At 43.7% G+C, this 72,089-nt stretch overlaps 1 protein-coding gene across 1 annotated transcript; it reads left to right on the forward strand.

Annotated features, from left to right (window-relative positions):
• The first annotated feature begins 13,319 nt into the window (after positions 1 to 13,319).
• Positions 13,320 to 56,720, forward strand: LOC144785039 (uncharacterized). Its single transcript, XM_078664160.1, has 3 exons — positions 13,320 to 13,421; positions 53,957 to 54,007; positions 55,060 to 56,720. Exons 1-3 carry the CDS (start codon positions 13,323 to 13,325, stop codon positions 56,020 to 56,022), a joined length of 1,113 nt encoding a protein of 370 aa, XP_078520286.1. The 5' UTR covers positions 13,320 to 13,322; the 3' UTR covers positions 56,023 to 56,720.
• Positions 56,721 to 72,089: the final 15,369 nt, after the last annotated feature.

The following is a 72,089-nucleotide window of genomic DNA, read 5'->3' on the forward strand; positions in this document are numbered from 1 at the left end:
GAAAAACATCATATTATAGGGCTTCAAGAAACGTGGGTCACAACACAAACTTTTTCCCTGGATGGTTTTTGCAGCTTTTCCACCCCGGCAGTTCCAGGCATAAGAGGAAGAGCAAAGGGTGGTTTACTCATCCTGTGCTCCTTGGATTTAGTAGGGGTTTTCAAAAAAGTAGATACCGCTTTAACAAATGCTCTTGCGGTAGAATGGACTCTCCCCAATTCAAAGACGGTTCTCTTGATTAACTTTTATAACTCAAAGGAGTCCGTCATTGTAAATGAACATTTAATTTCTTTATCGAATTTTTTGTCAGCCTATAGGAGTGATTGCACCACCCCCTCGGAATTGGTTATTCTGGGGGATTTTAACATACACCCCTGTGAGGGGGGCTGTTTTAATGATAGATATGGGGGGATATCCCCCGAAGCTATTCCCCATTTTGAACACACTCCAGAGGGCGAGTACCTAGAGTTCTTTCTAGCGAATCTAAATCTCTTCGAATTCGACCAGGGCATTAGTGAGCCGAGAGCCCCAACTTTTGTTGGAAGAGATGCCAATACAGTTATAGATTATATATTTGTTTCAAATGGGGTCTTGGCAAAGGCATATGAGTACAGTGTAGTTGACCACATCTCATCGGATCACCATCCTGTTCTCTTGTCCTTGGATTTAGATTGCTTCCGTACTGACAGTCCGCCAAGTATGGCAGCCATAAAGGATCTGAAATCTAAAGAGCAGGGAAGGCGTCTGAAATGGGAGATGATCGTCCCAGAGGATTTTTTTCATGCAATTGCCCAAGAGTCCGAGGACAGCATGGCAGTATGCTTGGATTCAACTGCAGAGGGCCCTAAGGTCTTGATAGCCTTCGAAGACATCTGCTCTAGGATCAGTAAGAACTTGGAACGAAGGTCGGTTGGGCAAGGGAATATAAAGACCCATAAATGGTTCAACAAGGAATGTTCGAGGGTCCACAGTGCTCTGATGAAAGCCATTAAACAAAAACCCAGAGATAAGTCCTTAGTGGCCAAACTAAGGAGGGAATATAAAACTATAACCCAAAAACGTAAAAATCAAATTAAGGAGGAAGCATGGAATAGCCTACTATCTAAGGAAGTCCTGAGAGACAGCAAAATGTTTTGGGCAATTGTAAATCAGCCCTTTTTTTCCGACAATGGGCAAACGGATTTAGACTGCGTCATAGAAGATAACAGATGGCTAGCCCATTTTGGCAAAATCTATGAGTCTACAGCCCCTGCCTTAATTGACAAAACCCACGACCATACCAATCTGGTCATGGACTTTAACATCATGGAAGTTGAAAGGGCGATTAGAGAGACCAACAAACATAAGGCCCCGGGCCCTGATGGGGTACCAGCAGACCTCTATATACAGTACCCACAATTCTGGTCCAAAATTCTATCTAACGTTTTTAATGCTATCCCGACAGCTGGCTTCCCATCCTCCTGGTCTACCTCTATAATTGTGCCTATATTTAAGAAAGGAAATAGGGCGGACCCGGCCTGCTACAGACCAATCTCCTTGCTGGACTCTGCCGTCAAAATCCTAGGCAGAGTCATTTTGCACAGAATGGAGGATTGGCTGGAGGAGAGCGGGATCCTTTCAGACCTGCAGTACGGGTTCAGGGCACATAGAGGGACAATTGACCAATGCCTGAACCTTCATTTAATTATTAGTAAATACACTGTGGTGAAGGGGGGGCTTCTTTATTTGGGATTTATGGACTTATCCTCAGCGTTTGATTTGGTTAATCGTCAAAAATTATGGACCATTTTACACAACTCTGGATTGGACACTACTTTGGTTAGTTTTTTACATGACCTTCACTCTAATTTGTTTGCAACAGTTAGGGCATCAAGGGACGGTAGGTGTACAGCAAAGTTTAGATCAGGGAGAGGGGTCAGACAAGGGTGCATCTTGGCCCCTCTACTCTTTACACTGTACATCAACGCCTTGGGGAAATTTCTGAACACAGCCACCCTGGATATTCCGCGTATGGGGGGCCTACCTATTCCGGTCCTCCTATACGCGGATGACGCTGTTCTTATAGCGCGGACTGGCATAGGGCTTCAAAAACTTTTGGACCATTTCGGCCAGTTCATGGAAGCCCTTGATTTAAAAATTAATTCCATCAAGTCCCATGTTATGGTCGTTGGTTCGCGAAAGAAAAACATGAAGATCAGATCTTTCAGCTCCAATAATTCACCAATTTCAAGGGTGCCCTCCTTTTGCTACCTGGGCGTCACCTTTGACGAGAGAGGAACCTGGAAGGCACAAATGAAACTCAAGGAAAATGGAGTAATTAGGTCAACAACAGCACTTCTGAGCTTTTCAAAAAAATTGGGCTCGAAACCTATGGAAGCAATGACCAGGATTTATAGAGCCAAATGCTTGGCAATTGCTTCCTACGGGGCAGACATTTGGGGCTATGTTCCAGTCTCAGGCATACAAATTGCCGAAAATAATTTCTTACGGGCCTTGTTGACTCTCCCGAAATCTTCCCCCACACATTCAACGCATAATGAACTAGGTATGGGGTACGTTACTGATCTTCTAAAAATGTCCCCAGTACTTTGCTGGATTAAAACCTGGACTAATGAAGAAATCAGTCTGAATCACTCCATCCTTAAGGATTGTATATCTCTAGATAAAGCTCTTACTATCCCGTGGCTAGCATATGTTAGAGCGGCATGTGCGAGCCTAGGGCGTCCGGAAATGTACTCTCTTCCGCAACATCTCAAAAAAGAGGATGCAAAGTGGGTGAAGCAACATTTTCGATCTCTGTTGGAAGGCGAAAGAGAATCGGCTGAAATTAGTAAACCTACAGTCAGATTACTTTTTCAACTTTCCACTACTACAGAGATGGAACCCTACTTAAAATATGTCACAAAGCCCTACCATCGATTTCTGCTCATAAGGTTCAGATTTAATTTGATCCATCTCATCCTTGGCACGTATACAGATTGGGGTACTCCAGAAAATTCTCCTCCTTGTACATGCGATTGTTTCTCAACACAGGACACTCTGCATCTGGTTATGCTGTGTGAGCACTATCTGGTCCTGCGAAAAAAAATTCTTGTGCCCATTTTAAAACCTTTAAATTTCGTTCAGGTACGGCCAGCATTACTATATTTACAGATGTTGAACTCAGTGCCAGTCGCTTATGGCGTAGCCTGTTTTTTAGTAGCTGCCACCAGACAGAAAAGAGTAAGAACTGCCGCACTATCAACTCATGAAAATTGATTGTTAGTATATACTCTGGTGAGATTTATATACTGTTATCCTTAGGTGTTCCCTGTATCTACCAAATCTCTTCTTATTAACGTCCCCTTTTCCTTTGTTTTTAATTAGGAATGCAATCAACTCTCTCTATTTATTTAATTGTTTTTTATATTATCTTTGTATCATGTACTGCTTTTATGGTTTTAATTAACCGAATAAAGTTTTTTGACTGACTGACTGACTGACACTAATGAATCCTGTTGTGTGTGTTCCCTAATTCCTTATGCTACTGGATCAGATAGGCTGCACTCCGCGAAAGTAGTAACTCCAAGTACAGCTCAATGTTTATTACATCTCTATATGTGTAGCAGTTCAAATATGTTTGAGTAGTGTGTTTTTAGTCAACATCACAAAATATGACTCATTATCGAAAGTGCTATGCATTCTCACAGATAGACAGGACATCAGGGATGAATATTGTTTATGAGGAAGACAGGCCATCCTACCAATGTAGATTGGACCTAGATGGTCCAAGATTTAATATTTTAGGACTAAAGCACCCCTCTGCCGAGTGTAAAATTAATTTCATGAATCCCTTAACCTCAGATTGTGTTCATAGGCCAGGATTTACAGTCACCGGGTCAGTCTTTGCCTATGATCAGATGCAAAAGCAATATTGGATTTTTAGGTAGGGCTATGTCTTTATGGAATGGCACTGATGTCATTCAGGATGCAATACATAGACGTATTAAGTCATGGGCAAAGTTGGCTTTGGCCCAGGACCCCAGCCTTTCAGTGGGCCCCAAGATAGAGCCAGCTCTGTTATGATGTCTTGCCCTGATGACCTTGAATAATTCTTAAAAGGATTGTTTTAAATAACATTTTCCTATAATGTATTTTGTATGTAGGTTAAGTGATGTGTATTCGAGACATTTTGCAGAGAAATCTGTTGGTGTTTCCTGCAACTTCCATTTAAAAAGTTTACTTTTAGATCAGAACAGGACCTCCCATATGAGAAATGGGGGGGGGAGGGGTCACAGAGATGATATACCATAATATTAAATGCAACACATTTTGAATTTGGATGAGTGTCCATGTGCACTGTCAGTGACCTGACCAAAGAGGGCATGAAAGAGCTGAAACTGGGTCATAAATTCAAAGCTGTAACAAACAGGGTCCCCCAAAACAAGTTTGGCCCAGGGCACCCAAAATCCTTAAGATGTCCCTGATGCAATAGGAAAATGTGCACATGTCTGAGATGAAAACATTTCACATTACACTTGGGTAGATAACATAATAAGTCCCAGACTGTCATGAGACTTGCTTCTATTTCTTTATGTTTCAGAAGGAATGACACTGTTAATTTAGGCAAGAATATTGGCTGTAAGACCACAATCCACAAGTCTGACATGCAGGGGGGCAGCTCCAGCCTCATGGGTTTTTACAGGCAGTGCGGAAAACTGCTGTATGCCCAGTCACCACCAAACTGGGGTGGAATCTGCTCCATTGTGACTTTGCACAAGTGCTTAATTTGTAAAATAATAAGTGTCAGGGCCCTGACCAAGAGGCCACTGCAGCTTGAACCACCCATCGCCCCCTTCATGGCTGCCAAAAGAACCACTAACTATCTCCCTCACCTGCAAGTACAACAGTTCAGATTGTTCCAGGTTCCCAAAGTTAAATGAGTGGCTGGGGAGGCAGTTATTAGTCATTTTTAATATATATTGCATTCATAAACAACCGCTGTTCTGTTCTTCTCTAAATTAGACGAACAGAACCACTATGTGGTATACTGTCATAAGTGTGTTGTTTACAATTAGGTGCTAGTGTCGAACACCGGAGTGGAATTAGATGCCGGTGCCAAGCACTGGAAATCACCGGCTCAAATTAAGCACTGCGCCGGTGCATACTCTGGTTTTGCTAATTCCGGGAATCAATATAGTTACTTTGCATGAGCACCCCATGAACCAACCAAAGACTTTGCTACACCATAGCCGAAGAAAAATTACTGCAGAGTACTATGGTACAAGCACTTACAATGATGTTCCTCAAGATTACTGCCTGTTCAATGATGCACAAATATTCTTTGGAAGAATTGTGCCATTTGTTCTAGCTAAAGCAACAGCTCGATGGCACGGCAGGAACTGCTTAAAGTCATTAACACTAGAAATTACAGTTTTAACGCCGTAAAGGAAGAACTGCATGCTATTGGAATGATAATATGGCAGCACAGTTATGTACTTGACCTTATGATGGCCATTCAAGGAGGGACATGCAAAAAAACTGGAAGCAGTTACAGCACCCAGATTCCCCTAGCGGTGACAGTATTGCACTTTACAAATGCAATTTGATTGATTGATTGTATGTTTGCGATTGGGGCAGGCCCATACGTTCTAGGCCGTTCTCAAGTTTACTCCGATGGTTCTTTTTAGCAGAATGAAATTGTTGTGGGGAGGAAAATCATTAGAGAAACAACCAATTATCCAATAACTCTCCTGGATACCTAATAACCCACTGACAATTACTTAATGTAACTTAATTAATTACAAGGTCAAGAACAACTAAACATAGGGACACCACAACACAAGAGTGTATAAGTACATAGTTTAGACGATCCAGCATGAACAACACAATTATTCAAGAAGTAGAATATAGAAAATCAGGAAGCATGAGTCCAAATTTCCCTCAATCGAGGGTTGGTGAGTGAAAAGCATAAATGTATCCCTACTCTAGCACTAATGTGACAGCCCTAAATTAGCATTTTCATAAAGAAAGGTAAAAGGTGTCAGCAGGTGGAGTCTCCCTAAGAAGTCTCTCCACAATCAATGGGTCAAGTAGCATGAACCTACAGAAGACCGAGGTCTTTCTAAGATGCTCTCCCTCTGAAGGCAAGAAAAGAGTGGCACACCTTCCCTACTCAACGACCAGTTACTCATGCGTAACCTTCACATGGTGCAGTTCAGATCACACCATTCATTCTGGGTGCAGTTCTAAAGGAATACTTTCCCCGATGTCGATGGTATACCTTTCTTGATACAGTTTGTCCTTGGTTCCCATGCCTTCTACTATGTGCAGCCCTACGACCTTCCTTTATCGACCGAAGGCACATGATTGTAACTTCTCTATATGCCTAGCTTACTAAAACAAAGACATTACTTTTCCTAAAATAGAAAGGTGAAAAAACATAATCTGCAATGCAAATAATAATTGTTAAAGAGAAGTTTCCAGGTACTTGCATTTCAGGCCTAGGCCTTCAGCTAACATAAGATGTGTCTCTTTTCATCAATCTGATTGCATAACCATTGGTAGCATTTCAATTAATACATTTACGTACATGTGAAGTGACATAATTGATAATCACATTAATAATATACATATGTCTTAGTTGCACAATACGAGTTCTTTGTTTTAACATTTTCTGCTAGTTGCATTTATTTTCTATGTTAATCCTGCATGACATTTATCCATAAACTTAAGCACGTCTTATAATTATGTTAATTCGTTTCACAATTCTAACACACCATGTTAACAATAATTATATGATTATACGTAGGTGCGTTCTACACGTGATCATGATGCACCCCTACAATTAAAATGAGATTTTTGCTGCATCATTTGCATAGGGAGGAGCTGTAAAATTAAGGTATAAAGTACCCCCTGCTGTACATTATGAGGATATTTATTGCAAGCCACCAAGGCGTTCCATAACCATCAGTGGTAGAAGTGGGCGGGGACGGAAGGGCACGGCGTGCCCCTACTTCTAAAAATTATTTCAGTCCGTTCCCCTACTTCTTACTTTCAAAAAAGCATCCCGGGACGGCAAGAATATTCCTACTTAAAACAACTTTTTTCATTCAAAGCTTCCAGGGGCTGCTCCCACTTCTCTGTTGAATGCCAGAGGCTACAGCAGCCCCTCCCTGAGCTCGCAGAGACTGAGGGCAGGCCCATTGTCATTCCGAATGAGGCAGATTATCCCCTTTCGAATGACAATGCGCCGCCCTCTGCCTTTAGCATATCAAGTGTCAGTGAGATCGGAGTTAGTGATTACAGAGGAGCTTTCCCCAAACTGAGTGCTGTGGGGAACTTGACACCTTGTGTAATTTGTCAATGTTGCAAACAGAGTGAACTGGGCAGGAGCAGTGACTGGACAGAAGAGACGACAGGAAAGGATTGGTACTAGGGCAGGAGAGGTGACCGGGCAGGAGAAGTAACGGGCAGGAGAAGTGACGGGCAGGAGAAGTAACGGATAGGAGAAGTGACGGGGCAGGAGAGTTGATGTGTCAGGAGCAGTGACGGGACAGGAGAGGTGACAGGAAAGGAGAGGTGATGGGGTAGGAGAAGTGAATGGGCAGGAGAAGTGAAGGGGCCGGAGTGGTGATTAGGCATGGGCAGGAGCAGTAACCGGCAGGAGCAGTGAAAAGATAGGGGCAGTGAACAGATAAGAGCAGTGAACGGGGCAGGAGAAGTGATAGGGGTGGAGCAGTGATCGGGCAGGAGTGCTGACCGGACAGGAGCAGTGAACGGGCAGGAGCAGTGAACGTGCAGGAGCGGTGACGGGGCAGGAAAAGTGACAGGGTAGGAAATGTGACGAGGCAGGAAAAGTGACAGGCCAGGAGCAGTGACGGGGCAGGAGAGGCAACAGGAAAGGAGAGGTGACTGGGCAGGAGAGGTAACTGGGCAGGAGAAGTGAATGGGCAGGAGAGGTGACGGGGCAGGAGAGGTGACGGGGCAGGAGAGGTGACAGGGCAGGAGAGGTGACAGGGCAGGAGAGGTGATGGGGCAGGAGAGGTGATGGGGCAGGGGAGGTGACGGGCAGGAGAGGTGATGGGGCAGGAGAGGTGATGGGGCAGGAGAGGTGATGGGGCAGGAGAGGTGATGGGGCAGGAGGGGTGATGGGGCATGAGCTAGAGCGGTAACTGGGCGAGAGCGGTGAAAGTACAGGAGCGGTGAAAGGACAGGAGCGGTGAGAGGACAGGAGCGGTGAACGGGGCAGGAGCAGTGAACAGGGAAGGAGCAGTGAACAGGGCAGGAGCAGTGAATGAGGCAGGAGCTGTGAACGGGGCAGGAGCAGTGACGGGGCAGAAGTGACAGGGCAGGAGAGGTGACAGGGCCAGAGAGGTGACGTGGAAGGAGAGGCAACAGGGCAGGAGAGGTGAACGGGCACAAGAAGTGATGGGCAGGTGATGTGATGGGCAGGAGAAGTGATGGGCAGGAGAAGTGATGGGGCAGGAGAAGTGATGGGGCAGGAGAAGTGATGGGGCAGGAGAGGTGATGGGGCAGGAGAGGTGACGGGGCAGGAGAGGTGACGGGGCAGGAGAGGTGATGAAGCAGTATAAGTAATGGGGCAGGAGCGGTGATTAGGCATGAGCAGGAGTGGTAACCGGGCAGGAGCGGTGAACGGACAGGAGCAGTGAACGGGGCAGGAGCAGTGAACAGGGCAGGAGCAGTGAACGGGGCAGGAGCCGTGAACGGGGCAGGAGCAGTGAACGGGGCAGGAGCAGTGAACGGGGCAGGAACAGTGAACGGGGCAGGAGCAGTGAATGGGGCAGGAGCAGTGAATGGGGCAGGAGCAGTGAACGGGGCAAGAGAAGTGACGGGCCATGAGAAGGGAGGGGGCAGGGGAATTGACGAAGCAGGAGTGTTGATCAAGCATGAGCAGGAGTACTGACTGGACTGGAGCAGTGAAAGGGCAGGAGCAGGCGTTTCCCAGGGCGACTGGAAGGGTAGGGGGTCAGTTTAGTTTGGGGGGACCGGTTTTGTACAAGTGCAGGAGTTTTAAAAACACTGCAAAGTTCTTTGTATATTCAGCAGGTTTCGGTCAACAATACAAGAGCCAAGATAACTTTGGTGATCAATGTACCTGCTGGAGAGAGATGGGAGCATGTTTTGTCTTGTGGCTGTTTTACTCATCTAAGGTAGCGCAGAGGGGTAATATGCCTGCTGCAAAGAAAATGCACCACGCATATCAAAGAGCAATATGTTATGTGCATAGTTCAGGGGGTACTGCTTTGTGTTCACTTCCCAAATGAAAGGATACTTGAATACATATGGCCTGGTAGTTCGGGCTGAACTTTTCACATTGGGCGCAGGATCAAGACTGATTTGCATACGGCTGGGTCCAAACTGGAATGGCATGGTGAGCAAAAAACCAATGGATTTGCTCTTTTTGCATTTGTCACCCCAAGGGGGACAGGTATGCTCAGACATGAGTCCTGTGCTCTCCATGCCACTGGAATCAAGCTACCCTGGCTGATGAGGGCTGAAAGCCCGAAACCGGTCCTAGGATGCTTGTTTCTAGTTCAGGGAGGACCTGGCCTGGCAGTTTGGGCTGGACTGTTCCTTTTGGGTGCAGGATCAAGACTGATTTCAATATGGCTGACTCCAAACTGGAATGGCATGGTGAGCAAAGAAACAATGGATTTAGGCCCAGATCTCTGTAATGGGGTGAATGTATGATATTGTTCTGCATTCTGTCCACCAGTTGTTCTTTTTGCTATATTATGATTGAGCAGCTAGCTGGCTGACATGAATATGAAGGAGCCTTTGTGGGTTTCTGTGAGTCTAGATTCTCCTGAAGAGTCCCTTTCTCTTCTGAGCCCTGCTTAACACATGTGTACAGGAGGAGCCCTGTATTCATGACCTCAATGTTTGAGACAAAAAATAATCATGCATTTCTGAACAATGAGAGTAAAAGCATTAAGGTAACATGTTGTTCCTGCTTATATTTCACACGCTTTACATAAAACTGTATTCCCTATGAGTGTTGCTTTTTCCTGAATTAAACCTCAAATAAACATGTTTGTCCATTGTTTTAATTAAATAACGTTATAAGCTGTAACTGGTCAGTGAAATGCTAAACGTACTAAAAATTGGTATGTTTTGCTATTTCTAGCCACACCCCTGACTCCGCCCACTGATTCAATCTTCGATTATTCCCGCCCCCTGATTCTATACCCACAGTTCCCCTATTTTTTTTCTCCTAAAACCATATAGAGGAACGAGGCCGAAGACTTGCAATATCCTTTCCATGTACACTAAGGGGTACTTTACCCCACAGGCCCGGTTCTAGCGGGTGGGCCGGGTGGGCCAGGCCCACCCAAACATGAGCCTGGCCCACCCAAACAGGATCCTTGCCCCTGCAGTGAGGGTTTGCAGGCAGGCGCACAACGCCATTGGCCTCAAAGGGCTGTCTGTGTGTGTGCGCCCGGACCCAGACAACTTCCCTGGCGAATACACAGACAGTTATAGAGATTATCGCAGCCGGCCCGAGTACTTCACAGGTCATTAAAAGACCATTGCTATGTTAACGAGGCTTTGTTTAGTTTTTCACCCCTTCATCTCCATTCCGAAATGCGACAAATCCTTTCTTTGACAAAGGTAACCTTTGCCGATTGTACTGCTGGTGGATATTACTTTTTCGATGCAGCGCATGAGAGAAGAAGTTTGCTTATTCCTATTCACCTTTCCTGCCCCCTGCAGCTGCTTATCACATCAGGCTGTGACACAGTTTGTTTTATAGAGTAGTTAAGAGAATGTGCTACTATTTGTTTTTCTTTTAAAATTCTGCACAGGCCCAGCAAGACACATACTTCGTGACTGCTTCATTTGAACAGTTGTTATCATTATCATGGTTGCTGCAGGAAAAATAAGACCATACAAAATGCCCAGAAAACCCTGGCGATTAATGATCCTGCTGGAGAGCAATCATCCATCTGTTAGTAGTTTTTAAATGCAGATGAACTGTATTTTATGTGGAAGCTCCGTGGGGTCCTGCCTTTGTCACAGAGATCTGTGTGTTACTTGCAGTTCAGAAGTTACAATCCTAACATAGGACAGTGACATTTGAACTGTCACCAAAGAGCTGCATACAAACATGAATGGTATAGTTAGAACTTTGCTTTTTTTGTTTTGTGATATAGTTAGAACTTCCCCAGTCTTTCATTATTCTCATTTTGCTAAAAAGAGTTTTTTGGGGCGCATAAACATTTTTATTAGTAAAGCCAACCCCTACCCACTGGGGTATGCTTTAAATCCTAAGGTTGTGTTTCCCCAGACCAAACCCTCTTAAAATATACTGCCCACCGCTATGGATGACATGTGATTCCTACAACTTGTAATCCTCTATGGCTTATGTGACATTCCCTGTAGACTGATTTACATACCTGCATGATTGATTGTCTCTGTATAATGTGTGCGTAATGTTAAGTACTGTTACACCATACACTGATACGAGTAGCGCTAAACAACAAATGAAATGCATATGAGGGAGTGGCTGCGGAGAGATGATGCGCACTGGTGGAGGGTGGTAGTGAGGGAGTCAGAGAAGGAGGTCAAAAGGGGAGAGACTATGGAGAGATGAGGGGCGCTGGTGGAGGGTGGCAGTGAGAGAATCTGAGGAGGAGGTCAATGGGGGGGCTACGGAGAGATGAGGGGCACTGGATGAGGGTGGCAGTGAGGGAGTCCGAGGAGGTGGTCAAAAGGGGGAGAGGATATGGAGTGATGAGGGGCACTGTTGGAGGGTGACAGTGAGGGAATCCGAGGAAGAGGTCATGGGGTGGAGGGGGAGCTAGGGAGAGATGAGGGGGAATGGTGGAGGGTGGTAGTGAGGGAGTCTGAGGAGGAGGTCATGAGGGGGAGGGGCTATGGGGATATGAGGGGCTCTTGTGAAGTGTGGCAGTGAGGGAATCCAAGGAGGAGGTCAATAGGGGGGCCTTGGAGGGATGAGGGACACTGTTGAAAGGTGGTAGTAAAGGTATTTACGGAGAAAGAGTTAATTGGTGTGGCACCAAAAAAGACTTTCGCATCAGCGCTAAAGCCGGCCCTGTCATGGTCTTTCTGTTTTTGTTTATTTAATTAGCAGTCGGGTCATAAGGGTTACTGTGAAACATACTTTAAAGTGCGTACCAATTATATTTACTGCTATATTCAATGTTTTAAGTTTGAAGGTGACTTTACTAATGTTTTTACCGGGAAAACTGAAAGTGGATCCCGATGGTGCCTGATATGGGGCTGGGGCCCAAGGTCAGCTGTGAGATAAGGTGCACTGGAGAGGAGTAGTGGATAATCAAGCCTGGCAGGGAGTGAGTGCGTTGCAGAGTCTGGGGTCAGGTGGAGGTAGTAATGAAGAGGGATTCTACCTAAAGGCTCGCACAGAGGGAGCCCGAGAAGTGTCATTTGCCTGATACTCCCACCTCAGAAACCTCCTCTTCGCATCAAAGGAACATTACATGGAAAAAACACTTTTTGAGAGTGATAAAATTTAGAAAGAGATTTGGAAAAGAGTGCGTTTTACTGGGCCTTGTAAAACTAAGAAGAGATGAAGGAGGGCCCTGAAGCAGGCCTGCCCAGACATATATGCAACAAATCGAGCCCGCAGTGGCCCACCCAAATGCACCCTTGGCCCACCCAAATAAAAATTCCTGGAGCCGGGCCTGTTACCCCATATAATACATGGTCACACCATCACCTTTCCCACAAACCAGTTAGAATGTTGGTGCATAGCTCTTTCATGAGAACATCCATAGGTCCATCATTATTCAGAGGTTTCCACTAGCACTGGAACAAAACAGATCTGACACCTGAGCAGAGCCTGCGTTGCGAAGCAGGGAGAATGGAAAGGAGGCATGCTCTCTTTAAGTGTTAGGTTCTAGCGTCACCTGGTGGCTGTTTTCCCTCACACACACAGCCATGGATTTTTGGTGTTACCTCGGCAGATGGCGTTGACATCACAGAGGGCAAAATTGGACTCGTGGGAGCTGGGCTGTTTATACCGGCATAGACTGGGATGACTTGGAAGCACAGGCGTATCGGCGTTCACTTTCACACCCAGAAAATTCCTCCTGGACACCCTGCGAGAGTATTACTTCTAGAAGTCAACAGCATGTCAGCATAGCGGGCTGCTGAAAGAAAGAGAACTGTGCACGTGCGAACGGGGCGTGGGGGGGTCACACAACTAATGGCCAACCGTCCTTTAGGAAAAAGAATATGCCTGCTAGCCTTCTGTAAAGCCGTGGTGCATTCTGGGACTGGTAGTGCCATGTACTAGGACGGTCTGATTGGGTGCACGTGCAGTTAGGCGAACCTTAATGGTCAAGAGGGAAGTGCATGGAACAAACGCAGACATACGGCCGGTGATCTGCTTGCTGAGAGAGGGGGGACTGTGTTTGTCGAGGGAGAGCGCCAGGGTGAGTGCACTTGACACAAAAGTCGGCTTCATTTATTTAGTGAAAGCAAGAGACAGGTTAGTTGAGTACACGAAAGCATGAGACAGGTTAGTTGAGTACACGAAAGCATGAGACAGGTTAGTTGCGTACACGAAAGCATGAGACAGGTTAGTTGCGTACACGACCGACCTGACAATATTTACTTCACCCACTTGTTTCGAAAAGTGCCTCAGATACCCGTGTTTTCATTTCAACGTATTTATTGTCCGCATAAAGTGTTTTTAGAGACCCAACCCCATCATAATTCCTCCTAATTACATTAATTTGCACAACTACTTTGCTCGGATCAACCGACGTATTTTTAGCTAGTCCTGAAAAATGTGTAGTTTTATATTTTTTTTTGCGGTTAAGGTATTATGGTTTGGAAATCGGCGATGCCTTGGGCTGGGGGCCAATGTTGAATTGTTTGGGTCGAACTTGACCCAGTGCTTAGTTTGAGCCAGTGGTAGCGCCCCCCCTCACTCATCTTGACGCATCAGACGTTTCTGACAGCAAGAGGGAAAACAGTCACAAAGGGAGACACCTGTAAGAGTGCGAAAAACGTGCAGGGGCTGTTTGGAAGAGGGTGAAAGAGGTATGAGGGGAATGTAAAACTGCGCAGCCTTGGTATTCGGTGCACCGACTTTCAATTGCACCGGCCAAGCGCTTCGAAGCCGAGCTTTGGGCACTGACAGCTTTTTTTTTTTACAAATTAAGCACTTCAAACGTTTCGAAGTGTATTATTGTAGTGTATATTAATCAGCAACAACAAAGTAACCCGTACAGATTTTCGTCCAGTAGCCGCCTCGTTAAATTGAGGCCCAGGAACGTTGTAGTATACAAACTGTAAGCCATTCCTCTTCCGCCTCTCCGAGCTGATTTTACATTTCCACGTGTCCAGTTGGAACACGTGTGTACAGCAGCTACTCATAATTTCGAATTATTTTCCGATATAGTTTTCATTGAACACGCAGGACTACAAGGCCCAGAATGCAACGGCTAAAAAGTTCTGCATCGCCTACGCGTTCCTCGAACAGAACAACTTGTGATCCTTTCTATTGATGGTGGACGGTTGTTATCTGCACCAGTCTTTCTCCGGCTCCAGCCCGCCGCTGCATTAACTGCCCCCGAGAGAACCGCGGGAAATGGACTCTTGTGCCGCTCACTATGAGGATACCGACTCTTCCCAACCTTCTAGTTGTTAAGGTGTCTCAAAACTGGCTGTAGCGCTTAGTAAACTTGGCACCGGTTTAATGCAGTAAAATATTCCTTGTTAGTGCACGCACAATACACAGCTGTGCAAAACGTATGAGGTTACTGTGTGACTTGGAGACATCACGTTCCAGTGTTATGTTATTTGGCAGCACAATGCACGTAGGGGGGTACATTTCATTTAATTTTATTGTCCTACCTAGTGTAACATCGCTATCCATACAGTCTATTTGTAAGTAGTATCTTTACCGCCAAAACTAACTTCGGCAGTCACCGGCCCCCCTTCTGTTGAAAGGGCTGGTAGGTAGGGTGACCAAGTGGCATGGGGGCAAGTTCAAGACAGTGAGTGTAAAAATTCAGGACAAAGGGTCAAAATTCAGGAAAAAATGTAAGTTTTACAGACACATCAGTGCCATTGTGCAGGGCCGGCTTTACCACTGGTGACGTCTGGTGCAAGAATCATTTTTGGTGCCCCCACTCCCCAGGACTGCCTCTTCAGATTCTCTCACTACCACTAGGCATATGTGCCATACATAAGTTATTGCTAAACACAGTGCCTCCCCATGAGGTTGGCGCCCCCACTGTAGGTCAGCGCCCAGTGCGGCTGCACCTGTTGCACTGCCCTAAAGCCGGCCCTGCCATTGTGAGAAGTAAAGCTGCACACATAGGCTGCAGCTAATTGGAACCTGCGGTGCTCGACTATAGTGCAGTCCTCCGGGTGGCCAGCTTTATGTGTCAGATCGCTTCAAGCATTCCATGTCTGTTCAGCTGGTGATGTGTGGTTTAGAGGCTGGTACATTACTGAGTGATGGATAAGACACATAGTGGACAGGTCTTGTTAGAGGGGAAGAGCATTAAGAAGGAAAGGCGAGTTATTAACCAGCCTGCTTGAGCTATAATTGACTGCCCACTGCTGAGCGTTATGGTATTATTGTGGGTCAGAGTGGTTAGATAGGAGTTGACATTACTATATAGTGACCGGCTAGTGGTTAGCCATCTATCAGCCCTCCTTATTTTACCTGTAGATTGGAAATAGTATACTGCCTGGGCTGTTTCATTTCTGTGAAATGTAAACTGCAAACTCTCATGATGCACAGAAGTGTGCTACGGACTAGAAACCGTATACACTGTTAAGGCATAATTGTAGGGCAGAAGGAGCCACTGTCTTTTACATACAGAACATTTTCTATTGAATGGAAGAAAAATGCCAATGTGTAGTTTTACTGATACAACTATATAGTGCACAAATACTACTGTGTGGAAATGTGGTTTCTTCAAGTGTAGGAAGCTGGCTCTGTATATACTATACCAAAGTAAGGTATAGTGTGCACAGAGTCCAGCGGAACCCCGAATGCAGGCAGAGGTAAAAGTAGATAATACCTTATTCTCTATTTGTGGTAGGGCAGGCAAACAGTAAGGCTTTATCAGATGGTAGTGTTAATCATTTATTGTACACACTCAGGCAAGTAATGATGTCACACACTCAAAGACTGGATTCAGACCAACTTGTTTGTATAAAAATATTATTTAGTTATTTTATTTCTAGAACCAAGCCAGGTCTGGTGTAGGTAAGTGAAATAATACTTTGCAAGATGTATGCAGTGAATTACAGTTGAATGCAGGTTCAAATGCAGTTGGTTGATTTACAGGTGTCAACAATCAAAATTACTTTTCAGTTACTAAATTTAGGGGCATTACAGGTAGGTACAGGGCGGGACCAATGGGTCATTTCCTTGGGGTGGGGACATCCCCCTATTATGCCTCCCTCCAGTGGGAGGGGGGCAGAAGCCTCCCTCTGGTTGGCTGCCCCCCCCTGCAAGATGGTGGGGACTGAGTATTGTACTTCCCCCTCGCCTCCCCCACCTGAGGGGTTGGGTTGGCAAAGGTGGGCACGTCTCTCCTCCTATATTGGTTTTTCCACGATTCTCCCATCCAAAGTTGGGGTCAGAACTGTTGGGGGCCAGTTGCGGGAGCAGCAAATGGCTGGGGTAGCTCACTAAGGCAGCAAGCCATTGAAGCGTCCTCTTTGTGGACCCTGCCCATCATGGGGAAAGAGGCTTGGCACCTGGTCCCGGGATGTGCTTTGTTTCAGGACCCCAAAAGCAGCAGGCTCTCAACCCAGGGGCCCAGAAACATGTCTTGTGGTGGCAGCTAGTGAGCAGCCACTCAGTCAGGACACTAGAGTTGGGTCATTTTTCAGGGGGCATCTCTAAGATGCCCTCTGTGTGCATGTCTGATTAAATCCCACACTGGCATCAGTGTGGGTTTGATATGCTGAGAAGTTTGTTACCAAATTTCCCAGTGTTGAGAAAAGCCATTATGGTTCTGTGGAGTTCGTAATGACAAACTCCCAGACCATATACTCTCTATGACATTACTGCACTTATAATGTCTAAGAATAGACTTTGCCACTGTAGGGGTACAGGGCTCAGGCACCTGTACCCTCACCACTGGTTAAGTGCACCCATCTAGAGGTGTGGCTTACCTATGCCAGGGCATTGGTGTGTAGGCATGTGTGCCATGTCAACTCTTCACTTTGTACTGCACCATAACACACAGCCTGCAATGGCTGTGTGTGTGTAAAGTTACAGGGCCTCTAAGGGTTGCACAGTAAGTGCTGCAGCCCTTAGAGGCCTTCCTAGATCACAGTGCCCTTGGTACCTATGGTACCTTTTACGAGGGACTTACAAGTGGCCAGAGAGTTGCCAATTGGGTTTTGCAACAGTACAGTTTAGGCAAAGATCATAGGCCCTGGGTACCTGTTTGGCAGGAACCCAGGACAAACTCGGAGAAAGTAGATCAACAGTTTGGCAAAAAGGGGGTGCGACCATGCAAAAAGGGGGCAATTTCCACTGCAAATATGTATCATTTGAACATCACCAAGTCAGGTGTCTTAACTGTTTTGATCCTATTAAAACTCTGTTTCCAGCACACTTCTGAATTACAAACAAGTGGTCCATTTGTGGTTTCCTAACAGCGATGTTTTGAAATATTTGCAGAGTTCATTTTCAGAAATGTAAAATTTGTGTGTTGCAAACTAACTCACAGCCTTAGGGTGGGAAGCCTTTGGTTTCCCACTCTCAAGAAAATTTGGGAAAACATGGTGCATTCTACAACGTGTTTGTCATTGTATATCAACTGTATTAGCTTTTAAAGCATAGTAAATTATGACCTTACTGTGCACCAGAATACAACAATCTTTGATGGGGCTTTTTATTGATTCCCTCACTATTGCCAACAGTGCCTCTCTCACATGTATTGCATTTGTTTTACTGCGCCTCTAATACAATTGTTGGGCGCCAGACGCTTTACATCACAAGCACATACATGAGAAATTAATCATACGTGTGTAAATCAGTGTATAGAAAATGTTACATAAGGCAATGGGGATTACAAAGTGTAGGATGCACGTCACCCATACTGCTAAGCATTTTGTAAGAGTCCTTGGTCTGAAGAAGCTGAAACTCCGGATTCAGAACATAACACAGTAGCCAGCATTGACTTTAATGATAAGAATGTATTACTACCCAATCAAACCATACTTTTTTTTAGCAACATCAGGATAATGAATCACAGGGAAGAAAATATAACTTTGTAACATATACCATGTAGCTCTTTGATGGCAGTTCATGGCTCACTGTACTAGATTACGTATGTAACTTATGAACTGTGCAGTAACAAAAGAATCTCATTGACAAAAGCAGTAACCCACTGAACTTGCACATAAAATACTGTTCTTTGAGATGCATTATACACATTCTTTGCAGAAGTCATATTAACCCTCTGTGCTAACTTAGATGATTCAATACTGCCACTAAACAAAGCTCCTGTCTGTCTCCAGCATTTACATTAGTCACCAGAGTTATTGTGAATATTTTATTGTTGCCTGAAAACTGTTGGAAATACAAGAAACTTTGCAGTGCCAGCCCCCAGTAACAAAACCGCCCACCACACTTCCAGCCTCCCCGGGAACGTCCAATGCCGGTCCGGCCAGTCCGGCCTTGTTACCACCCTCCAATGGTGCCCCTCATCTTCATAAAGACCCTCTCTCATATGTATTTATTTCTTATACTGTGCTACTCATCCAAAGTATGTACACCAGTGTGTTGGAGAATGTTACATCTCACACATGTTGTATAGAGACAATGACTCATACATGTGAAAGTCAATGTACAGGAAATGTTACTTTAGAAATTTAGTGCTACAATGTGTAAGAGTAAGATGTCCTCTATACTGGTAGGCAGTGGCATAGCTTGGGCGGGGCCACAGAAGTGATTGCCCTGGGTGCTATATTCTTAGGGGTGCAACATTTTAAAACAAATACAAATTGTAGTCGAAGGGACTCCAATCACGTTGGTGCAGTTGTCTGCAAGTGCAGGTTATGTTGTCTTGCCCAACTTTCCCCACAGAAGGGCTGCACTGAGTCGTGCCCTCATGCATCTCTCTTTGCCTTGGTGGAGGTAGAAGATCTTTTGTGCTGTTTCCCCGTGGCAGTGGAGCAGGGCCACCCAGCGGCACAACAGCGGAACCTCTCTTGTGATACCACAGCACCATACAAGGAATTCGTTTCTGCTATATGGCAGGTAGAAGGAACATTTCACGCCAGAATTCCAAACTTGATGCCTGACGTCACCCAGGGGTGTGGCATCCATTCATTCTTTTATTCAGTCTTTCACCATGCATTCTGTTCTTCCATCTGTGTGCCCATCCATATCCAAACCTATTCAAACATTTCCAAACCTATCCATCATCTATCCTTTCATCCATCTGTCGAACCAAACGGAGCTACAGGACGCTCTTGGACACTGGGACCAGCCCTGCTTTGACCTGTGACGGGCTTTGCCGCCGCTCCTCGCCGCACCCGCTTCGCGGGTGCCGCGTCGCGGCATGTAACTCTGGGAGCCGCCTACGAAGAAGCATGTGATCCCGGTGGGGAAGCCCAGCTGCTACAGGGGTGTTGCGCTGCAGGGACTCGCTCTACCAGGAGTCCCTGCGTGACCCGCATCACCTGCTCGGCGCCCCCTGTTAGCCCCGCCCCCAGCCGGCAAGCATTTCAAAAGTGCCGTTCCCAGGTGGTTTGGTGGGACTGTCGAACCAAACGGAGCTACAGGACGCTCTTTGACACTGGGACCAGCCCTGCTCTGACCTGTGACGGGCTTTGCCGCCGCTCCTCGCCGCACCCGCTTCGCGGGTGCCGCATCGCGGCATGTAACTCTGGGAGCCGCCTACGAAGAAGCCTGTGATCCCGGTGGGGAAGCCCAGCTGCTACAGGGGTGTTGCGCTGCAGGGACTCGCTCTACCAGGAGTCCCTGCGTGACCCGCATCACCTGCTCGGCGCCCCCTGTTAGCCCCGCCCCCAGCCGGCAAGCATTTCAAAAGTGCCCTTCCCAGGTGGTTTGGTGGGACTGTCGAACCAAACGGAGCTACAGGACGCTCTTGGACACTGGGACCAGCCCTGCTCTGACCTGTGACGGGCTTTGCCGCCGCTCCTCGCCGCACCCGATTCGCGGGTGCCGCTTCGCGGCATGTAACTCTGGGAGCCGCCTACGAAGAAGCCTGTGATCCCGGTGGGGAAGCCCAGCTGCTACAGGGGTGTTGCGCTGCAGGGACTCGCTCTACCAGGAGTCCCTGCGTGACCCGCATCACCTGCTCGGCGCCCCCTGTTAGCCCCGCCCCCAGGCCACCATATATCTGGTTCACTCTCACGCAGCGCGGTCGAGCGCCGGGAGAAGCCCGGGACAAGGGCGGGACCATCTGTGGCCATCAGGGGCAAGAAGAGGCCAGGCCGGGCCACCCCTCTTGGCTGCAGGACAAAAGGTTCAAAATGGCAAGGTTCAAAATGGCAACAGGTACGCGGTCTAACAAATCCCGCAAAGGTGGAGGGGACCAAGTGACTGGCACCATGGACCAATTCATCATTCGGGCTTTCTCCATCGTGGAAAAGGAGATCGCCTTGACTGAGCGCAGACTTTCGAGGGAATCATCCCGCTTTGCAGATAAGCGCTCATCCATGGGAAGCTTGGCTCTGGTTCCTTCCCCAGCTCACGCTCAAAGTCTTCCACTGACTGAGGCCCCATCTCCAGATATAGATGAACGTGTAATCAGGATTAGGGCGAGTCTTGATAGGCTGTCCACGATCCCGCACTGTAGGGCCATATCTCCCACTCCTGACCTTCTGGCATCCGGTGTAGTGCATACTGTCCCTTCCCCCATTGTTCCTGTAGATGCCTCATCCACGCCAGAGGAAATTGCACTGGATGGCACAAGGCTTGTTCCTTCGGCCACAGGTGAGGCTCATTTTGGGAACTCGCCGCTTGCCAGCCCGCGCAAAAGGAAGCGGCCAATCAGCCCGTGTAAGGGAACGATATCAAAACCATACAAAAAGGTTAGAAGGAAAAATGCACCTAAGGGGGGCCTTATTAAGAATGGTATTTGTCAGGGGAAAGATCAACTAAAGAGTATTGCAAATAAGGGGCTGATTAGCACCCAACAGCCCTCTGTGTTTGGAATTATCCACAAGCCAGCCCAGGAAGCTGCTCCGGGTGATTCCTCCTTACTTCGTGACATTGAGTGCTTATTGAAGTCAATGGTTTTGCCAATAACCGACAAACTTGAGGGGCTATCAAAACGGGTTGATTCGCTAGAACAAACCATGTTGGATAATTTCTTCTCTGTCAAATCACTGATAAAATTGCACTCAAAACTTCGAGATGAGGATAAGTCCGGGAAAGACTCTAGTGCTCCTCCCCAGGGGTCCATTCCCTCTACTTTATCCTCAGCTATTAATTCGGGTCACCAAGGGCAACTCCCCGGGCCACCTTCCGCTATTTCGGCAGGTGTGCGGGAACGTGTTGTCACAACTGCAACAATCCATTCACAGCCTAATGCTAAGAGTTCCCTTACAAGATCCACTCAGCAGGCCTCAAAAGTTAAAAACTCCCCTAAATCCAGCACTCCAGGAACCCCGAGCAGTATTCCCACTAATAATAGCGCCCTTGTAGCCAGTCCTAGAGTAGTTAGCACATCATCTTCCACTAGGCAGGCACCTGCTCCCCCACCTCTACCACAAGCACGAGCAAGAAAAGACATGCAGGCCCCTCATGCCAGCCTCCCGCCTGGGTGACAGCCATTTGTTGTGATCCTGACTGGGGTTCCTGTCCTTAAGCCAGGGACACATGAGTCTTTCGCTGACCTTAAAAACAAAACCATCTTCTGGCTCAGGGAAAACAGGCCTCTACCAGGCTACATAGATGGGAGGATTATTCATGTCAGACGAGTAGGGTGGGTTGGTAACAGACAAAAAAATCTTAAAGGAGATTGTGTATTGGTTAACTTTAATGATACAAGAGCAGCAGGCATTATTTATAGTCAAGCTACTACTAGTGACCCGTATGGCATTCAAACTAGGGACTTGGGATATTTCTATCGCCCCTTGCCATCTCCTTGGCCAAACCAGTCATTCCTTGGTGAGGGCAGAGGTGCTTGGTACCCTCGCCATGAAACTCTTGATGCAAGTCCCATGGTTCGGAACTTCTCCCAAGTGCACGGCTCCCATGGTTGGGGTTGTTGACTTAGTGGGCAGGATTCACTGATAGCAACTCCTCTATCCAGCACTAGGCCCACATTGGATGGGTGTCCTGGGGAACTGTGTGATCTTCCCCCTCCTAGCCTTTCTATCTTGTTTACCCCTAATGCTGTTCCCTTGTTAAATTCTCCCAATGCAGATGGGCTGAGTTGTGTGCAGACCCCCGAGAGAGACTTGGGGCCATCCAGCGATATCCCGGGTCTTGTACCCGGTGCCTGTCGTTCTGGATTGCCTGCATCGAACATCTTGGTTGCTCAGGATACTCTCCAATCCACTCTGAAAGTAGTCAGTTGGAATGTTGCGGGGCTTAATCACAACCTAGACCTGCCTGACTGGAATTCTTTCATCGAGCCATATGGAATTTGTGCCTTCCAGGAAACTTGGTGCCTGGAACCACGCCACAGAGTAGGCTTCACCTCTTTTTTTTGTTCCCGCTTGCCCTCCTGTAGCAGGTAAAGGCCGGCCCTCGGGTGGGCTGCTCGTGTGGGTTGATGTCTCCCTTGGTCTTCGTGTGAAACAGCATGTGCTTAAAACCCTGGACTTGCAGAGGCTTTCCGTGAGGAGCCCCGTGAGAGGCTCCTCACTGGAAATTTTTAACATCTACACCAGAGGGGCCACTGGGAGCTCAACTTCTCTGACCTTGTCGGAACTAGAGGCGGAATTGAAAGAGTGTCCAGTTAACTCACTCATCCTTTTGATGGGTGATTTCAACTGCACCTTTGAGCCACTAGCGGCCAATGATATTCTGGACCTAAATGAAGAGGACTCAAGGAGAGGTATACCCTCTCTCAATTTGCCTCCGGTGAAAAGGTGGTCGCAGAGGGTTGTGCAATTGAACGCACTAACGCTGGAATTTGGGTTAAGGGCGACGAACGGAAGAACCACAACAGATATAAACGGGGCTCATACCTACAACAGGGCGGGACATACCTCTAGAATTGATTTATATATTCCTTAATTTTAGCCTTTGGGCCCACCTAGTTGACATGATGGTTGTTGCATCTACCGACAGCGACCACAACCCCCTCTCCCTATCCCTGACCCCCTTGTGGTGGCCTAATGGACTGTCAATAGTTGCACCCACCACGCTCACCCTAAGGGAAACTGGGGAAGTGGTACCAGCAAACTGCCTTAGACGCTTAAAATGGGATAAGGTGGTTATCGACCCCGTAAAGGTTAGCAGCATTGGGGGGATTTTGGCCAATGCTATGTTGAAGCTAGAGCATGGGAAAATGTGTCCAGGGGACATTTCATCCCTATTTTGTGAGACCTCAAGGTCCACAGGGGACATGTTCACTGTCATGAGCAACCAGAGAAGGGCGCACGGGCAAGCTTGCGCTAAAAAGAAACCGGGCTGGTATTCTCCTGCATGTCGGATAGCCAAGAGAGCAGTCATTATGGCAGTCAAACGCGGGGACGGGGCCGAGGTCTCATCCAAGCGCAAACTCTATAAGGCTGCCCTAATTTCTGCTAGAAAGGATTGGGAGGACACCTTTTGGCATGAGTTAAAAGTAGCCAGTGGGGATGGGAATTCCAGAGGTTTCTGGAATCTCATTAGGGAGAAACATAGACCCATTGACACTCTCTTCACCTGTAACATTCCTGAGGCAGCCTGGCACAGTCACTTTTCCAATTTGTATAATGTAGCAGTACAGGCCCTCTCGCCAATTCCCCTTGGCCCCTTGCTTGGTGTGGGCACTATCTTCACCCCAAAAGAAGTTGAGAATGCAGTGAATAGCCTCGTCCCACGAAAAGCTGCTGGACCTGACTGCTTGCAGGGGGACCTGCTCCACATGAACCCTATGGGGTGGGGAACTTTGATTGCTTCCCTGCTCAACGCATCCGCTGAGGGCGCCGCCCTACCGGATTCCTGGATGGGCGCCGAGGTTGTTCCGATTTATAAAAAAGGTAGCCGGGATGACCCAGCCAACTACCGTCCTATTAGTCTAATTGACTCTTCTCAAAAAGTGGCTGGCAAAGTTGTACTGGGTCGGGTTTTAGATTGGGTTGAAGATAACAATATTTTGTCTGACTTTCAAGCCGGGTTTAGGGCAGGAACCGGAACAATCGAGCAGTCATTGCGTCTACTCATGATATATTGGAAAGTTGTACTGTTGGGGAAAGGCAGTTTGTATCTAGAATTCATCGATCTTCGAACTGCTTTTGATCTTGTGCCCCGGAACCAATTGTGGAGGGTTCTATTAGAATTGGGAATGCCTGAATATCTGTTGTTTCTGATCATGAGGCTCCATGAGTCTAACTATGCGCAAGTGCGCTAGGGGACCCAGGGGCAAAAGACAGGTCGCATCGAGGTTAACAGAGGAGTCTGCCAGGGGTGTGTACTCGCCCCACCCTTTTTTCACTCTATGTAAACGGGGTAGTCGATCACCTCTTGTCATCTCCAGCTGATGCTCCCCGTTTGGCAGGACGGCTAGTACCTACACTCTTATTTGCGGACGATACCCTGTTACTCTCGAAATCCCCTGTTGGTCTCCAGCGCTTATTAACTAGCTTTGAGCAATTCTGTGCATCTAGGGTTCTCAAGATCAACACAGATAAAACCAAATACCTTATTCTGAACCCCCCCAAAAAAACTTGCTCCACCTCCCTTGCTGGGCACTGTCCCCTTAGAGAGAACGAGGGAGTTTGACTACTTGGGCATTCGACTTGTGGACACAATGAGGTGGGACAGTCATCTGAATAAAATGCTCCTGAGCCACAAAAGGGTAACAGGGGCTTTGTTGAGGGAGCAGAGAGCCTCGTCAATGAAGCCAATAGCGACGGTGCTTGAGATTTACAATGCCAGAGGCGTCAGCGCAGCGCTTTATGGCGCGGAGCTCTGGGGTGCTTTGAACATGAGTCAGCTGATCATTTCTGAAAACACTTTCCTCAGAAACCTCATGCGTCTTCAAGCTTCCATTCCTATCATTCCCCTCCAACTGGATATGGGTTGTCGCTCCATAGAAGATCAAGCGAGGCTCCGCCCCCTCCTTCTATGGGCTCGCATTTGGAAGGTGAAGGAACTTAGCAGCTATGCGGAGGGCTTGCGTGAAATCCTGGATTCCCCCAGTTGGGCGAAAGTGAAATGGCTCAGAGACATTAAGGCTCTACTGTTGAACTTAGGGCTGGGAGAGGCTTGGCACCAGCGGACTGCCCCTCCCAAAATAGTACTCAAAAAATTATACTGGTCCTGGATCACGGCCAAAAGGAATACCAACACCAACTTGTGTAGATCATCCAGGTCTTTTCTGATGACCAAAGATGTCCCATTGCGCGAGATCTACCTGGACATTATTACAACCCCTTGGGATAGAGCCCTCTTTTTTAAATTTAGAATTGGCATGCTCCCGGTAAGGGAGTTCACTTCCCGGTGGAAACCACCACATCAAACTGTTTCCTCTTGTCCCTTTTGTCCTACCAGGCCTGAATCCACTTCTCACCTGCTCTTCGAATGTCCTGCCTACAAGACACCTCGTGGACGTTGGATTAAACCCGTGTGCCTGGGCTTGGGCACTAGGCAGTGTGTGTCGCCTTAAGAATTCTACAGACGGACACTCGCCCGATATATGTTTGTGCCATAGCCAAGTTTTTAGGTTGGGCTTGGCGCATAAGGTCAAAGTGGCTTTTTCAAACTGTTTAATTAAGGTCTGTATATACAGACCGTCTTAGTTAATTTATTACCCCACCGAACCGCAGTTAGGATTGTGTTATTTATGTATATTGTGGGCTTCTTAACTTTTTATATGCGCGGGATGGTTTTTTTTTTTAACAATGTTTTTATGCTGAATGCTTTTTAAGATATTTGTATATCGAAATAAAGCCTCTTTGACTTGACTTGACCTTTCATCCATCATTTAATTAATCCATCCACCCTTTCACCCCATCCATGCACACTAGCACTCATCCATCCATTTACCCTTCCAGCCATCCTTTCACTTATTCATCTATCTATCTATCTATTCACCCAGTCACTCCTCCGTCCATTCGTATTTCACACATCCATCCTTTCTTCCAGCTCTTCGCCCTCCTTTTCACTCATCTATGCATTCTTTCACTCATCCATCCTTACATCCTTCTTTTCACTCATCCATACACCCATTCACCCATCCATCCTGTCAATCATCCATCCATACTTTCACTCATCCATCCTCCCTTTCTCTCTATCCCCCTTTCACTTAGCCATTCCTTCACCCATCCACCCACCCATCCATCTACTCGTCCACTCATGATTCCATCCATTGACCCTTTCACTCATCCATCAATTCATCAATCCATCCTTTTACTCATATAGCCACCAATTCACTTGCCCATTATTCACCCGTTTACCCATACATCCGCCATTCCACCCAGACATCCGCCATTCCACCCAGACATCCACCATTCCACCCAGACATCTATTTATTTACCTGTTCTCTCAGCCATCCTTCCACTCATCCATCCACCCTTTCTTTCATTATCCATCCATTCACCCTTTCACTCATCCATCTAGCCCTTCACTCATTCCTTCACTTACTCAATTATGACATAAGCTTTTGTCTGCAGAGTTTCAGACAGAAGAGGCCACTCAAGAACTCCACCCCTGCTGTAGTTCCTAAAGGAAGGGGTCGGTCGGGAGTTCACTATGCCCCTGCACATAGGCAATCTGAAAACGTGGAAGTCATGAGTCATGCATGATCCAGTGCCAGGACGTGAGGTGACTGTGACATGGTGGTGTTTCCAGGGCTTTTAGTGGGCTGACACAATTTCGGGGTCTGTCCAAATGGTGTGTCTGAGGTAATCAAGGGCGTGGCTTAAAACACATAAGCTAAAAATATGTGCCTAGAATAGTGTGCTGTCCATCTGGTATTCTGCTACTTCTGTTAATGCATCCAGATATATATAATGCATTACACCTACAACAAGCCGGGACCAATTGCTTTGACAATGGTTGTTGCATAAAATAAAAAAACATCAAGTATTGCTTTGTTGTTGATAATATTGAAAATGCTTCAATTCTGAAATGAGACTGTGAAAGAACTATAACCCCTTCTTTTTAACTTCTTTCATTGACTTCTTTTCATGATCTGGATACTGGTCATCTCTTCTGGATACTGGTCATCTCTTCTATCTGGGGAGGTGCAACACTTTCTTTATGTATTGTTAAAACAGAATGCCCGGCCCTAGACGGAGGCTGGAGGAGGCCACCACATGCTATTACAGCCCAGACTGGCCCATTGTCATTCTGTATGTGACAATCGGCTGGCATACAGAATGACAATGAGGGGTGCAGCTGCTCTAGTGCTCACAGGATGAGTGTGAGGCAGTCACAGCAGGGAGCAGAGGCTTCTCGCAGGGGAACAGTGTTGTTCTCCAATGCCCAAAATTACTGACAAAAGGGATCATCACGGACAATGGAAGTGAGTCCAAATTAGGGACATCCGTGAAATTTACAGATGGTTGGGCACCCTACGAGAAGGTGTCACGACTCTTGGTGAAATGAGGCCTGCTGCAGACACTTGCCTGGCAGTCACACTCAAGTTTTGGAATTTAGGACTCCCTTTTGATTTTTTGGGTTTGAAAAGTTGCGTGTGCTTTTAAGGGATTTAAACGCTGCTTGCTACCCTTAAGCTTGCTCTTTGGTTCACTTCACAGGATTTGCACCGTGCCGCTGGCTGTAGTGGGCATCGGGTATTTACCCAGGAGCTGGGAAAGGTGGGGTTGGTTTAGCAAAGATGCTGCAATATCATACCCCAGTAACAAAAGCAGCAATGCTGGGGGCCAGTTTTTTTTATTAGCAGTGCTGGTGTGGGGGCCTGTCGTACAAAAAACTGCCAGGGCTGTTTTGGGTTCCCAATCTGTCCCTGGCTTTCCCTTGGTATTCCTTCTCACAAAAGGGGAAGGTGGCGGCAGGCAAGGGTGTAGGAACTTTTGGGGATTTTGGAGATGGGGGGGGGGGGGAAGAGGGACAAACGTGGGGGGGAATGAGTGGGGTAAACGCCTCTGAAGTTTAAAAAGCGACTACGATGCAGTCCCTGTTTAAACTTCATTCGTTTTTAAGTCCATTAAAAGAAGCATGGGAAGTGAAAAACAAATTAACCAGGCTGGTGACTTAATTTGCAGCATGCCTCTTTCCCGATGCACTAAAAGGACTTCAAAGCTCCTGCCCCATGTGCTGTAGTGAGGCTACTGCAGCTTTGACACAGAGGTTTCTTATCTGATGTACTACACAGGTAATTCAAAGGCCTTTTAAAGTAGAGGAGGCTATTTTTTAATTGCTTTTTCTACCACCCCACACCCACCACCATGGTCTCCCTTTCTCTTAAGCCAACCTACAATGTGTCAATTAAAGCCTTGGTGGGGACAGATAAACTGATGAATGGCTCCATTAGCATAGCTCTCTCCATTGACCCATGCCCTGCAGTATTACCCAGTCACACTTTTAACTGCTACAAATGAGAGGTTATGCAAGTTTCCTTTAAAAATGTAATGAGCAAGACAGTTACATTGTATTATATTGACATTTCTTTAGTGGTTTCCTATCCGTTGTGAGTCCCAAGAACCTGTAGCATAAATATTTATGACCGAATATAAATGTTTTTTTTTTCTTAGACCCTTGAAAACCATTCATAAGGCACTATTTAAACAAAATCTTTATTGAAAAAAAGTTATATTCTGTCATCCGGGTCTATAAGTGACTTATTTAATGTCCCAGCCCTCCATGTCCAACCTTTCTATTCTTTCCAGATAGTTTTTGTGTTTAACAAAGTGCTTTGTGGGTGCTGCAAGCCCTGTTGCACTGTGAGTGTATGTCACATTTTCCTTTTATGGAAGCTGTGTTGAGTGTGATTGTGTGAAGTTATTGGCCTTTTAAGTACTTGCACCTCCTTCATTTCATTTCAAAATAGTCCAAACATAGGCCACTAGGCTCACACTTCTATCCAGCCATACATTAGAACTTATTAATTTATATAGCACGCTGCTACCCAAGGGCATCTAGGCATCTAGGCATCTGCAACTGAACACACAGAGCGACCGAGAGATGATGAGTCTCTAGTATTCAAAGAGGTTATAAGGTATATAGCCAAGTTTTGAGTCCTTTCCTAAAGGAGAGTAGGTCAGGATTTTTATTTTTTAACATTAATGGTTTCTTATTCCACCATCTGGTTGTGATGGGGTGGAAATAGCTTCACAAGCATCTATGAAGTCAGAAGGTTGGTTCTTTCTTTCACCAACTTTTGAGAGGCTGACTGAAGTGTACATACTGGAATGTGCCATTTGAAGCGATCTGTCAAGTAGGCAGAGCCTAGATTCTGTAGTGCTTGAAAGGCGATGCATAGTGAATTAAATGGGTGTTAAACCTGTACTAATGAGGGAAACCTTTGCCCATATTGTTAGGATTTGTAAAAATGTCAATACAATGAAGTAATAACATCACAAAGACTGTCAATTTATACAGCACAATGTGATTTTTACTGCTTCATAAGTTAACCAATGCTGTCACATAATTTGGTCCTACCTAATCTATAGAGAGAAGAAAACTGTATTGTTTGATTAATTAAAACCTTACAATATATATGCAGTAATCAATTATATAATCTAATCTATAGGAAATATATTGTTTGGAGAGTAAAACTCGGTAGATTAATATGGAGGTGGGTGAGCCAACAAATGAACGGGGGGAGCCGAGCCAAAGGTAGGGCTTATCTCTTAGAGTTGGTGCACAAGCCGAGCCCTGAAAATCATACACCAAGCATCACTTAAAATATGATACTAGCTCTTCAAAATTCAAACAAGTGTATTTCTTTAAGATGTGGACGTTTTGACATTAACGTGCCCATTATAGCACTGCACTTAGAAGTATTTATTAAGTGTTAGTTTTTAAACACAAGCTTAGGACCATTTCTGGCTTGACAATTGTAATGTGAATCCTTAAAGCAGCCCCTTTTCTTATTAATAAAGTGACATTATAGTCTGTTAAATAAAACAAAATAGGTTGTGTACAGTCTGTACTCTGAACTCGTGTATTAGAAGATGCTTTCATATGGAATAGTGAAGAAAAGGGAAGATGGGTAAACAAAATATTTGCCTAAGATAACACAATTTGGTTAAGCGGGAAAGCAATGATACAGGCAGGTTTTCTGGTGTTACATTGTAGAAATTTGCCTCTACATTGGTATTTATTTGTCTCTCATTCTTACCTCCAATATTAATGTTTTGTTTTTAGCTTTTTGTGCATGAGGGTGGCAGGCAGAAGCCACAGGAAAACTGGACTTGAGGTTCCAACAGTACCTTGATCTGAGCCAGGGCCGGGCTTCAGGCTCCAGACATGCTTGAGCTTTCAGTGACTCACCCACCTCTAGGTTAATACAATTACTTCGGATATCTATATGTATAACTGGTTAATGTCCTTGGAGCTAGTGACTTGTGTTTATAGACCTACAATATACCTATGGTGTACTGTACTAGTGAAAGCAATGTAAATGTTTGACAATTACATTCCAGGCTATGCACAGTATAAGACGGACTGCAAGAAAATGTCCAGAAAAACTCACAGAAAAACGTAACTTTTTTTCCCACCAGATTTATGTTAAAAAAAAAAAAACTAAAAAAAACACTGGAATTTACTCTCAGCACAACTCGAGTTTTTTGGTTTGCTTTGAAAAGTTAACCTAACATACAGCGAAGGAGAGCTAAGCACTACTTTGCAGCAAGGGTACATTCCATGGGTTGTACAAGGGCATTGCCATTAACAGGGAGAGCCGAGTCAAGGGTCTGGTTCTGATCTTGGGGCCCATGCATGAGCTAAGCCCTGAATATATTTGCTATGTAAATCATACAACAAATGTTGCATAAAATATGATAAATTCTCAAAATCCAAAAAAGTGTAATTAATGATGTGGGAGCTATGATATTAACATGGAGCACTATAGCACTTCACTGAGGTGTAATTGTTCCAGTCAATAATGCTTTATTCGACTTTATATTACAAAATCATAAAAGCACAAGTTAAAAAAATATAAAAATATTTGCAAGATTAAAAAGGCATTATTAAAGTACAGATTATAAATTCATTAAATAGTTAGGATAACCATGAATAAGGCTCTAGCCACTGTAAACAAGGAAGAACATTATATATGGATTAACGCGTTCAGTTCAGAAATAGTAGGTATTCACTACGTGCAGTCACTCCGATTGTATTCCGGGTGAGGGACATCATAATCAGACATACATGATCAATACAAGCGTGGATTAATATACGTTTGCCAGTTGCAACCCTTCACATGGTATTCCGGTAGCTAATAACTAGCTTTAAAAAGGAAGATACTGCCTTGATTACAATATCGGTCTCCAATTGTTGTAACTTTAAAAAAGCAACCCAGCACCTATTTAGCCCCCAACTTTTGAATATACGGATCAAAAACCTTTTTCTTGGCACCGTATAAAATTTGCAAAATAAGAGACTATGGATGTTAGATTGATGGGATATATCGTCACATGGACAGGTTCGCAATTCCTTTGATCAATCGTTGCGTTCTGGGAAGGTTATCAATCTATAGAATGAATCGATACGAAGGCATGCCAATAAGATCCGAGAATAACTGCTTGATTCAGTTAACAAGTAAGGTTGAATCCCCTCGCAGATGGTCATCAGCTGATTTTCCTTAACTGTGCGTTTTACCTTTTCGGAAAGCCACCTTTTGTTCTCTAGGTGTTTCAGGGCCACCTTTTTTAATGTATTTCTGGATACTGATTCCATGGTTATTGGTGTCTCAAAGTATTCTGAGTGCCCAATCTCGTGCATCATGTTTCTTATATACATGATCCATGTTATATTGACAACTCTATCTAGGTTAAGGCAGTCTGTGATTATATCTCTATTTAGGGCTGTTTCTGGTGTAACCCATATTTTGTGCCACAACAATAAGGGGGAGATTTTGATGGTATCAGTGATGTGTGTTAAACCCAGTTCACTGTGGCAGCTGTAAGTAGACGTGGATCTGGGTACTGCTAATAAATAACGAACAAAATAATTTTCGCATCGTTGTATCAGTTCCCCCTTTTCAATCCCCCAGATTCCAGCCCCATAGGTACCAGTAGAAATACACTTGGATCTGTAAATCTTCTGCAGTCCTGGTACAGGTCTCCCACCCAGTTTCTTAAAGAAATTTATCACAGCTCCTATCGCCCTGGAGAATGCTAATTTTCTTGCGGTCATAGCCGCCTGCCAAGTTTCATTGCTGTCAAAGTTAATTCCTAGATAGGAGAATCTATTAGAACTCTCAATCATATTCTTATCCAGAAAAATATCACAGGTGGTCTTTATCCTATTTCCACAAGTCATTGAATAGGTCTTAGAAACATTTACTTTTAACTCTCTAGAGTTCATGTATGCTGCAATTTTTGTTACCGCCCTCTGAAGACCAATCTTGGTCCATGACATGATTAGGGCGTCGTCCGCATACAGGAGGATTGGGGCAAGGATACCTCTGACTGTTGGATAATCATACTGAAATTCGCTGAGGTGGTGTCCTATGCTGTTAATATAGAGGGTAAATAGAAAAGGTGCTAATATGCACCCTTGTCTAACACCTCTCCTTATTTCAAATTTGGTCGAACACTCTCCTCTCCTGTCATACTGTACCCTGGCTCCCGCTCCCTTATACAGTTCCTTGATGAATAATAAAATCTGAGGTTCTATGCCTATATCATTAAGTATACTCCATAATTTTTCGTGTTCCACACACTCAAAAGCTGAGCTTAGATCAACGTACGTCAGGAAGAGGTTCCCTTTTTGGCCTGTGTATATTTGCCTATTATCAATGAGAGGTTAAGACCCTGTTCAATCGTACCTCTCCCTGTCCGGAATCCATACTGCAGGTTAGAAATCACTTCCTTCTCCTCTGCCCATTCTTGTATCCTATTTAAAATTATCCTACCGGCCACTTTCATTAAGGCGTCTAGTAAGGATATGGGACAATATCAATTGGGGTTGTTTCTGTCCCCCTTTTTAAAAATGGGAATCACAATGGCTTCCGACCAAGTTGAATTAAATTTGTAACGGTTAAAACAATTTAACACGTTGGTTAACAATGGGGCCCATACGTCAATTTCAAATTTATAGACATCAATCGGAACACCGTCCGTCCCTGGCCCTTTTCTCAGGACCTTTCTTTGATGGCTCTAAGAACCTCTTTACATTCAAATACAATATCCAGAGGAAAAGTCCTGGATAGGCTATTATCTTCCGGTATTATAGACTGATTGCCCATGTTACTTCCATCTAATGTGACCATATCATAAAGGACGTACAATGTTTAACCCAGATTTCTCCAGGAATAGCTAGATCTATTATGTCTGTATCCTTATTTGATAGGAAAGGGGCATTTACCGCTTTCCGAAAGGATATATTATCGTTCCTTACACATGCTTCGTGTAGCATCTGCCAAGCTTCACTTTTTAATAGTTTTTTTCTTTTGGTGATGGCTGCACAGTACGATATTCTTGCTTTCAGCACTATCTCATTTGATCTGGGTTCCTCATGTAGGGCACGTTTCAAATTAGTGTGTGCCTTTGTGCAATCCTTATCGAACCATCTCTGAGTTTTATTGGTGCTGTGGCATTGATCCCTTATTAATAGTTTCCTTACCTCCTCAGTTATTTTATAGAAGGAGTCATAAATATTATGATCTTCATCAGTTTGTAAAAGGCATATTTCAATGTTATTGTAAGTCTGTTTGATTAGGTTTTGGAGGAAGACCTCGGGTTCGAGTTTAGCCCATTTAATGGAATACCCGTTTGAACTCGCCAGGTTGATGGGAAGGTTATATAAAACATCTCCTTTAGTATTTTCCTCCATCCCTTTAGTTTTCAAGAGGAAAGAGATCGGGTAATGATCGCTCAGCAAGATATCAATTATTTCCCATGAGGACACATTTGCCGAATACCTTGATGATAGGAGTGCAAAATTGATTATCGAATTGCACCCTCTTCCATTAAAGGTAGGCTGAAATGGTGCCGGTGGTAAAGATAATTCATTCACATGGGACAAATCGAATTGAAAGGTCAGACTATTCAGCCAATCCCCTAGCTTTGAATGTATAAAATGCGTAGGGGTATCCTCCTTGTTATCACCAGGCCGCAAGTACCCAGGGCACTACGTGGACACAATGAACAATTAAAATCACCCATCCATAATCTAGCCATATCTCTTGTCATTTGTTTCTCTAGATTAAGCAGATTACTATTAGGATTTTTTATAACATTTTCCATCAATGATCTAGTGATGTTGTTACAGAAGTTTATTATGACTATATTTATTTCACCTCCCCAAGTAACTATTAAAATCTGGTAGTACTCTGTTGTAATAAATTTAACAACTGTAGCTCCTCCTGAGGTTGACGCAAAAGTGCAACCCCCCTTTATTTCTCCCCTGTGTACTAATACTGGCTGGAGTATTAAAGGTTTGATACCCCATTATATGGATTTCTTGGACATACCAGGTTTCTTGGAGGCATATTATGGTGTAACCTTTTATTAAATCTGACCATTGGGGGAGGCCTACTTTGTCAGACAGGCCGGCAATGTTCCAACTCAAGATTTTTAATTGCTTGAGTGTTTTCCCATTAGGAAAAGCCCTTTCCACAGCTGTCTCTTTGTTTCTATCCTTCAAGCTCTTGGGGGGTATGAGTTCTACTGTTGTGGGGCCATATCCTATTTTTGGGAAATCCTTTGATTTCTCTAATTGTGTCTTCTTTTGGTCTCTATTAACATCTGTGTGATCTCTGTATATCCCCCCTGTTCATTCTGATGGTCCACTGTCCCTCCCGAATAATTGCTCCTATTTGATCGTATCTGTACTGAGTTAGTCGACTTTAAAGATACCTTCTGCCGCCTGCACCTTCCCTGTCAATCTTGGTCATCCATAGCTGATAATCATATCGATTGTGCAATGGTATGCTCCACCTTGGAATATGCCCCCTCGCTGGATTCTTTCATAATGATTTATGTCATGCTTACGATTGAATGAGCCTGGGGGAAAAAAAGCCCCCAGTGGTTGTACACTTATGGCATTACTATCTTTCGGGATGTGTCCAGTACTTAAGAGGATGGCGTGGACAAGTCTGGGGTCGCTAAATGTCAGGACTATACAGTCTCCGGGTGTTGTCTTACGTTCCCTGCCAAACCATGCAACCATTCTTGCCATCTTAAAACATTTAGGCAATTCATTGTTAAATCCAGTTTGGTTCCCTAGCCAATAAAGTGACTTATTCCTAAGCTCCCTCCATGTTTCGTGTTACGCTGTCTGTAAAGCGGGAACATTAGTCAGAACCACTATGTACAGCGTAGCGGCAGGCGACAAATCAAGATGATCCACTACGTGAGAGTCAGTCGGTTTTGTTTGTCCTTTTGGGGTTGTGCCAAAACTTCTACTCTTATTGGGGCAGCGGACAGCAGCTATGGATTTTATTGTGTTGGGATGCGCTTGTTCCTTATTCCTGATTGTTATTGGTCTGGGGCCTGATTGAATGATGTTTACTTGTGGAGGTTCTACACTTAGTGTTGGTGTGATAGATGAAGTGTATGGGCTTATAGTTACTGGGTCCTGGCTACCAGGCATATGGTTACTCTCTCTGCTCGTAGTATTTTTCCCTTTAAGCACCGCCTCCATAGTTGTCATTCTATTTGATAGTGACTGTAGTGCTTCAACCAAGGTACAACGGAATATATCTATTCCCTTTGTAAGGTTTTCTATGGCTACTATGTTGCGCTCAGATTGTGTGGGCAGACTCGATTTACGTGAATTTTTATTTATTTAAAGGTTGTTTCCCTTTGGACTTTTTTGCTGTGGGACGCTCTTTATTTGAGCATGTGTGGGGGATACTTGAGTCTAGGGTGGAGTTGCTTTCTCCCTCAATGATGTCCGGGTTCTTAGCACCTTTATTGGTTGGTTGCGCTTCTTCCTCTGATAGACTCACTTCAATTACATCTTGGGGCTGTTGTATACATCCATTACGTAAATTCCCCCTCAAGTGGTTCTCAAATGTAGGAACATCCAATGTATGGGCGGGTGAACTTGGCTCTAATGCCAGGTTGCGTTTCCCTTTTTCCAATGTTTCTTCTACGGTGGTGATCTGTTTTTCAATAGCACCCATGGCCCCCACAAGATCTGATAAGTGACCTTTGGCACCCTGTTTGTGTCTCTACAGTTCCATTTGTGTCAACTTGGCTCTTCTTTCTTTTGCTCATCCTGCCGCCCTTATGATATCCACCCAATATCACAGATATTTGCTTACTTGTCCAGGTGAATCGAGGTAAGTCGTGGGAATAAAGAATGTACAAGTTCTCAAACCGATGTTAGGGAGTGGGCCCATTCCCATGTTAAGCCCCTGGTGACTCCGCCCCTCCTCGCCTCTCGCGAGACCGCGCTGCCTTCTGGATGTTGTAGTTGGCAGTGCGCGGTCCGCAGATACGGAGGTGAAGAGATTGCGAGGTGGCAAGGGTGTAGCAGCAAACAAAGTCCTCTCCAGTTAGAGGCCTCCTCAGCAGCAGTTAAATGAAGTTTGGGCAAAGCAGGCAAGTGACAAACAGGTGTAATTGTTAAAAGTGATCCTTTTCTACCATTGGTCGTCTTAACTCACTTATTTAAACGGGTTCCCATAGGAGATAATGAAGGAAAACGTTTTGGTGTAATATTTGCCCAAAAGCACACAATTTAAGTGAAGAAGCCACAATTTATTCAAGTTTTCCGGTTTCACTTTGCACCAAAGAGCCAGTAAATGGGTATCTCTTTCTTTCCCTATGTTAAGGCTTTATTTAGACCTTTTTAGTTGATTTTGTACAGTTTTTGAAATATAGTGCAAAGTCGACCTCAAGGTATGGTAGCACTTTATTTGAGCACCAGTTACATCCCACAAGATCACATGCATTGTTTATTGGCATGGTGAGATTAAGTGATTGGTCCAAAATCACCGGGTGTTAAGCAAATGCCAACACTCAAACCTGGTTTCCCAGTTCCAAAGTCTGCAGCTCAGACCATAACGCCACATCCTGAGTAGAGGGAGGGTGGTAGGTATAATTCGACGTTCGGCTCGTTATGGGCTTGAGGTTCCAATATGAACTCGAGCTGAGCCTGGCTTGAAGTTCGAGCCTGCTCCTACTTTCAGTGACTCTCCCACCTCTAATTCCCATACAATGATCCATGTTTTTTTTATGCAAAGCCTTATTTACTAAAAGAGAAGCTAGATAGGACTTGTACCAAAACGTTACACCTCCTCGAGACTGGCACAAAGAATGAGCAAAGTTTCTTTCCTCTAAACTTTTAAAAATGTGTGCATATACAGAATTTTACAGCATTCATGCAGTGATGAAAATATTGAACTACGTTAAAGCATAGTTTTTGTAGAGAAAGGGTACCTTTCCAAAACAAAAAACTATTCTTGATGAAAATGTCTAGAGACTGCCCTCTTGGACAAATGTCTCTGTTGGGGACCCTGTGCAGATTTTAATGCAGTGTTATTGCATCTTACTTCTATTAAAATAGAAAAAGCTGGGGTTGGGAATAATATAGCTCTTTGACTAAAAGGTACAGACAGCACCACATTCAGTGGGGTGGTGTTGTCTTATGCCAATGAATTGCCAACTGAAGGTCTGGTAAATGTTTTTTTTAACAACATTGTTTCAAAGTGCTTTCATTCTTAGACAAGCTGATTGTTAAACTTCTTCTACAAGCCTGCGATAATAGGTGCTTACTGAATGATGGATACTGTCAGAAATTGAGTGGGATAAACACCTTTCTCAAGAAACAACTACAGTCATGATAATTTTGAACCACAAAAGTCACTAAATTAACCTGTGCTGAACCCTCTGGTAGCTTGGAACTAAAGAAGTCAGGCTTAACTTAGAAGCCTGGGTTTAAAAAGTGTTTATGCAGCACACAAACCGTAATAAAGTGAAACCCAACACATGAAACCCCCACACCAATTTAGAAAATAGAGCACATATTAGTAAACAAAATAAGACCAAAATGACAAAATTCCAATCAGTAGAATTAAAGAAATAAAATTGTAAAAGTTTAAGTAAAAATAGTACCAAGAAGCAGAAAGCTTTAACTGTTGGTATCTAGTCGCTAGACTTAGACAAAGTCATAAATTAAGACTGACCACAAGAGTTTGGGCCAGACACAGGGACCCGGTTAGTCATGCCGAAAAAAAGTTAGTTTCTGAGTCCTGGGTGCAGATGTATTGGGCAGGGTGTTGCAGAGTGATGATCCTTGTGAAACTTCATGAATGAAGTTGACTGTATTTGAGGAAACAGGTGCCAGGCTGATCAACTAGGTGTGGCCTGTCCGGAAGGAGGGAATATAGCAAACAGCATGTCCTTTTTTTTTTTGTCCGCTTCATACAGTAGTTGGAAAAGGATGGGGTGGGAGACGGTGTTGAAGGTTGCAGAAAGGTCCATTAGGGTGAGGGCTGCGGTGTCGATTCTGCCCATGATCGGGATGTCGTCCCGAGTGGCAAGGAGGGTTGTCAAGTACGGTGGTGGAGACTGAATCTGGACTGAGTGGCATCAAGGAGGTGATTTTTGTCAAGGTGGGGGCTAGCAGTTTATCATCTCTCCCATGACTTTCACTGGGTAGGGTTTTAGTAAGAAGATAGGCCAGTAGCGATCTAGTGTTTGGTCTGTCAAGGGTTTCTTTGGGGGTGGAATACTGTGGCATATTTCCAGGATCCCAGGTAGGTGGCTGTGATAGTCATTGGCGTTTGGGGCCAGGGCTGCGCTGATGGGGTGCAGTCCTTTTGATGAAGACTTGACGAGTGCAGGGATGCAAAGATGCTCCAGATTGCAAGGGCTGCAGAATCCACACTGTATCCTATGTGGATGATGCCAGCTCATACTTGCGCTCTCGGATAAGAGACTCGGATCAATTTCTCCACCTGCATTGCTAAATGGATCTTAATCAACTGCCTCAAGTTCTACACTGACAAGATGGAAGGAGTACTGGTTGGCAAATATACCTTACTCTATTAATCCACTTGGTGGCGTGACTAATTCAGACCAACACCCCTTGTGGCAACCTATGACAAGAACCTCAAGATAGTAATTGACAAACAGCTCCCCATGACAGGCTAAGTGAACACATTTTTCATCACCGATTTCCACACACTCAAGATGATCAAGATTATCTTCAAATAGCTCCCGACCAATACTCGCAGAACCATCAGTTAAGACCTCATCACCAGCAAGCTAGACTACAGCAGCATACTCATACCACAAAACCCCAGACCACACAAAATTCAGCTACCGGGGACAACCCCTCAACCTGCTCTCATTCACCCCACACCTCAAAGAGCTCTACAGCCCCCAATCCATAAATGAACAGTTGACTTCTCACACATGGAGCCTTGCACAATATTTGCCCCACGTTCCTCAACAGCTGTATAAACTTGCACAAACCTACCAGATGCCTGAGCTCAGTTGGACTACTTATCTCTCCCCCCGCCTGGTCCCCATTGAGAACCAGATCTGATGGTCATGCATTGCTCCTAAAGTGAGGAACCCCCTGTTCCTGCACAGCAGAGCTGCCTTCTCAGTATTGAATTCTACAAGTAACTGAAGACCTAAATCTTTTCACCTAGCCCTTGCTTGACCCATACAGCTCCTGCTTCAGGACCAGAATCCCTCCGGGTGTGCCATACACATAACATTAAGTAAATTGTGTTCGAGATTGAATTTGAAAACTTTGAATGATTAAACTCAAGGAATTGAATTGGGAGGACAAATTGGGATCAACATTCCTAAGCTTTTTATTAATTTCCCCAAAGACTTGTAATGCCAATCAAAAAGTGTTTCGGATTCAAATAGAAGATAGGGGTCTTGTCTCCCTTGAATGGAAAGGAAGCACAAACAGCTAAAAAGAACCAAGCTTCCCAACAGGGTGCCTGAAACCTTGAAGAAATGTAAATTGGTTAATCCCAAAATCTAAAGTCAGCTCTGGGGCTGGAATAGGTGTTAACTGATAGAATCATTCGATCCTTCAAATGACACAGTAACTGAGGGGTACTGTAAGAGTGTTTTCAGTTCCAGAATGTGTCATTTTAATGGAAAACTATGAAGAAAGGTTTGCAGTAGGTGCAGTCTGTTTGTGTATCTATAAATATCTTTTGAAAGCAGTGCAAGTAATTGCATACTGAATCTTTTTGCAAATTTTGTTCATGCCAATCTAATGTGCGACCTATCTTGTACTGTGCTATGTGTGTATATATGATATAATTTCAACAAAAGACTTTCATATTCATGCTCATTCACAGGCAAGGACCTCCTAGCATTATAAATACATGTCCATATTCACCAGTGCACCACGAAGACATCAGATTGGTGACCCTTTAGAGAGATACACAGACATCTGAAGGGATTGCATTACCCAACTGAGCATTTATTTAAAAAAAAAAAAACAGATTTCCCACAGATTAGTTTAACTCATCTGTTTATCATGAATGGGGAGCGCATTATATATTATACACCATTACCTTTTGCTGAAAGGACAGAAAATAGGTTCAACATACTTTCTGTTTGGCTACCGCTCCCCCATTGAACTTCGGACAAGGACCAGACAAGCCTTTTATCCACCAAGCACTACTCCTGGGGGCTGAAGTCCTTGGAGGGGAGTTTTGAATTACCGGGTCTACTCCCGGCACCTCTGTCGCGTTCCACAGCTCCCACAGGTAAATTGCATTTGGCACGGAGAGGCTGCAAGGGATGGCAATCCGAGGGAGAAGAGAGGAGGGAAGAAGAATTGATGTTCCTTACATTTAAAAAATCACTGCTCAATCCCCGATTACATAGTAGAAAGTGGTCAGACAAATCAAAAGGCAATGTCTAGTATTTAGGCAGTGCATACACAGTAGAAAAATTCACACACAACACTATAAAAGTTCACAACAAATTTATAAATGAAGAGACACAAATTTGGGGAAAATGAGATCAAGAGACAAAAATCCCAAACTGAGTTGGAAACCTAAGACTAAAATGTAATAAACAAATTGTCAGAAACCCAAAAAGGTGATCAGGAAGTTATGTATTTTTGTAAGATATAAGTGAAAATGACACCAAAGCGTCAATGATAGTTTATAGAAGTGGTAGACTGGGATCTAGGCATGATTCCAGGCCAACCGCAATGATCGGATATAGCAAGTGGATTAGTCCCGGTGCAAGACACAAAGTTACACAAGAAAAGTCGTAATCCAAACAGCATTTGTCCAATGGGACCGATTTGACATTGTAGTCACCACCATTGAATTGCTGGTCATACACCTACTGCAGATTGGCCCCTCTAACGTTCTGGAACATTTTAGGTTTTCACTAGAAAAAGGGATCTATGACGTTACAACGCATACTTTTACCACGCATACCTTTACAACGCGGTTTTTACCACGCATACCTTTACAACGCATAGCGCTTAGAGGTGCTGGATAGTGGTAAGTATAATTTTCTATTCCAACTCCAGTCCCTGTGGACACTAGGGAAGGTGTTGGATAGAAAATTAAACTTATTCCCTATCCTAGAGCGCCCCCCAGCGCAATGCGTTGTAATGGTTTGCGGTGTAATGCCAGCGTTGTAATGGTATTGCGTGGTAAAAAATGCGTGGTAAAGGTTGTATACCTACAAAAAGTTCTAAGTCCTATAAAAAATTGACTTTTGTTCTATTTCGAGATGCTGGAGTCTTTCAGGGGGGATGAATCTGCTGTGTAATCCAATGTCTTGCTACTGCCTGTAGGATGCTTTCCATGGTAGGTTCCTTTGCCTCTGGAACATACGTTTTTAAACATATTCTTGGTGCTTAAATGAAGGCATTAGTACACCTCTAAGCCACCTGGGACTATGGGGCAAAGGAGGGAGGGGCGGTAGGCAGAGGCACCTAAAGACTCTCTGGGTGTCTGGCAGAGGCCAACATTTAAATCCAGTCCAAGTTCCAGTTGTCACTGGTCTGTAGGGAATTGTAGGAAAAGGTCTCTTGCAGCTTTTTGTGAGCTTTACAGGGGTCAGCCAGCTGAGCCTTGGAATCCACTTCTTTGCCTTGGATACGTAGTGGGAGCAGGTACAGTTGTTCAGAGCTCCGCACAACTCGGACAGCAGGTCAAAACCTCTTCTGTTCTGTAGGTCCAGAAAAAGTTCAGAAGAGGGTTCTTTGGATGCATTATTTATGAGGCCACCAGCTAGTGGTGGAAGTAAGTACTGGGCACTGCCTAACCAATGGAGCATAAGTTCCTGGGGGCAAGCCTACCCACTTTTTCAGTAGTTCCTGTTTGCCTTACTGTAACCTAACCCAAAATGACATTTGTCTGGGAATTTCTAAGATGGCAAAATGAATCTGCCACACTAAACTTGGGCAATGTGGGTTGCAGGGTGTGTATGGCAGTACTCTATGGTAATCATTTGTCTTTCTACATCTAATATTAATATCTAGTTTGGAGCAGGCACTGTACCCACAACTAATCCAGAGAGTGGAAGGATAAAAAAATAGGGCTTCAGCAACAGCCCGGGGAAATGCAAGAATTGTCCTGACATCCTGTTCTCTTTCATTCAAGTATGCTAAAGTGTTACATGTGACTCAACAGACCTATCAGGACTGCTTTGACACTGATGTTAACCGAATGCCCATAGCCCCCATCCTGCATATTCTTCTGAGTTGAGTGGAGTGTCCTCTGCCCAGTCAGGGAAGCCTATTGTGTTCTCCTCTGAGGAATTTCACACTTTTTCCTGGGCGGAACACTGGCTATGATTTGCAGGAGAATTATTTCAAATTTGCCTCCAGGAACGTAAGTTGGGAAAATAGTAAGAATTTAAAAGTTACTTTTCCTTAAAATGTATTAATATTCGGCCTACTCTATTAAATTGAATTTTTAATAACTATTAACAATCCAGTTCAATTGGGGAGTCAGTAACCTTATAGCAACAGCTGCTATAAACAGCCCCTTTGTATTATATTCTCTCCCAATTTATCTCTCAATGGGTAACTTGAAGTTCTGCATTTGAACTCTACTGTGCTCTCCTTCCCACTTTTGAAATGGATGCAGTGGGGTGAGCACTTTTACGGAGTGTCCACCATCCGCAGAAGCAAAAGGTAACCGTTCAACTCAGGGCCACAGAGTTAGGACAAATGTGACCTCTGCTTCTTGGGGACCATGCCTGCTGTTGTGCGTGCTGTAATAAGCTGGGTCGGTAGGAAGGAGGAATACATAAAGTATTTTTGGCCAGCTTCTACAGACTGTGGGCATTTGTGCCTAGTCTCTGCTTTAGAAAGCTGAATCAAAGCAGTGTTCTGGATTTTAATGGGTGCTGGTGCAGAGTTCAGCATTTACCTCTCAGATCCTAAATGTCAGCGCTCATGTTGGTCTAAATACCACAGTACATCGTGGCATTAATTGACAGAAGATCCTTCCCTCTTGTTTAATCCTGAACAAGATTGTTTTTTTTCTCCTTTTTAATTTTCTGCCATTGCACTTGGACATGGCGAGGATTGATGTCTGTGAACCTCTGCAGAAACTATCGATTGAATGGAACAATACAGAAAGTTCTTAACAATTTCATGACTCCTACCTTGAAGGGAAAAACAACCATTTACTTTCATAATCCTCTATAGTTGCTCATCCATACTATTCCTCTTGTAATGAATGGAGATGACCACTTGTGGATAGGGATCCAGAGGTGCCACTTTGAGTGGGCTGGATGGCTGCATACACCAATACAGATGGTTCAGGAAGATGTAGGACATAAATATTAACTTTTAGCTCACTTAATTTAACAGGTCACTCTTTGTCCAGAGTAGATTCTAGTGACCATAGTGCCATGTGCCCTAAATGACACCTGTAATGATGTTCTACATCCTCTGGCATTTTCATGGTTCCAGCATAAGTGGCTTTTCAGCTTGTCTACCAAGCCGCTGTTTGGCCTTCTAGCAACTTTATTAAGACCTATATTTTGCTGGATCTTAGTGCGGCTTCCTCTGGCTCAGGAGGTGCCTTTGGTTGACCGAGGTCCTGCATATTATATTAACAAAAGCAGACACTTTCTCTGTTGTCACTACTTTTATTTTGCAGTTTTTTTGGGGCCACATGCCTATTAGTGCAGTAGACCTCTGTAGAATGTACATTTAGAAACTCCAGCTCCTGACTTGGAGTCTGGTCAAATTTGGCATTTGTCAGCAGCATCTCTTCTCCTTATTTAACAAGAACATAAATACCACCACAGATCTTGCTGTCATGGGCACACAAAACACCAGCTTGTTTAAGTTTGAATTCCATGCTGTAGCTGAGATCTATTCACTGTATTTTCAGGGCTAATTAAATGTACGGTTACTAAACAGTGAGGCAATCACCTGTTTACTTGGTATCACTTTATTATTAGGACCCATCAGTCTGGAATAGATCTGTGCCACCGAACAAGCAATCCTCAATCCACCTTGCAAACCATTTATTATCACCTGTATTGCTTGCCTTGCTGAGCCAGTGAAGGAGACTGTGGTTGCCGAGGTTAGCTTACTTACCAGTCACTTTAGCTGTAATAGGATGTCTGGTGTGTGCATTTTTCACCTTGCGGCCTGAAAAACTAGCTTTATATGTTGATAAACTGTGTGGCTTATCGCAGACTGCCCCAGCACACTTTGCTCTTTGAAATCGTCTATTTTGTGTTTAATCTACTTGGAACATCTGTCCTTTAAAGTCATCCCAAAAATCACATATAGCTAGAAAGTGGCCCAACTAATTGCCATTTTATTCTTATGACTCCTCTAATGCAAACGTGTTGCTATGTATTTAATTACTAGTTTGTTTATTGTTGGGTATCTAGACTGGTTTTGACAAATTCACCACTCTCTAGATTTCTGTCTACCATTCAAAGTTTCTGGTTTAATGCACTGTGGATCAGTTGCTTGGCACAATAACTAACTTCTGTCTCGCATCAACCATCACATCCTGAAGATGGAGGTGCTTTCTTACTAAGTGATGATTAAAAGCACAAACTGTCAGCCCCTCCTTTGATGGCCGAGAAGACACCCTGTAAATCCGATAACCTTGCTGTGACTCGTATGTCATATAAGTACCAGAGTTCGGTGACTACTTTCTGTACACTGGATTCCCAAAAGAAATGGTCAAGTTTAGATGATGGAGACAGTCTACGTGGCCAAGATGGTGGCCAGGACAGCTTTAGCAAACTGCCCCACGTGACTTATCCTGCAGGGTATCCTGATTTCACCCCCTGCCTAGAACTGTACTGGACACTGAGACTTCCCTGCTCCCCCCCCCATCAGCCATCTGATATCACCCAGCTTGTGATGCAGGCTTGCAGCACTATTCTGGCCCATGGGTGTGGCCTGGCGGTGCTTGTAGACCACACCCTCAAGTGAGACCTCTCCTACCACTCGTCTACCCTCTAGTTTTGCCAGCATCCCCTACACCTCAGTCTCTCCAGGCAGAGACTAGCAGCACAGGCTGTTAGATCGGTTCCATGTTCTGCTGGTACTGTAGCCTTCTTAGCTCCAGCAGCCAAGGAACTGGTGGCACTGTTTGTGCAGACTGCTCTGGGATTGAGGTTATTGGAGGCACATCACCTTACTCATCAATGCTCCTTGCCCCTCTGTGTGCTGCCTCCATTGAAGAACTCGAAAATTTCGTTCTCAGGGAATACTTACTAATATAACGAGAACTTGGCACAGACTCTGAAAATATGAAAAGACATCTTTATTAAACTTAACATAGTGAGGCCACGTCACCCAGAAGCCGTAGCAAGTGGATGAGGTAGTCTGAGGAATGAAAAGGACAGAGGCCTTTTATATGTTTTTAGCGTTACATGACTCAGTACAAAAAAAGAAAGGGGCAGTTCTAGCTTTTGCAAACATGCAAAAAAAACATTCTTTCTTACACAAGCTGCAGAAACCCATAATAAAAACCCGGCACATCCCCATTGTAAACAGGCCATAAAGAAGGGAGCAGAGACAGGTGTGAGCAAGATTAGGCAGGGTGTGTGTAAGGTTTATGGTAGGCTGTGCCTTGATGCTATCTCGCTCGGCCACTGGGAAAGGAACTGGTTGGGCAGGTTCGGCCTGGGGCAATGGTTTCAGCTTGCCCAGGTCACAGAGAAGTCAATTGAGGTGTACGTGTCCTTTGGAATCGAATTTGGCTATAGCTATAAGCCTATGTGAGGGCAACTCACAAAATGGCTGCTGTACAAAAATGGAAGCCAAGGGTTCAGGACGAAAGTGACGATTTCGAGGTGAAATCGTTACTGGAATATGACGAAAATGCTTGTACATAGTGTACTAGCCATTCTCGGTCTTTTGATACCAAAATCGTCATGCTACGACAAAGTTTATTACACAAGTCCAGAATTTTCAGTACCACACCATGACTAACTTACTGCTGGGTGTGCAGTGTTTGAAGGGCTGCACTATGTCTGCTGTAGACCCCAGATCAGTGCGCCTTGCAGATTTGTCCCTCTGCCCTCACCCTCACATAAAGGGAGACCAGATTGTTGGGACAAGAGCCACGCAAGGTGTGTATCGTTGTGGGTGAGACAGTATCCTGGCAGATGAGGCCCAAGGGTCCAAGAACATACTGGGTAGTTTGCATAGATCTTGGGCATTAAATTCTTGCTGGAAACCTGGCTGGATCCTCTCATCTTAGCCACTGGAATCTTTCTGGCAGGCCATAAAAAGCTGAAAGTGGTTTACTGAAATTTAATCTACCATGGCCACCCTACGACCCTTTGCTAAACATGCACCATCTCAAATAAAGACCCTTCAAGTCTAGGTTCATCAACTGTGCATGAGGGTTGAAGATGTGGAGGGACGCTTGCGTCTGAATAACATTCACATTGTTAGACTGCCCTAACATGCTCCTCTTCCTGGAGGAATGACTGGTGCACACATTGCTGGGGGAGCAAACGCTCTACTTCATGGAGCAATCGATGAAAGAAGCAGGCATGCGTACCCTAGAGGTCACTTCAGTGTAGCATGCTCGTGCCCCCACCCAGTTAATATTGGTGCAGCTGAACTGTAAATCCTCCTTGACCTGGTTATGTGCACTAAACTATATAGGGAATATGTGGACTGAAAACGAAAATTCGAGGGCATCAAGGCAGGGTGCATTCTTGCATGGCTTTTATGATCCAAGACCCCCTAGACCCCATTGAATCAGTGCTGAACCTGGGGCGGGGAGAGCTAGTGAAATTTCAGATTGAGATCAGCAAGACGTTTTGCTTGTACTGTAGTAAGCTATATGCTTCCCCGGTGGTCGCTGGAAGGCTGAGGTCCCTTGCATCAAGGGGTACTTGGATGCTCTTCTGCTGGTGAAGTCTTCCCTCCACCTTTGAAATGGATGCTCCAGTGGCGATGGAGTAGATGCCTTTAGCTATCAAAACAAATGGCGAGGGGTTAGACCCCTGAGCATGGATGGGCTCCCTTTGGAATTGTATGCCACATTTGCCCAACTTCCCTCCCTGACTTTTGTAGTTTTACAAGACAGTGCGTGCCAAGAAGCGGCTCCCTGACCGCATGATGGAGGCAATACTTATGGCCTTTTCTAAACCAGACCGAGACCCGCTGTTGCTATGGTCATATCATCCTTTATCCTTTTGAACTTCCACCATTAGCTATATTAAGTAAAATACCCACCAATCGACTAGTCCCTATAGCACACACGTTGGTGGATACAGAGCAGACTGCTTTCATCCCAGGGAGGGACAACTTGTTAAATCTCCACCAGCTGTTCTTGATTATGCCCTGGACATGATCCTCTGGGAAATCCCTGTGGATGGCATCCCTTGACATTGAAAAAAACTTGACACTCTGGGGTGGCCCTACCTACTTGCAGTGTGTCGCAGGCTGGGGGTTGGGGCTGCAGTTCTGATCAAGGATTAAGCTTCTGTACTCTACCCTGAATGCTAGAGGAAGAATGGGCAAAGGAGTGTTGGAACGCAATAGAGAGAGGCATGCATCAAATGGCCTTTTTGATTTCACAGGACTTTAGTATCATGTTAACATTCAGTTATCCTGATTTCTTTTTTGCTTCAAAAAGGAAAGATATTGGCTCTGTTTCCTGGGTGTGTCACTCCTCCTTATCTTTCATTTGTTCCTACAGAAACTCCTCCCTTTTTGCCATCAGTGCCATTCTATTAGTCTACCCCACCGCCCTTTCATTCCTCCATGCCCTTTTTGTTTCTTGTTTCCAAAAGTTCTTATTGCTGCCCCTCTGTGGCTTGTCATTAATGCCGCAGACATGAAAGCTGGTCTTTAATTAAAGTTCTCTTGCCTTCCCTATAGTCATGTTTCTCTATTTGCAATGAAGGTCCTAGAAATGAAAGGACTAGAATGTAGGTTCCCTTGTTATCAGACTTTCATTGCATATAGAAATGAACCTGGAATTGTAATGAAGGGAATAGAGCCTTTACAATCCATTCTTTTGTTACTTGGTGTGCCTAAATGGTTTCTCTGTGCATTAGAACACTTTATCCTTACCACCTGGCTTTGCCAATGCTTGTTCTGAAAAAGGTTTTGGTGCTGTTGCAAACAAGTCCCAAATCTATAATGATTTTGGGTACATGATGATGCATAGCGCCTGATTCACAAAGGTAATTTAGGCTTTACGGTAATTTATATTGTTAAGTAATCAAGCCCCATTCATAGTCAGCCACTGGTATACCGTCCATTAAAATAATGGATGTAAGGAATCAAAATAAAACCCATGGGAAAGGATATTACATTTGTGGTGGGCATAATTTGCAGTAGCGTAAATACGTCAAAAATATGTGGGATGAAATAGGATTAACTGAGGAGTGTAACCCAATACTTTGTGCCATTTTCTCAGCCCAAAACGCACCCTTGTGTCCAAAATATACCAGAGGATGCAAAATAGTGCCAAATGTAACAGAGCACGAACAACCACGGCAGCCGCTCCCACTTACTCAGTTAATTATTCCTGCAGTAGGAGTTTTTGTGCCTTGTTACTAATAATTATGTGAACAGGCGTTGAGTAATATAAAATTATCACAATTTCTCCTGCGTAATTAAAATTTCACTCATACATAGCGAAGGTAGTTAAAAATAAAATTTTATGTCATTTTTTTTAAATAACTTTCATTATTCTAACAATTATTTTAATGCAATTTTAAATATTTAAAAGTAACTTGATGTTAATGTATGTTAAAATATTTTATCCTTTAAATGAGAATTTGTTTTTCAATTTAAAATTGTTTTTCTTATATATTTTTTCTGTCAAATTTTAATTTCAAAATTTAATAAGTTAATAGTGCTCTAGTATTTTTGTTCTGAGTTTAAAATGTTAAATATTAATGAACATTCAATTTATATAAGCTTTTATTTTTTAGTTAAAAAACTGTTAGCAATTTTCCTATACTTTTACTATTGGGAGACCCTGCAGTCTTGGCATGAGATCATCATTATTAAGTAGTAGAAAATAAAGTTTATTTAACTTGAAAAGAAATACTAATTAATATTATGTTCAGTATGAATTTAAACTCATTTCATATATTATCAATGTAGACCAAATAAAAGCTACAGCACTTAATTTAATTTTGAATTAAAACTTTAATGAATGGACCTATATTAAAATAGAATTATTTTTCTTAAGTTCAGATTAAAAAACAATTCCCTCCTAAACAAAACATGTTTTAATATGCATTAATTATTTAGAATTACTTATTAAAGTATTTTAATTAAAAAAATGACATTACTTTTTTAAACTCCAAATAGATTATGACTATTTTGTAATTAAACGTGTTTTTAACTTCATAAGTTTTGCAATTTTGATTATTGTAAATAACGGTATTTAGTACAGGGTTTTGTTTATGTAATCTTTCAAATGCATCCCTATATAACACCTAAAACAACAACAATCAATAATAAACAGAGTTAAACATGCAAGAAATATAAAGTAAGATGAGAACAGACAAAATACATTCTAATAAATATAAATAAATATAAGTAAACCAATGTTTAACAAAGCTCCCAAAAAACCCTCATCATGCCATAGCGGACATTTACAGGGGTGTGGGGAGCAGGGTGGGGAGTGTTTAAAAAAAAAAAAAAAAAAGTAAAGTGCTTTGCTATTCAATAAATTGAAAACACAGCATATCTTTTTCTGTGAGTAAGATGCCAGGACAAAAAGAAGTCCGTGATTCAAAGTCAGTTTTTTCATCTCCATAATATTGACCGCATGAATGACAGGAACCCCCAGCCATCCTTAATACACACATTCTCACCCAATGAGATAATATTAAATCTACAGTTTACCTCTCCTTTAAACTAGGATGATGTAAAATAGAATCTAAAATATCCTATTGGTTCTGTAAGACAATTGGTGTAAGAGGTAATACTATTAATAAATTGTTCGCATAGAAAACAAACTTCTCTTGATCCAAATTTAGAAGCATCAGTAACCCCCTGCTTTAAAATAGTGGAGAAATTGGGCAAATATAAAAAAATAAGCAAGTAGTTAAAATACAGCGTAACTCGGGTCCATTGTCAACTGGGATTTTATCTGAAAACTAGCAGCCCGTCCCGATGTTGCCCTTGAGCAATTAGGCTTCAAGGAGTCCTCCCGCCCCGCTTTTGTAACCTGCAGACGTCACTTTTTCCTCCTGTAATTTACTTTGCTTCAGGGCCCCCGCCCGCCCCACTTTTGTAACCTGCACACGTACGTTTACAGCATCTAAGACCCCTCTGGCTACATGTCACTTTTTCCTCCTTTTCCTCCTGTAATGCACCGTTTGTCTGACATTTGTAGTGCACAGTTTGCCTCCTCTTTCTTGTCCCCAGGCATCCCCGACCGCCGCCCGCCCGCCCGTCCCCCGCCTGCCCCGACCCCCACCTGCCCCTACATGAGTGCCCTTACCTCCGCCGGCGCTGCTCCCGCTTGTCCGCTCGCACCACCGCTCCTCCCCTGCGCCATGTCCGCCGCTCCTCCTCCGCCGCCAGTCCTCTGCTCCTGACGTCACCGCTCCTCCCCCACGCCATGTCCGCCGCTCCTCGGACGCCGCTCCTCCCCGTGCTCCTAACGTGACCACGCACGTCGCTGCTGGCGCTACTTTTGAGGGACTACCTTTTTTTTTTAATCTACAATTTTAAATAATGTTTATTTTTGTAATTTATGTAGCCTATAACCATCTACACACCCTGCCGATTTGAACGGTGTATCGGGTGTGCAGATTGGCGCAGTGGGTCCCGAGTTTACCCGCCTCAAAGCCTGAAAGTTTCTGCTTTATTATAGTAGTATAGATTAATTTTCTGAGCCCAGGGAAAGACTCAGCCAAATTGCAGAATGAAGGGAGACCAGAGGAGATGTCCATTCAGAAAGTACACCCAATCACTCAAGTTTATGCCAATGTATGGAATGATCAACAAAATCGAAAGTATTGCTGAAATCGACAAATGTCATGTTGAACCTTAATTTTGTCCAGCCTCAAATACTTTTTGACAATCGTATGCAAGCACAAAAAACTATCTATGGTAGACCACCTTTTCCGAAAGCCTGACTGCTCAATAGGCAATAACGGAGCAGACTCCATTAATAAGTCTAAATGATTTAACAAGCATTTGGCGAAAATCTTCATAAGTCGCATTTAATAGTGCGATGGGGTGATATTTTATAGGTGTTTTTTATAAAGGGAAATGATGTTACTACCTTGCTAAGACTGGGGCACTATTTCCATCTTAAAGATCAAACAGCTGCTTCAGAATACCTTCCCATAAATAGGGGGATGTTCTACCAAAGCAGTTGGGAATACCATCTGGTCCCTGAGCACAACTGTTATTTAGAAATTACTTGGACAATTTTTATAAAAAGAAAATCTAAATGAACCTGTACTAGTTTGGGAGCATCTAAGTCTGACATCCGAGGGGAGGGGGTTGAAATAAGATGCACACAAAAAATGAGAACACCAACGGGCTCATTAGGATGACGGACGGACTTTGTCCGCCCGCCATCCTGTCGGAATTCGGGACCGCCCGCCATAAGGGCGGGGGTCCCGTGGGGGGGTATTAGGATGTGCCCACCACAGCGGCGCTTGCTGCTTTGTTAATGCAAATGAAGGGGGTACCACAGGTACCCCCGTGTGCACCCCCACCTCTCCTTCACTCTGGGGGCCCGCAGGGGGCCCTCAGAGTGAAGACCGCATGCCTTTCCGTGGCGGCATTGCCGCAGCGGAAAGGCACCTAAAGACGCCCATCATAATATGGTTGGCGGTGTCTGATAGACACCGCCACCATATTATTCCTTTTCCGCCCCGGCCGCAAGGTGACCAGGGAGAAAAAGCGGCAGACTGTCTTTCCGTCCACCGAGGTCCCCCCGCCATACTAATATGGTGGGGGGGAAAGCGAGTGTGGATGTCGGGCGGGCTGGCGGTGGCTATCGCCAGCCTGGTGGGGGCAATCCACCCAACATCATAATGGGCCCACAAGTATTTTTGTCTAATGGGGTAAGAATTTTCCTGTGATCTCTAGCCAAATGTCTGGCTATTAACAGCCAAAATTTGCATATTCTTAGGAGTAGGTACCTCTGACTGAAGATCAAATCATAACTTTGCGACTGGTTTATTTTATGTGTTTTCCCTTCTAACTTGGGGCTTTAGAACGATGTTGGGCAGACTAGCGTCAACCCGACACCGTTGCGCAATCTGGACTGACCTCTGGCCAGCGGTCCTGACCACAGCATTACAATGCAACCGCACATGGTGCGGTCTCATACTTCTATTTCTCTGTGGGAGCTTGTGCTGTGGCTGCAAACTGGCCAGAATTGTTTTCTTTTTTCTTATGGTTTAACATTCAGTGTGGGTATTATGTCAGACTGAGCAAGAAAACATCTGGGCCAGTAAAATTACATAATGGACGCTGGATTATTATTTTATTTGTTTGGGTGGGGAGTGGATCAATGCCCTGGTTTCCGGTGCTTGGCACCCCTCTAAAGACGGTCGCCACACAATTTTGATCTAAGCACAATCATGTTAATAATTCAATATACATTAAAAATGAATAATCCCGGTCACCCATTATTATAGTTTTAGGTGGCCTGGAATAACATGGCTGGACTGGACACATAGCAGGTATCTAGCATTTACCTGGGAGGCTGGAAGGGTATGAACAATTTTGGAGTGATGGGGGCCAGTTTGCAGTGATCCTGCAAGATCCGCCCCAGTAACAAAAGCAGCAGTACTAGGGGAGCTGGTTTTGTTAATGAACAGTGCTTCATGCTTGCACCCTCCACCCCCCCGGGGTGGGGGCTTACCCATAAAAAAATGTCTGGGCTGATAAGGTTTTCCAGTCCGGTCCCAAATAATCTGAACTCCTACTCTTGTAGGAGTGAACTGGTTAGTAGTTTTGTGGGTACTGTCATTCATTGGTAGCGCTGACTGGGGCATTAGGTGGTTTAGGATGCCATGGCTTCGCAAGAAGGGCCCAGCACTTTATTTTTTACAAATTGAGGACTTGGGTGGATTGAACTGCAGAGGGGTAGGTAAAGTAGTACTGTGGGGGTAAGAGACCTATAAATCTAGGTGTGTGGAGAATTTTCTAGATCACCAACAGACTTCTGATCATCTGTGCAGTTTCTCAATAATGATTTTGTTAATGGCTCAGCTACATTTTATGAAAAGTGTGAGAAATGATGCTTGACATAGTTGGTTATCCTATTTTGAGGAGAAAACCTGGTTGATGAATTTTTAATTTGTTCCGCAGGGCTCTGGAAAGGGGGCTTGCAGTTCAGCAACACCTTCAAACATCAAAATGGTATGTTTCAATTCCCTCTGCCTGTAATGATCCTCTCTCCTCCTCTTTTTCCTCACCATCTCCCACCTTTCCAGCTTCAAGCCAGAAAGCAAAAACATGAGGTTATTTGTTGTGGAGCTCTCCACAAAGTGCATGTAGCGAATGGCTCGTGTTTCATATTGCCTCCTGCTTTTTCCATGGAAGGCATTTGCAACTTATACATTTGCACAAATCAGCTGTTTTGACTACCTTCAAATGGGTTTCCATGGGATTTGGCACTTTCCTTCTCCTCCACCTCCTCCTACTCTCATCTTGCCTGACTGTATTTTGACAATTATTCTATATCCAACAGATGGTGTAGTTGTCTTCGTTTCAGCATATCTTGTTCTGCAAGCACCCTTATCTCATTACCATGCGGGATCATTGAGCATTCGAACACAACATCCGTCTAAGATGGTACCTTGCAAATACCAGACACTTGTTTTCTTACACATGTGATAGGACATCCATTAATTCATTCAGTGTACATTATGAAAGGTCTGGTCACATCTGTTCAGGTTTGCGTTGGTAGTGTTGATACATCTGAGGGTCTCTAGAAGTTACTTTTTTGGGGGAGGGAGAGGGTAAAGCAAATACTGTGTCACTGATACAGTTGGTGAAGCCACCTGCAAAGGTGATTGTGTATAACAAACTAGAATATATGTGTGTGTATATATCGAGCTGCACATTAACACACACACTCGTGGGGGGTAGACTTTCAAAGCAAGCATTGGCTTGTGGTTGCCTCAAACACTACTTTGCATTGAATCTAAATGGACAAAACATTTGTTTGGTAAGGTGTTGTCTGTTTTTGTTTTTAGTATTGACTCTTTGCTCCTTCAGCAACTGCATTGGTGCACCCCTTCCACTCTTTCCACCCTGCACCAAAAAGAGCCACTACTATCAGTTAGTGCTGTTTTTCACAAGTGTAATTTTCATTAAATGCCATTCGGAGCCTTTGGGAATAGGATAGTCATGAAGTGGCCTAAAATGATTAAAACAAAGTGTAATCTGAATTTATAATTATTTTTCAGGTGATGACAAGGGGTCTAGGAGCTCTGGAAGTATTCCTCGATACTGAGGAAGGGGCAGCCTTCATAACGGACAATGACATGTATATGAGCTGCAATGGTGATTCATCCTGTAGTGTTATCCATACAGTGGAGCAGAAAGACCCCTCCTGCAAGTTCCAGCTGTCCCTGGTGCCCTCCGGCAAGGTTCTTTTGCAGGACTACAGAGGCTTGTATCTGAGCTCTGTCCCACCCAATGGTGTCTGCTTTCTGGAGCCAGACTGCCCTGCTGCTGATGCGTTGTGTGAGTTTGAGCCCTACTATGAAGATGAGAAGGTAGCCCTCAAGGCTGCTAATGGTATGTTCCTCGGCCGCGTGTTCCATCGCCACCATTATATTGAGCCTTCACGACTGAACCCAGATGAATGCTGCCGCTTCCGGCTTGTGCTTGGAGATCTGCTGTGCCCAGCATTTGAAATTACTGACGTGGACCTTGGCAGCCTTTCCAAAGTCAAATGTCAACCATGCATTGTAAAGAAGGAAACCTTTGTCAACCGAACAGAGATGCCCCAGAACCATGTCTTCAACTTGATGTGGGAGATGAAAGCTGTGGACACGACCACCTGGTCTAGGGCCTGGGGTATGGATTCCAAGAGTACCTTCAACTTTACGCTGCTCGGAATTGAAGGCACAGTTTCCTACAATGGCACGTACCAGAAGACCGCTCCTTTCAGAAGGAACATCCGAGAGGAAAGGTCTTCCACCGTCAATGTGCTTCCAAACCGGAGAGCCACCGCCCACTTGGTGGTGTCCAAGCAAGAGAATGCAGAGGTGCCATTCACGGCCACTGTGAAAAAGGTGAGGGCAGATGGCAACTCTATAATCACACATGAGAATGGCAAGTGGAAGGGTCTGGTGTATGACAATGTCACCCTGGAGGTCAAGCAAGAAGATCTAAAGGATGAGAACCCCTGTAACATCCTGTAACACCAAAGAGCTGCACTAAACCTTCTCTCGCAGCCCATTCCATCATGGCGGACTGCCATTCTTAATTATCTATGTAACATGTTAAGTACTGTAACCAAGATGAAAAAGCATCATTTTATGTCACCCTGTTTTCTACTGAAACCAATAAAGCTGGACAAAACTATCCAATGCCTCTTGGGCTGTGTGAGACTGGCCCTAGACCCAAGCCATCCTCTACACATAATCCCTAATTATAGGTCAGATGGCATGTGTAGTGCATAAATATTTGAGAACTCTCACCCTCCTTTATTTGAATTAATGTTCAAAACTTGAGTGTTTGTATGTGGAAGCGATGCACTAGATTGTGGATTACTACAATTTGGACAACATGTTATTTGTACAATTCTCGCTTCTCCACTATTACCTTTTTAAAAGGAATGTCTTCTCTTCCTACAGGTACAAGTACTGCACAGCCTCATTTGTTCTTGCGCTTCTATCTCGGGTGTTCTTAATCTTATGCCCACTTGACAAGGACAATGTAATGGGTTTAGAACAACACGCACAGTTTAAGAACTAAGGTTTGAGATTCTACAAAGTGGTCACTGTTATAACAATTCTTCACGGGGCTCACATCTTATTTCATTTAAGTAAGATGAGCGAGTTGTAATTGGGGACGGTGGTATTTATGGTTGTTGGGGTGTTTTTTTAGAGACTTAAAAATCCTGTAAGTAAACCTTCAAAAATGACTTGATAATTTAATGTTTTTTTTGTTTCTTAACCTCGAGTGGACATCTGCTGAACCAGTTTCTGTCAGACTTTAGTACCTTGTGCACTTTTTCTCTGGTAATCAGTGGTAAAGTATTTCTGCTGTTGCTTGAAAACATGGTAAAGTTGGTTTACATCGTAGTGATATATTTAATTTACTTGTAAGTCCCAAGTACATGGTATTCAATGTACTAGGGCCTGTAAATTAAATGCAACTAGTGGGCTGCAGCATGTATTGTACCACCCACTAAAGTAGTCCTAGCAACATGTGTCAGACCTGCCACTGCATCCTGTAGCACGGTTTTACAATACCATTTTGACCTGGTAAAATGAACCTTTTGCCAGGCCGAAATCTTTTTTTTCAATACTTGTGTCCCCTAAAATAGTCCCTAAAGGCTCATAGGGCAGGGTGCCTTGTCCTTTAAAACAAATTTGAATTTTAGGCTACTATTCATGAAAATACTTTTTTATTTTTAGAAAGTTTGCATTATTCTGCCCAAACCAAATGTTTATTTAGGTCTGCATCCTGTGTCATAACTGTGAATAGTCCACCTGTTTTAGGGTTGTGTGTCTCTCAAGTAGGGAGACAAAAGAGCCTTAGGTTTGAGGGGAGATGGCCTTCTGACAAGGTGGTGTGGCAGGAGCTGAGTCGAGCTCCAATTACACTTGAAAGGACCCTGCAGCACACACAAGGGAACCTGACACGAGGCTTCCCTTGCCTTTGCCACCCTAGACAGTTTGGAGTCAGACCAAGGAAAAGGGGGAAGAACTGAGCAGAACCAGTCTTGGGGGTAGGCCAGGGAGTATCCCCACACAAAGGCTTGCACCAGGTATGAAAGTGGAACATTCAGAATCTCTCACCAGAACACTCCTGGACCTGTAGAAGTGGCAACTGGCTCTTCGTGCGACAGCAACACCATCAGCAAAGCTCATAGAACCTCTACCCCAAAGGCCCCTTATTGTGGCCAGGCTTGCTGTGTACTGTATGGGGCGGGTCTACCAAAATCTGCAGAGGTTGCTTTGGGTTCCAAGTCTAGCCCTGGTTTGTCCAAGGGCTACCCAATGACATGGAGCCTTCTTCAGCCACAACCTGCTCCCTTGCTCTACTAAAGATTTTTGACTTCTATCCCAGAAACTAAATCTGAAGGTAAAACTTCTAACTGGCTGGAACCTGGCTCCTGTCCACTACCTGTGCTCCATTGTGGTTGACCTAAACTAGGTTGCCATTTTATGCTTTTAGGCGCCATTGTTGAATTTTAACTTTAAAAATTCTTACCTCCATTTCTATGGATTGCATTTTTCTTATCATTTTGTTCTCATTTTTATTTTTTAAACGTACTCTTTGTCTGAATTGGTTTGGGATTTTTCTCGTGATGTATTTTAACGTTATTACTGTTTTAGTATTGCATCAATACATTGCCTCTAAGTGAAACCTGTCTTCTGTGTGCCATAGCTACTATGGAACTGAGTTCAGGGTAATTTAGAAACTTTAAGTGGTCCTATAGACTCGGATTGCAGTGATTTGAGGTAGTTTCTTTCTTCATAGAAAAAGACCCTGTCATCCATAGTGACCACGCACTGCCAAATGCTGGGACCTTTTAAATAGATGCAAATGTAATTCAGAGTAGCTACAAACTACCACGATGTGTAGGCTATTAGGGAGATACTAGTGTAAAACAGAGTAGCCATTTCTTCCAATTGTGTCAGACAATTAGGGATATTCACAGTAAAGCAGAATGGTTGTTGTTGCATAGTCTGTGGTTATTTAGGCTAATCCACTATAAAACTAAGTGACCCCAGGGTGTCGTTGTTGGCTTGTAGCGCGATGCCACTGCAAAGCTGAGTGAATACAGGCTACCAGTATCTTGCGTGTGATAGAAGAGCCCATGGGACAATACAACACCATTGATTTAACCCTCTACAGAAATATCCCTATAATAAAGAATGCACAGCAGTAGCATGAGACCCTAATTGAACTGAGGAATTCACCACATCACACAGTTTTGTATGAAAAGCCAGCCATAATGTGGGTGCAGAGGGCTACTTGCCCCCATTGACCACCATTCCACTGCACCCATGTCATGGCTGCACCCCTGGAGAACATGCGTGGACTTTTACTAGGGCGTGTTAAAGTAATGAGGAATAAACACAAGATGTCCTGGCTGAAGCTCCTCAAATTAGTCCTCAGTGCAGTATAATAAGACCATAGTCTGGGAAACTTAAGACAGTATTGTAGGACAGACTGACAACACATATCCATGGTCTGGAGACATGTATGTAAATGGAACTCTAACACCGAGGGAAAACAAATTTCCATAATCTGGCACCCTATAAATAATTACATAGGAGCATGGGCTATACTCTAACCCTCAACCAAATGTGGGCAATCAAACTATACTAAACACAATTGTCCAATGAGATTCATTTTCAGGTACACTTCTATAGTTCATGCCTGCAGTTATGCATTTTCTAACCATATATTAGTTTCATAAAAACAAATCTCAAGGCCACTATTTGATGCATGTTCAATGTATTCAACACTCAGTAAATAGAGTGCAGTGCTTATTGTGACTTGAAGTTTATACAATGTCATAACACCACATAACCAGCAGCTGATGTATCTACAATTGAAAGTCAAGTCAAGGTAACTTTATTTCGGCCAACATGACCTAAAAAGTACAGAATTTATAGCGTTCATATTACGAAAATACATCAGAAGAGTTAGAATAAAAACTCATAATATTTATGAAGATTAAAAAGACTCTTAAAAGCATAATATAAATACCTAAAAATAGAAAAAAGATTTTTTTACAGAGTACGGATAGTATACAGTAAGGGCACGTCAAAAGTCCATAAGAAAAATTTCATATAAAGTGCATAGTGTTGTTCTTTTTAGAAGATGAATTGGCCAAACTAAAAAACGTTTGATTAAAAAAGGATAAAAAGCAGATACCCTTCAATGTTACATTGTGTGCGAAGGTTTTATGTGTTGATAAAGTTAAACCTATCAGTTAACAAATCTAATCTAGAGGCTCATTTGATGTCTTGAGGAAAACCCTTCTTGCACATCACATGGAGAACAAGAACCCCGCAACAGAATAGACAATTGGGATACTGAGATCATATTTCAATATCCTCAACATTTCAACACAATGCCTGCTGCCCAGGTTTCTGCAAAGCTGAACCAGCCATCTTTTTCTCGCCTTGCTATATCCCGGACAACCGAAGAAGACATGCAACTCAGATTCTTCGGGATGGTTGCAAACAGGACGTCTATCCTTGTTTTGTGTTTTCCACTTTGAGGTGAAACAATGCAAAGGCAGAGCCCCAAATCTAAATTGCAAATAGTTTTCTAGCTGATGGGAGTTTAATAAGGTCGAGAACCTTTTCAAAAATAGAATTGTCCTTAATTTCCAAGAAAGTTACAGTTAATATAACTATATTGGGATTAGAGTGTTATAAGGCCATTTTGTGGTTCTTATATTTGGCCTTCATTTGTTTCTTGGAAATTTGGGGGCAAGCTACCTCTGGATTAAACCAGCAATCCCCCAGACCCATGTCAATTAACAAATGTTTGACATGGGAGAACCAGGGAAGTCTAGCAGCGCCCCTAATTTCTAGAACCACTGACAATTCCTCTCTATATGGAAGAAGTTCAGGTGTCGACCATAGAAGACGCCAGTAAAAAAGGGGTCTGAGACATAGCACTTCCTCCAGTTCCATCAGTCCCAAGTCTAGACGTAGTGGGACTAGAGGAGTGCTACGTGGCAATCTAAATAGATTCCTGATGTATTGATTCTCAACCTGCAGTAATGGTTTGGGATTACAGTGCCCCCAAAGTTCTGTGCCTTACAATGCACCCCCACATGCCTGAACCTTATAGATTTCCAGCACCGAACTAACAGCGCTCATGTCTGATTTATGAAAGACCTTCATAATTCCCCCCTGTTGACTGGGCTAATTTTAATGTAGACTTCACTATATGTGCCCGCCAGTCCATGGTCTCAGTGATTGTAATGCCAAGGTACATAAAAGATGTTACTCTTTCCAAGGGATCACCATTTAGTAAAGGGTTTGGGCGAGTACTCTTTGGTTTGTTGAAAACCATGAATTTTGTTTTCTGGAGATTAATCTCAAGCCCTCTTTCTACACAGAACAGCTGAAATCTATCCAGAACCCTTTGAATCCCCATAGGAGATTTGGACACCAGAAGCGTGTCATCGGCGAACATCATAGCCGATATCCTACGTGAAGCTAATCTGGGGGCATCAAGGTCTCTTTGTTGTAACAATGCATTAATCAGACCGTTGATATAAAGGCTGAACAATGTTGGAGCGAGTACGCAGCCCTGACGTACCCCGTGTTTGATTGGTATGGGTGCTGTCAATTTTCCATCCCTACCAGATCTTATTTGAGCAAAGTTGTTATCATGCAGACGTTTAATAAGATATGAGATACACTGGGGCCCCCATTTCAAGTAATACAGACTATAATTTTTCCCTGGGCACCAAGTCGAATGCTAAACTCAGGTCTACAAATATTAAGTACAAACTACCCCCCTCCAGACAAACAGTCTTCCAGTGGAGTAGTTGTAGTTTAGTCTCAATACTTGATCCACAATTGAAATTGGTACAACCCTATGGTTCTGACAATGACCCCAGTGGAAACTGTACTGTGACAACCATGGAGGGGCATTGGCTTTTTGTCCCAATGGTCAATGTAAGTACCAAGCCACCTGACTCGGTTGCTCCTACCCTTGCAACGGGTATATATGGGGGACTCTCTTTAATGGAGCTGAGATGGTGGTATATCTGGGAGCACTTCAGTATCTTAAAGGAAAGAGGGAGAACTTATCCAGGCAGTTTATCCACCCATCTGGAAGGTACTGAACCCAGGATCCTCATTCCAGACCAAGAACTCTCAGTCAAAAGGAGAGTGTTTGGTTCATGGGACAAGTGCTCATTAAAACCATTTGGCTTTCCTTAAAAGTTACATATGTTTGAAGGCAGATTGGGTCACCATCAAATGTGTATGGCTGTGTTCCACTGGACAATTGTCCTATGTTATGTTATGGTGGGTTTATACCGTGCACAAATACTCATGAGTGTCCTGGCGCGCAAAGTATTTATAAGTATTTAGACGTGTAACAGTGTAACCACCAATGGACTGTACATATTCCTGTGCAATGGTCTTGTCATTTATAGAGATTGACTAGTAGCATGGTGTTTCCACAGCCCCAGGATATTAGACCCTAAAAGGACACAGATTTGTAACATAGACTAACATAATGTACCATGGTTGGAACCTTTATACCGATGGACTTTAACATAGAGTAACCACATAGTCCCCACCCTCTGCAAATCTATACGTAGATTACTCTGTAATATAGAGGGAGAGCACGGTCTCAATGTCTTTGGCCTTTTGTAGCGACTGATTGGGAAAATAGAGGGGTCCCACAGTCCCAATAGTGAGCGAATCAATTTTGAAATAGACCTGTAACAGAGTGATCGTAAGTGATGTGGTCAGGGGTTGAGCATACCAATGAACCTGTAACACTGTGAGACCATACAATCAGGACCATAATACAAGAGGGCCCTCTGTGAATTCAGAGGGGCTCCATTCTACCGAAGTTCAATGAATATCCAAGATTTGGGAGACTGGGGGAGGCACTCTTCAGATTCTGTGTGCGGTGGGGTGTAGTTCCATCATCTTACGTTACGCCACCTTGTATAGTCCCATAATGTGGCTCTCTGTATCAAGCGTACCACAGAGTTTTCAAAGTGCTCCATGACCTGAGCCCCATTAAGGTTGTCCCCTACTGCTAGAGTGCACTGAAAGGTATTGTGTCTGCAGGCATGTCCCAACGCAGGTGCTGGAGTTCAGCAATGAGGTGCATAGGCACCACCGTGATGTGGTCCTGAGAAGCATGTTATTAAATCCATAAATAAATAAAAATAAAGTGTGTGAATGTTCGATAGACTGAGAATAGCAAGGGATACCACAGCTGTAGGATTTGGTGCACTCACAAAGCTCGGTGTGAGACTACTTAATTCTGTGGTGCCAGAATACTTGAGAAAACTTGTGTTTCCATGGCAAAAGATATAGTTTCGCTACAGAAAATGGAGAAGGAGGCTTGTTCAGAAGATGAGAAATGATGAACACATGGAATCTTTAGTGATGCAAGGCAAGTTTATTCAAGCATTGTCAAAGCTATTGGGTCTAGACATGGCAAGCCAGCAATGTGTTTTATATATATATATATACACACACAAACCTGTGCAATACACATTCAAAGTTGAAAAACAATTACAATTCATGATGCTATTGTCTAAAGGTGGCATGAATATGTTTGCAAAAATATATAGGTACAAAATAGCCCATTGAATGAAAGCAAAAATTGACCAATTAGCCAAAGCATTGAAGTGGACTACATTTTAGGCGAGTGAACAAGTCAAGAGGCAACATGACATCACTCAAAGGGAAGAGAGCTATTGGTTAAAGTGGGCTTACCCCTTCCCAATAATGCGGGCTGTAGTAGGCAGGAGAAAAATGTGAATGACACTTGAAAAAGAGAGGACTTTCACAAAGGAACGGGTGTGTGCGTGTATGTATATGTATATATATATATATATATATATATATATATATATATATACATATACTGTTACAAATGTGAGTTATGATTATGACTCAAATTTGTCAAACCATTGACATTTATCAGTTGTGGAAAGCAATGCACACAATACACTACAACTTGTGCCACCCGCTTTTCTCGGAACATCAATTCGCCACAGGTACAGAAATCAACAAGAGTGATCAGCAGAACAACATGACTGCATGGTGATGGCGAAGGTTATGGTATGTGTTGTAAGTGTTGCCAACCAAAATTGAGGAATTTCCCGTGGTTTGCATAGTTTGAGCCAGAACTGCAACTCCCTTTTTACCGGTTTCATTTTTGGTGAATTTTTGTGTGTTTTTTTTTAATATATAAATTATATACGTCCCCTGATGTAAACCACCTGTGGCTCTGCACAGTGGGGCTTGTAGCCACGCCCTTCTCCTAGCGCCTGCCCAACCTACAATCTCGACAGCCTTAGGCTCTGTGCTGCCAGGGTTTGCTTCAGGCCCAGTTCCTATGCCCATTGTGTTATGTCCATCTAACCCTCACTGTGCACACCCTGTCATGTATTTTTTCTGTGCTGTGCGTAGCCTTCGGCCAGGCCCTATGGTGAACTAGTTTTGGCCTTGTGTAGCGGATGTTTGCTGCAGGGCTTAATTTGGTAGTTGCCAAGTTTCCTGCTAATTAAATTAACAGCACCAAAGTTATTCATGAATGAAACTCGTATTGCTCTATTCTTTGCATCCTTGATGAGTCTGCGCTAAACTTTACATCAATAACAGTAAGCTTAACCTGCTGAACATCTTCCACATTTTGTGTAGCTTCAACAAACTGTGCGAGATTTATTAGCAATCGAACACTTCAACCCATCCCCCCCCCCCCCCCCCCCCCCCCGCTGTTGAATTCCCCGCCCTCTTGAGGGGCCTGCATGAATTGAGAAAATCAAGAGTAGGCTAAACATACTTTCTACATCTCTGCCAAATTTTGAGCAGATCCGTCAGCCAGTGGCAAAGTTAATAGTAAATCAAAAATGATTTGACCATCTATTTAACTCCTCTCAACATTAGATCTGCACAAAACCTCTAATATATGAACTGGATGTAACAAGCTAACTGACTCCCATTCTTGAATGGAGTTTTATCAGAGTGTTAAAGCTATATAGAATTGAGCACTTTATTGCTCCCTCTAACTTTGCCCCCTTTGATGGATAAGCACAAAACTTGACAGCCCAATGGAAAACCAACCTTCTGCCAAATTTTGTCCAAATTTGTCATACAGCGTCAATGTCATTAGCAAAGTTTTTTCACTCCCCCCCCCTTTTTTTTCCCCTCTCCACCGCCTCTTGGTGGAACTGTACAAACTTAAAAATACTAAACAAAGGTTAAATGTGGCAAGTCCCTGCCACGTTTCATGCAGATCTGGAAATGATGCAAAAGTTATGGGTAAATCTAAAATATTTTCAATTACCCACCTCCTTAACTTTGATTTACCACCTTTGGATCTTCACAAAACTTAATAAAACCTGCCCTATGTTTCACTTTTCAACTACTTCGACTGATTGGTAAAACACCACCACAATTATAGGGAAATTAAAAAAGACCCCCTTTAAATATACCCCCTTTACAGATTTGCACAAAACTTGACGGCCAATAGAAAACACGTCCTTTCCAACTTCTACCAACAATTTTGGGCAGATTCGTCACCTACTGCTATACTTATTAGCACGTTAAAACATTTTTGCCCATGACCGTATGTATCTGCCCAATGTGGCTCTCACAAATATTATTGAACGGATTTATTCCAAAACTTATATATATACTTTCTGAGTAAATTTATTTGTTCATGCTAAGTTTGGTGTAACTGGTATATCAGTTTCTCATCATCTTTTAGGAACATATCTTTTGGGAGCTAAAATGGGGACATGTACCTTCTCCCGCCAGTAACTTTCTTTACCATGGACAGCTCTTTATGAACCTTCACACGTCAAAAGTTGGTTGATTTGCACAGCCAGCACCGGGGGAAAAGTTATAAGCAAATCAAACGTTTTCTTTCAATGGAGAGTGTGTTTGGACAGTAACTATACAGTGATGCCCTTCACTATGTTATCTATCATACAGGCCAGCATTTTAGAACAGGAAGTGGGAGATTTGGAGAAACAATTGGGGAAATGTATTTTGCCCTTTGACTGCTAACTAAGCTGAAGCAATTTCAGGCAGAGGGGCAGCTAAAATAAAGTTATTGTTTGGCTTCTAAAATTGGGAGTCTCTATCCTGAATCGGGGTCTATTGGTGTGTATGATATATATTTAGTTGCTGAATATATTCTTTATTGTATGATTACTTAGAATATTTTACAAAAGCGATAGCATAAAAAAGGCACGGAGTATAAAAGTCGGCATGAATTGTGCCATAGAATGATGCCATATAAAAATGTAAGGTGTTGTGACGTTTGTCGCTAAGCGAGGTTAATCAGCCGGCCGAATTGAGCGGTTAAAGGTGATTTCTGTGGCGAGTAGGGGCTGAGACGACAATGTGCAAGGCCAAAACTGTGGAGCGTGCAACATTGAGGCGTGCAAGCATGCATCTATATGATATGTATTTATACTTTTATTGCAGTGTTGCAATATTCTGAGTGCGTTGGACAGGTTATGTTTTTTCCTGGACAGGGCTACACAATGGTTTCAAAGGCGTGTGCCAGCCCCGAGAAGACAATAAAAGTGGCAAAACGAGTGTGTTTGGACCAATTGACCCAGTCAATGGAGGCGTACATCCGGAGTTGGGATTTTATTAAAGAGCCATTGTTTGTTTATTTCATTTGATCGAATTTCCTAATAATACAAACAATGGAGGGAGAGCGCGGTGCTGCAAGGTGTGCGCGTGGCGACGCGTTGATCCCAGGGGTCCATCACCCAAATGGTTTGATTTAAACAACATGCGCGCCAATTAAAGAAGCACAGCACACAATTTTGATTAAGAAAGGGATGTGTCCTTATTAACGTAGATGGATCGTGAAAATAAGACCGGGAGACAGGCGTCCCCTGCTAGTAATCAGCTGCCCCGGCGCGCGCCTCCCCGGAGCCTCCGTCGGTAAACAAGGCCTCGTCTAACGAGCCCCGCCGAGGGCGCTAACGAGGAGATACTGTTGTTTATTTTAATAGAGCCCCGAACAACTCTGGTCTCAAACTGTAACCATTACCAGGAGACTCGAGGGGCCCGCGTCGCGCCAGAGGCACGAACTAAACTCAACAAAGTTCTGCTGCGCCCCTGAGGGAGATGCAAGGAGCCGGGTGACTGGAGGGAGGAACACGTGTCTTCTGTGTCCTTGTCTCTCTGAGGGACGTGCCAATCTCTTCACATCATTAACGTCGCCACTCTCTCGTGCTCCGTGCCTCGAGGGTTTCTGTGCAGTTTCCGAAGCATTGCATTTGCACTTTCGGTGGCACCAGAATGGAAAACTAGTGCAATGACCTTTGACCTTGCAGATCTTGTGTGTTGCAAGCTCCGCTCTCCCCACACCTCAGTTGTGACCTCACCATGTTTGCTGTGAACAAGGCACTGTTGGTTTAGTTCACGACATGAGCATTCCAAGGCCTTGTAATAACGCCCTTCAGTACCCACTGATGTTACAGTACAATATACACACCCAACCCACAATGCACAAGGTCAATGTCTCGGTGCTGCAGTGATTTATCAAGTGGATAATCTGTCATTAAAAATACAACAAGCATTTGCAAGGCGATAGGTCTTGCAAATGCTTGTTGTATTTTATGAGAGTTTGAGCTATTGCCATTGTAAATGACAATGCCTTTTTTTTTTTTTAAATAGATAAATAAAAAGCATTGTCATTTGCAATGCCAATAGCTTAAACTCTCGCAAATGCGAGACCTTTTGTATTGCAAATGTGTGCTATAAAAAAAAAGTGTTAGGAGAGAATGTGTCCTGCTTGCAACAGAATGCAGGACCATGCTATTTGAGAAAATAATGCTCAGAGGCTGTACTTTAAGCCTGTCGAGCAACAACATACATAACAGTGGGTGTCGCCATGGGAGGTTACAAAATGAGACAAGGCGGTACTAAGTAGGGACTACTAAGCCTTTTGACCAATGAACAGCCACAGTTTACAGTGGGCAGTGACAAAAGCCAATGAAAAATGCCTCGCAGCGCAGCGCATGCGCTGCCCAGGCCTGACCTATAAATACTTGGCTAAACAAGAGGTATGTTCAAGTAATAAGCAGACAAAACTAAAATGTAAACTTTGAAATTCCCTTTAGAACACAATTGTGATTTAAAAAAATGGAAAATGCACAGAAAATCACAAATTATAGCAAGCGCCACAACCATAACCAGCAACAGTGGTGTTGGAATAATTTCCAGAGTGGGGTGCTGCTATTAGTGTTATGTGAGTGCTTCAAATCGACGTATAGAAGTGCAGGAACTCTCTATGTAGAGTACCTGTTGGCTCTTAAGAAGTGCTGGGACTCTTCCATTGTAATATATTTCTTCCCTTAAATGTAAAGTAGGGCAGGTGTTTAGTACCAGACAGCACCGGCCCACTTAAAGCACTGTGGTATGTCACCGAAGGCATAGGGTTTGTGAAAAGTCAAAGCACAACTTTAAGGATTAGTGTCGCAATGTGCCACCTCAATTCAGCAAGAGGATGGTGGGGGTGTAATATGGGTTGTGGTGCATTTTGAATAGGGATGCCATCAAACCGATTTTGTACCAGCACCACTGGTATTTGGTGCCGCAGTTGGTACAAAAATAAGCAAAATCATCTAAAGCCGTTTTTTAATCCTTTAATCTGTACAAACTTCAAACCGCAATGTAAATAGAAAGCACCTTAAAATGTGCTCTAGTTTGCATTAAAGATCCATGCCTAATAGTTAAAATAAACAACGATCGAAAAGTCCTATTACAAATGAAAATATACAGTTTTGTTTGCAATCATATTTGGCATCAGGTCCAGGACTTTGGAGACTCTTAAAACAACAACAAACGGCTGGTATTCTTCTCATTGAAAGTGGCAACTCTCATTTTGAAGCAAATTGTGCAAAATATATAAATAAAGTATAAAAAAAGTGAAGGATGTAATGCTTGAAATAATCTCAGCCACTGGTAATTACTCAAGCCGCATCCCAATCCATTGTTATGTTGCACCCCATGCCACCCCAGTTTTGACCCATCCATATGCAAATCAGTATTGACCCTACTGTAATGGAAATAGTCCGGCCCGAACTGCCAAGTCAAGTCCTCCCTGAACTGGAGACACAAGCAACCCAGGACTGGTTTCACCCTGATTAGGGCTCATCAGCCAGCTATAGTGGGAGCCGGCATTGCTTTTGGGAAAGGGGAGCTGCTAACATGCAGCTCCCTTTGCCCAAAAGCAATTCTGCTTTGCTTCTCAGAAGCAGGAGCAGGTTTCCTGCTCTCGCTTCCACGAAGCAAAGCAGTGTTTGCTATGGCAGGCCGGGAGCCGTGCACCCGCCCTGCCATAGGACACGTCCGTGTCCCGGGGGGCACCCCGGGACATTGCAGGAGCCAGCCCTGGGGGGTAGCGATACCCAAGGCCCTGGGGGTCTGCAACAGATCACCCTATTTAAATAATTAGTGCCCCGGGGAGGTGGTGGTCCCGGGGGCAATGTGGGGGAGCAGTAGACCTCCCCATACATTTAATTGAAAAAAATGCCCCGGGGAGGTTGTGGTCCCAGGGGCCGCAGGGGGGCCATGAGTCCCCTGCAATTGAATAAGGATCGCCCCAGGGTGGTGGTGGTTCCCGGGGCTGTGGAAGGGCCACAAGCCCCACACATTTGAATACGAATCGCACCAGGGAAGTGGCGGTCCCTGGGGCTGCAGGGGCCCCATGGGCCCCTGCACCATTATTAAATGTTGCCACCGGGACTTGTCCCACACGGGGGCTTTAAAAAAATGAAGTGTGGGATACCGCACTTCATTGTTTAAAAAAGTTTCTTCCGGAATTGAGCACCCATCGTGACTCCGGACACATTTTGTTTGGCTTGGGTGTCCCTGTGGGACCATCTGAGCAGGCCTAAGGAGTCACTGTGTTTCTACCCTGACCCCTTGTCTTCATTTTTAACTTTTCTTCTTTCCTTTTTTCTTGTGGCTCGAATTTACTGAGTTGCAAGATGGCTGCCAACACTCCAAACCAGAATGTGTTTGCAGCCAATCAGAATGAAGCTCGTGCTCGAGAGGATTCGCGGCTCCACCTCGGTGCTCAGATATTGAAAAAAATGTTGTTGAATTTCTTAGCAACTACTGAACGGATTTACATCATTTAAAAAAGAGTGCTTTCTGAACCATGAGCTACCTTTTTGCCAAATTTGGTGTAATTCCGTTCAGCAGTTCGGGCTGTAGCCTGTTCCGAATTTCTTATGGATATTAACATGGGGAAAACGCGTTTTGGGAGCCCCATTTTTCTCCGCCCCTGCTTGACGGATCACAGAAAAAAACTCTCAAGACAGGAGCTGACCTGAGCTGGTCATTATTTTTGAAAATTTCGCGTTTATTTGTCAAACGGCGCCAAAGATATTGACAAAAGAAAAAATGCTTTTTGAATTGAAAAAAGGTCCTAACTATATATATATTCACTGAAAAAACCATAGGTTTCAGGAGTTATATAGTTAGGAATTAGTTTTTAAAAAACCTTTTGAAATTCACTCAAAAAACTATAAGTTTTAGTGGTGTTATAGTTAGCTGGACATTTTACTCATACAAAACCAATGAAATTGCTCCTGTATAGTTAGTTAACTATATTTCGCGCACCCGCAATCCACTGCTGATGATGTCACATATTAGATCATTCATGACATGGTCAGTGACATCACTGATGACATCTCAAATGACATCACTGATGACATCACTGATGACATTATCCAGTGAATGTGGTTTGCTTCATTATTTAAATATGCATTATATATATAGCAATTTACATTGAAGAATGAGTGGATATATATAAATAAATATTTGGATGGAGGATTTAGTAGCAGTGTAATTGACTGTTTACTTGACCAATTTATAATGTCTCACTAAATATAGTGGATAGTGACTAAACTGTGTGAATATCTGTATCACTTTGTCAGTTGTTGTGTAAACTGATTCTACAGTTGGTTACTAGCTATGTGAAAGTCTATATTAGTTATTGATTAGTTAACTGAGTATTTGTTTGGGAGTTTGAAAGTGTGTGTGGTTTGGTGGGGGGTGTGTGACTGTCCAAAGATGTGTGAATAGTTGATTCAGTAGATATATGAAGTTAAAACTACATGTTCTAACAGTTTGGGTGAGGGAATCTCTTAATGGGTGTGGTGATGAGCAAATATATTTCTCAAAGGTACAGGTCCAACAAACTAGAAAAATAAAAGGCAGTGTATGTGTCAGTTGTTGTATATAAATAAGTATACATAAGACACAATGATTGTGTGAGTGACTGTATGGATAACTGTATACTTGTAATAATGATTGTATAATTCACTAAGTATGACTTACTATCTAAATGAATAGAAGAAGTGGTGTTTGTATAAGTGTTTTGCTAAGTAAATATGTAAGTATGATCCATTGTTTGCATAAGTGAGTAGGATGACTTCATATGTGAATAGGATGCGTGCTGTTGTTAAATGTCGATATAGATGTATAAGTATTTTTGATAGTGTTCTATTGTTCATTGACAGCATGTATGAGTGAATCCATAGGTAAGTGATTAGATGTGTGCATACATCTATGAATCACTGAGTGGATTTTTAGATACTTGTATTGCTGTGACAATGGATTTAAATATTATACTCTGTATTTTACAAACAGTGATGAAAAATTGTAATAGTGTATGAAAAGGTGTATGTGATTGTCACGTGGATGATGTCATCAGTGATGACATCAGTGATGTCATTTGAGATGTCATCAGTGATGTCACTGACATGTCATGAATGATCTAATATGTGACATCATTAGCAGTGGATTGCGGGTGCGCGAAATATAGTTAGTACAACTAACTATATAGGAGCAATTTCATTGGTTTTGTATTAGTAAAATGTCCAGCTAACTATAACACCACTAAAACTTATAGTTTTTTGAGTGAATTTCAAAGGTTTTTTAAAAACTAATTCCTAACTATATAACTCCTGAAACCTATGGTTTTTTCAGTGAATTTCAAAGGTTTTTTTAAATGCTAATTCCTAACTATATAAGGCCTGAAACCTATGGTTTTTTCAGTGAATTTCAAAGGTTTTTTAAATGCTGATTCCTAACTATATAAGGCCTGAAACCTATGTTTTTTTCAGTGAATTTCAAAGGTTTTTTAAATGCTAATTCCTAACTATATAAGGCCTGAAACCTATGTTTTTTTCAGTGAATTTCAAAGGTTTTTTAAATGCTAATTCCTAACTATATAAGGCCTGAAACCTATGGTTTTTTCAGTGTTTTAAAAAAAAAAATTGATTGGTTAACTGGCTTATTAAGTGTATCCTAGTGTATATATATATTAGCGAGTAATGTTTAAATATTTAAATATATGCATGAGTGATGTAATATGTGACGTCATCAGCAGTGCATTGCAGACATGCAAGTTATAGTGAGTCCAACTAACTATAACGTGGGAATTTCAATGGTTTTATGCGAGTAAAATTTCCAGCTAACTATAACTGGTGTGAAACCTACCTTTTTTCAGTGAATTTCAAAGGTTTTTTAAATGCTAATTC

This window comes from Lissotriton helveticus, chromosome 10, assembly GCF_964261635.1.
Source record: "Lissotriton helveticus chromosome 10, aLisHel1.1, whole genome shotgun sequence".
Taxonomy (NCBI): Eukaryota; Metazoa; Chordata; class Amphibia; order Caudata; family Salamandridae; genus Lissotriton; species Lissotriton helveticus.

Excerpts from the sequence above, each read along its gene's own strand:
- LOC144785039 (XM_078664160.1), top strand. The coding sequence starts at position 13,323 with ATGGTCAAGAGGGAAGTGCATGGAACAAACGCAGACATACGGCCGGTG. Across the intron at positions 13,422-53,956 it reads TGTCGAGGGAGAGCGCCAGG|GGCTCTGGAAAGGGGGCTTG; the intron begins GTGAGTGCACTT and ends TTTGTTCCGCAG. Across the intron at positions 54,008-55,059 it reads CACCTTCAAACATCAAAATG|GTGATGACAAGGGGTCTAGG; the intron begins GTATGTTTCAAT and ends ATTATTTTTCAG.